The sequence below is a fragment of the Adiantum capillus-veneris genome, chromosome 3 (assembly GCF_014529385.1).
Source record: "Adiantum capillus-veneris isolate H3 chromosome 3, ASM1452938v2, whole genome shotgun sequence".
NCBI lineage: Eukaryota > Viridiplantae > Streptophyta > Polypodiopsida > Polypodiales > Pteridaceae > Adiantum > Adiantum capillus-veneris.
Window position 1 is genome coordinate 70,547,219 of NC_140933.1, and position 72,089 is coordinate 70,619,307.

General features: G+C 41.4%; 1 protein-coding gene across 1 annotated transcript; it reads right to left on the reverse strand.

Moving 5' to 3' along the window:
• Nucleotides 1-20,990: 20,990 nt before the first annotated feature.
• Nucleotides 20,991-22,969, reverse strand: LOC147461071 (photosystem II reaction center Psb28 protein-like). The gene is made up of 2 exons (XM_086508699.1): nt 22,787-22,969; nt 20,991-21,755 (listed from the first exon to the last, which is right to left on the reverse strand). Exons 1-2 carry the CDS (start codon nt 22,902-22,904, stop codon nt 21,274-21,276), a joined length of 600 nt encoding a protein of 199 aa, XP_086364825.1. The 5' UTR covers nt 22,905-22,969; the 3' UTR covers nt 20,991-21,273.
• Nucleotides 22,970-72,089: the final 49,120 nt, after the last annotated feature.

The window sequence follows — 72,089 nt, forward strand, 5'->3', positions numbered from 1 at the left end:
GAATTTTTAGTGTTGTGACATGGCCCACCAAGGATAGGCAAGGCTCTGACTGTGGAGACTCTAGTGGAGAGTCTGCAATGTGTGGTGTGGTCCATAAGCGCCTGGAGCTGGGAAAGGAAGCAGATGAGGTGGAAGCAAGGCTCATCCAAATAATGGAAATCGCGTACAATTGGCATACAATTCTTCTATTGGATGAGGCAGATGCATACTTGCAGAGGAGGGACCTACAGACTGGAGTGTTTCTCTGGGTGTTCAAGTATCATTGCGGAGTCATGTTCCTCACTACCAATGGGGACGGTTATGGAGTGAGCTCAACGGAGCGAGATTTTTTTTTTTTTTGAGGGCCACCACCACCACTACCTTGCATTGCCGCCCCTTAGCACCCATCGCCACCACCACCTAAGTTCACCACTGGTGGTTAGTGGTGCTAGCTTACTGCCACCATGAGCCACCTCTAATCCTACCACCACCACCCATTGCTGCCCCTCCCCACCATTGGAGTAGCCAATGACCTCCTCTGTGGGTGTGTGTGTGTGTGTATCTATCTAGCAGAATCTCTCTCACTCTCTCTCTCCCTCTCTCTCTCTCTCTCTCTCTCTCTCTCTCTCTCAAATTCCAAGGCACTAGCAATTTTGCTAGTGCCTTGGGTCTCTTTGTAACAGACCAACTCTCCCTCTCATGATCCCTCCAACCCATCCCCTCTCATGTCCCCTCCTCTCTCTCTCTCTCTCTCTCTCTCTCTCTCTCTCTCTCTCTCTCTCTCTCTCTCTCTCTCTCTCTCTCTCTCTCTCTCTCTCTCTCACACACACACACACACACACACACACACACACACACACAAACCCACCTCTCTCTGTGTGCACACACCTCTCTCCAGTCCTTTCCCTTCCCTTTCTCCCCCCCTCCCCCTCCCTCCCCCCCCCCCCCCCCCCCCCCCCCCCTCTCTCTCTCTCTCTCTCTCTCTCTCTCTTTCACACACACACACACACACACACACACACACACACACAAACCCACCTCTCTCTGTGTGCACACACCTCTCACCAGTCCTTTCCCTTCCCTTTCTCCCCCCCCCCCCCCCCTCTCTCTCTCTCTCTCTCTCTCTCTCTCTCTCTCTCTCTCTCTCTCTCTCTCTCTCTCTCTCTCTCTCTCCAACCCCCTATCTTTATCTCCGTCCGACCCTCCCTCTCCCTCTCTCCCTTCGATGTGAGACAGGATGTTTGGACAATGGAGAAGAATCAATTTGATTGTGCACTTTTTATGCTCACTGCAAGTTTGAGAGTCTGAGTACCACACACTACTAGAGTGCTCAGCTTTTGGTCACATCCAAACTTGCTTCCCTCACATTTTTAGCCATGACTTAGACCTATACACTTTCCTCTCCCATCCACAGTATGGGCTCTCCATTGTGACTCTCATCACCACAATTTTGGAGCATCGAGTATCACTCATTAGGCACACACATACTACATCACATGTAACATTGGTCCCATAGGTCATATTTGACCTCCGATGACGATAATAAAATCTCTCTCTCTCTCTCTCTCTCTCTCTCTCTCTCTCTCTCTCTCTCATCGGTGATGAGTCTGATGATTGAGTCAAATCATGCCTTGAGCTTGTTAATGCAAGCTTTGAGATTTCGATTCTCTTCCATGACACAATTGAGGGCCGTTTGATGGTGTTCAATGAGCCAAGCTTGCTTCCAGCTGCAAGGACAACCACAAAGCTGGATCGTGTCCTCACAAGGTTTTGGGGTTGTAGTTTTCTCTTTGCTTGTCATATCGCCCACGATGGGACTGGGTTCACTTGTAGCGTAGGAACACCGGCTAAAGTGTGTGTGTAGACTAGTGTAAACCTAAAAGATAATGTATGTGGTGGCCACGTTGGCTAGGTCAAGTGTGAGGCACAAAAGGAGGCACATTGAGGTTGAGCAAGGCTGAGCAGCAGGACTGAACTACAATGCTCAATTGTGAGGCTGAGCAAGGTAGAGCAGTGAGGCGCTAGGAGGTAGAATTGCAAGAGTGTACTACAAGGCCGAGCAAGACGAGCAAAGAGTGAATGCATGTGGGCTTGCAACAGACACAACTAAGATCTAACGCCACCCCAGAAGGCAGCCCTTCATGCTTGAGGGAGGCCAACGATGGAGAGGAGGGTGCTTGCTAGGGTAGAGAGAGAGAGAGAGAGAGAGAGAGAGAGAGAGAGAGAGAGAGAGAGTCATAATAATCAATATCTAATTCTCCTAAATGATTTTCTCATATTAAACTGATCATTTAATGTGGGGAGGTACCAGGGGAGAAAAAGCTAGAATATTGGTTAAGCTAGTAGACCGGCCACAGTAGGGATCCAAAGGAGGGAAAATAGGGATCAAAAGGGGGGGCCATCTGCAAAAGAGCCATGTGCAACAATGGGCTAAAAAGACCCTAAGGTTCAGCCCATTAAGACTTCCAAAATGCTAAGGTTCCAAAATTCAAAGGTTGTGTCCAAAGGTCAACCCTAGGGAAAATTGGATGCTTAGTGTGTGTACAAAAGACTTCTTCAAAGCCTACAAAGGAGGGGGCGAGCCCATTTAGTAGGGGATGAGAGAGAAAGCCACACACACACACACAGAGGCTCCCTTTACACAAAGGGAATTAGGGACACATGTCAGCTCCCTAGGCCAGATGCCCACAAGGTGTGCCCAATTCCTATTGGAAGACCCTTGAAGTGGACCAATGAGAATTAATCTAGAGTAAATCTAGTTTAATTAATTCAAAAACATTTAATAAAAGAAACCAATGAGAATTAAGTCTCCTAGAAGACTATTGGGCAGTCTCCCAAGGGGCCCAATGAGCATTCAGGAGCCCAATGGCTTGCCTGATTCCTATTGGCCAGGAGGCAAAGGGGTCCAATGAGAGTTTAGTTTAATTATTTAATTACCTAAAGCTCTCACAAAAGGGGAAAGGGGGACACATGTCAGAAGGCTATCACTTATGCTGCTTAATACCCATTGGCTTGACTTGGGGAGGTCCAATGAGGCAAAAGCCAGACCAATTTAGCAGGAAGGGCTCGCCCAAGAGAGAGAGGGGGCTGATTTTTGCTTGGCATTGACACACACACACTCACACTTGACCATGTGTGAAGAAAGAATACTCTATCTCCTCCCAAGCTTTAATGGAGAGCTCATCACCTACTCCAAGCTTGTGAGATAGAAGCTTACATCAACACTCTCTTGGCATGTGGATGCAAATCCAACCAAGAGACAAGCTTCAATGCATGCTCATCTTCTCTACCAAGCTAATTACTAAGCTAAGCTATGCTAATATGAGTGATTATGTGAGGAGATGTACATCTTTCTCGTAAGATACTCCTTCTTCCTCTCAATCTACTCTCATACCCTGCTAGCTCTCACCATCTTCGAAGGTGTGTGAGGTCTTGGGTCTGAGAACGGGGATAATTCAAGTTGTGTTTGATTAAGTGTTTTGCTTAGTGCATGAAGCTTCCATCTTCATTGCACTAGCTAGTCTTGAAGGAACACAAAGAATTGTATTGTACAATGTCTCTCTTGATGGGAGAAACCATAATACAAAGCCTTTTGGAGGGGGGACCGGCTCCATGCAAATCCGGTCCTCAACTGTTGTCAATAGCTTAATTTCTCTCTCTTTTGAAAGTATTGTTGATGCTATCTAACTAGGTGTTATTCTTTTTGTTGCTCTCTCCACCCAAGCACTCTTGTAATTCTCATTAGGAATCTATTCTAATGAAATGCCCACTATGTTCATGCTAATTTCCGCTACACATAAGTTATTAGGCCATTAAATGTTACATTGGTATTCTCTTTTCTTGCTCAAGAAGGGAGGTCCTCAAGCTAGCTACAAATGGTTGGTATTATTAATTGCCTGTGAGTAAGTAGAATAGGGATTTTTCAGCCTTGCAGTGCGTCTGCCTTTGTGCAGTTAACGGGGCATCACCGTCGAGAGCTATGGTCTTAATAGTGGAGTCCTACGGGGCTTGCCTACGGCTTAACCACTATTGAGCTATTAGAAGCTTGACAGGAGTCGGTGTTGTTTTGGTGTCGAAAGACCCTCTCTTCTATTCCTTGCAATTAATGGTATTCGAGCCGCGGGTACAGTAGCTTGAGTGCTTTTTCTAAAGGGGTAAAGAGGAGTAGCAACTAGGGCTTGAAGTGCCAAAGTACACCTAAAAGTTGTTAGAATGGCTAACAATAGTAAAGAGAGTGAAATTAATGTTGATAACTTTGATTTTGCTCATGAGCAAGCTACTAATGATGCTTCAATGCTTGTTAACTATCTTGTTTCTATGCTTCAACAAGCCATGGGCAATCCATCTCTCCAAAGTGAAGTGCAACTGCAGCTCCGTGCTCACGGGATTCTCCAAGCTCATCACCATGACGAGAGAACACCTAGGAAGCCTCCTTGTGAGACTACCAAAAAAGGTCTCTCTCCGATTCGGGAAGAAGAAGAGAATCCTTATGAAGGGCTCAAGAATTTACTTCTTGATGATGCATCTCCTTCCCAAAGGAGAACTCAAGAGCCTCCACCAAGGAACGAGAAAGAAGCGAGTCTCCCGCCACCTCGGCGGAGATGGCTCCACGAAGACGGCGGGCTAAACGCTCTCCATCACCACCAAAGCGGAGAAGACCATCACATTCTTCTCCCCACCACAATTCAAAGAGGGATGATAAAAAGAAGAGAAGAAAAAGGCGAGAAAGAGGACACCCTCTTCTCCATCTTCTTCATCCTCTTCCTCTTATGAAAGCTATGGTGAAGACGACAAAGATCAAGACAAGAAAAAGGCGAGAAAGAGGTCACCCTCTTCTCCACCTTCTTCAAATTCTTCACCTTCTGAAGAAAGTGATGGTGCAACTTTTGAACCATCAAAAAGAAGAGGCCATAGGAAATCCTATGCCGCATGGAAGAGGTCGTCCAAGCTGAAGAAATTCAAAGAGGGAGGGAAGAGCATCTCTTTCCTTACCTATGATGGTACCTTTGGTGCCACGGACAAAGTCTTGGCCTTTATCCAGTAATTCGATGCGGCGTTTCGAGATGAGGGCTTCACGGAGTCCTCTAAGCTACGCCATGTAGCTATGCACTTTCAAAAGTCCGCCAGACAATGGTGGTCTAGCCTACGAGACAACGGTGAAGCTCCACGAACATGGAAAGCTTTAAGAGCTTCCATTATGAAGCAGTTTTTGGCCACCGATGCCAAAGACAAAGTACTCACCGAATGGCGAAGCTTAAAGCTCTCTCCCAATGAATCCATCCACAAATATGTAGACAAGTTTTGGGACCTACAACTCAAAGCCACTGTCTTCAAAAGGTTGGATTTTGGAGAGCAAAAGCAACACGCTTAACCGAAGAAATGGCGGAGTATGTCAACTCCCAAAGACCACGTACCATATCGGCGGTAATACACCACACTATGGTCGCCTCTCGAATCAATTTCCAAACGGGGGCAAAAAGAAATAATAAGCCCCCGGAAAACAAGGGTTCCAATGAGCCTAAGGGGAAGGACAATGTCAAAAAGTTTCCTAAGGGCAACTCCAACAAAGCTAAAGAGAAGGGAGTTTACAAAGGTAAGAATAAACTCTCTCCTGAAGAGCTTGAGCTTTATCGTAAGGATAACCGGTGTTTCAAGTGCGGCGAACAAGGGCATGCGTACCGCGCTTGTCCCCAAAAGAACAACCGCCAAGATCCTCCTAGAGCTTCCTTGGTTGAAATCCAAGAGGAGGAGACTCACCAAACTCACCACAAAGGATCTCCTCTATGCCATGCTTGGGGAAAGGTAAGAGAACATGATGCTTTTATTCTCTTTGACCCTGGTTCTACTCACAATTTTATATCTATGGAGTTAGCCACCAAGCTAGGCATACAATCCTATGAGATGGGAGATGTCCTACCCGCAGACAGTGCCTTCAAGGGGCAAGAAGCTTCAGTCACTCCCTTAATTGGGAAATTGAGGCTTCATGTCCAAGGCTATGTGGACAAAGAGGACTTCTTTATCTCTCCTCTCAAGCATGAGGATGTAATCCTAGGGGCACCATGGTTTGACCGCCTGGCTGCCGATGTTAAATTTCCTGAAAGGAGAATCTCCTTTAAGTTCAGGGAAAAAGACATGTATATAGATGCTAAGGAAATGGGTAACACCATCCCCATTGTACATACACCAGCTTTCAACAAGTCAATAAAGAGCTCTATTTCCGTGTACATGATTTTTGTTAAAGATTCTCAAAATGAACCTAATGCTTTAACAAAAAAAATAAAAGCAACCAAAAGGAATTAGAGTTATCCAATTTTCTCAAGGGGTTTCAAGATGTTTTTATTGACGACATCCCTTGTGAGCTACCTCCTAAACGAGGTAATGATGACCATGCAATTGAACTTCTTCCAGGAAGTTCACCGCCTAATAAACCTCCTTATAGAGTTTCTCAAGCTCAACAAGAGGAGATTATGCGGCAAGTGCATGAGTTAGTTGAGAAGGGTATGGTTAGGCCAAGCTCATCTCCATTTCGCTCACCTGTGCTATTAGTGCAAAAGAAAGACGGCACATATCGTATGTGTGTCGACTATAGAGCACTAAATAGGATCACTATCAAGAATAGGTTTCCCGTTCCACGGGTAGAAGACCTATTTGATAAGCTACAAGGATCGACCTACTTCAGTAGGGTTGACCTAAAAAGTGGCTATCATCAAATAAGGATAGTTGATCAAGACATTGTAAAGACCGCATTTCGTACTACATTTGGTCTTTACGAATACATTGTCATGCCTTTTGGCTTGACCAATGCACCAGCCACATTCAACCGCTTGATGGAGAAGCTGTTCAGGCCTCATCGAACCTTCACTGGAGTGTTCTTTGATGATATTATCATCTACTCTAATTCATTGGAGGAACACAAGCAACACCTCCAGGTAATATTTCAAGTTTTAAGAGAGAATAAACTTTATGTTAATCGAAAGAAAAGTGAATTTTTCTTGCAAGAGATTCAGTATTTAGGTCACATTATCTCTCAAGATGGCATCCAAATGGATCCATCCAAGTTAGAGGTAATAAAAGGATGGCCTAAACCAAGGAATCTTCATGAACTAAGAAGCTTTATAGGTATGTGTGCATACTATAGACGCTTCATAGAAAAGTTCTCACAAATTGCGGGACCATTACATGACCTAACAAAGAAAAGCGTTAGGTATACATGGTCTGCTAAGGAGAACAATGCTTTCGAAAAGCTTATCTCTCAACCTGTGCTTACACTACCGGATCTCTCAAAACCATTTGAGGTCCAATGTGATGCTTGTGGTGATTGCCTTGGAGCTGTTTTGGTCCAAGAAGGGCACGCCATAGGCTATGAGAGCCGAAGGCTCGATCCTGTTGAGCAAGCTCTAGGCATATACGAAAAGAAACTCCTTGCAGTTCTACATGCCTTAGACTCATGGAAGCACTATTTATTGGGGACTCCTTTCATTCTGCGAACGGATCACCAAAGTCTTAAGTACTTCATGACGCAGACCAAGCTCTCCGACAAACAAATGAGGTGGGCAAATTTCCTTTCACAATTTCATTTTCATATTGCTCACATTACTGGCAAGCATAATCAAGTAGCCGATGCACTCTCAAGACGACCGAGAGTGAATGCGGTTTCCATAGCAACTCACAATGATCTATCTTCAATGATAGATGAGTATGCTATTGATCCCGATTTTAGAGATGTGATTTCAGCCCTTGAATTAGGGAAGAAAGAAGAACCATTTACTTTACAAGATGGTTATCGTCTCTATGGCAATAGACTATGCGTTACTAACTCACTACGTGAGAAAGTAATGTATGAATCTCATGCTCCACCTTATGCGGGGCATAGAGGGATTCAGTCTACCTTAAAGGGAATTGAAACATATTTCTATTGGCCTACCATGAAAGTGAACATACAAGAGTATGTTTCCAAATGTGTGGTATGCCAAAAGACAAAATTTGATAGAGGGAAGCAACTTGGATTGCTTCAACCCTTGCCAATCCCTAATTCACCATGGGAGAGCATATCCATGGATTTTATCTTTGGATTGCCTAAGTCTATCCATGGGAATACGGGAATATGGACGATAGTAGACAGGTTCAGTAAACAAGCTCATTTTATACCTGTCAAAAAGACTATCAAAGCCCATCAAATGGCAACCCTCTTCATTTCACAAATTTTCAAGTACCATGGCTTGCCAATGTCCATAGTGTCGGATAGAGATCCTAGAATGACCAGTAATTTCTGGAAGGGTCTCTTTGAGAATTTAGGAACAAGGCTAAACTTCTCTTCGGCCTATCATCCACAAACTGATGGCCAAAGTGAAATAGCTAACCTAACCATTCTCGATCTACTAAAAGCCTATGTAACGGAAGTAGATCAAAGATCCCAATGGGAGAAGTACTTACCCTTAGTGGAGTATGCTTACAATAACACTGTACATACTTCCACGGGAAAAGCACCTTTCGAGGTAATTGAGGGAAGATCAAAAATTCCCTTGCTACTTAAGGTACATGGGAAGATCTTCGCTGCAGATGAGTATAGCCGAGACCTACAAGAATCTTTCCAAAAGATTAAGGATGCTATCTCTATCTCACAGCAAAGGCAAAAGGCTGCTGCTGACAAGCACATAAGAGCCCAAGCCTTTAAAGAAAACGATTGGATCTTGTTAAAGTTTCCCAAGGCTCGATTAAGGCACACGACGGGCAAGAATCCTACGGGTCACCAAAAGTACTATGCTAAACTAGCAAAAAGGTACTATGGTCCCTTTCAGATTCTTAGGCCAATCAATGAGATGGCCTATCAACTCAAGTTGCCCAATCATTGGCTCATACACAATGCTTTCCATGTGAGCCTATTAAAGCCTTACAAAGGAGAGTCACCTCAAGAACCAACTATTGAAGACCCACCGGAGATCGAGGACCAAGAGGAGGTGCTGCAGCTCGAGTCCATTCTCCGACATGAAGACAAGGTACTAAGAGGCGGTAAGACTATCCAACGATATCTTATTAAATTTAAGAATTATCCTTTTAAAGATTCTAGATGGATGCAAGGCATACAATTAAAGGATAACCTAAACCTTGTCAATGCTTACAATGCTTCCCAAGAGTAAGCAAATGTACAAAATGAACAAAATTTTTGTCTTATAAGACTCTCTTTTTCTTTATTTGTGCACAAAAATGAAGTAGTATGCATGCTTAGATCAAGTTTGTGGAGACGACGTCTCCCAAACACCAAGTAGAGCTTGTCACTCTATTATGGAAGACTAATAGGACCAATGTGTAGACATGCTTGCGGCAGGCTCAGGCTCTCAAGCGCCAAATGGACTAGTCATCCATTATGGAATGATGTCGTAGGGTAACATAGGGATCCTCTACCTGCTAAGAAAAGGACTCATGAACATGCTTTATCTTCTCTACACCATAGTCGAGGACGACTATGATTTCAAGAGAGAGGTAATGTCATAATAATCAATATCTAATTCTCCTAAATGATTTTCTCATATTAAACTGATCATTTAATGTGGGGAAGTGCCAGGGAGAAAAAGCTAGAATATTGGTTAAGCTAGCAGACCGGCCACAGTAGGGATCCAAAGGAGGGAAAATAGGGATCCAAAGGGGGGCCATCTGCAAAAGAGCCATGTGCAACAATGGGCTAAAAAGACCCTAAGGTTCAGCCCATTAAGACTTCCAAAATGCTAAGGTTCCAAAATTCAAAGGTTGTGTCCAAAGGTCAACCCTAGGGAAAATTGGATGCTTAGTGTGTGTACAAAAGTCTTTTCAAATCCTACAAATGAGGGGGCGAGCCCAAAGTAGGGGATGAGAGAGAAAGCCACACACACACACACACACACACACAGGCTCCCTTTACACAAAGGGAATGAGGGACACATGTCAGCTCCCTAGGCCAGATGCCCACAAGGTGTGCCCAATTCCTATTGGAAGACCCTTGAAGTGGACCAATGAGAATTAAGCTAGAGTAAATCTAGTTTAATTAATTTAAAAACATTTAATAAAAGAAACCAATGAGAATTAAGTCTCCTAGAAGACTATTGGGCAGTCTCCCAAGGGGTCCAATGAGCATTCAGGAGCCCAATGGCTTGCCTGATTCCTATTGGCCAGGAGGCAAAGGGGTCCAATGAGAGTTTAGTTTAATTATTTAATTACCTAAAGCTCTCACAAAAGGGGAAAGGGGGACACATGTCAGAAGGCTATCACTTATGCTGCTTAACACCCATTGGCTTGACTTGGGGAGGTCCAATGAGGCAAAAGCCAGACCAATTTAGCAGGAAGGGCTCGCCCAAGAGAGAGAGGGGGCTGATTTTTGCTTGGCATTGACACACACACACTCACACTTGACCATGTGTGAAGAAAGAATACTCTATCTCCTCCCAAGCTTTAATGGAGAGCTCATCACCTACTCCAAGCTTGTGAGATAGAAGCTTACATCAACACTCTCTTGGCATGTGGATGCAAATCCAACCAAGAGCCAACCTTCAATGCATGCTCATCTTCTCTACTAAGCTAATTACTAAGCTAAGCTATGCTAATTTGAGTGATTATGTGAGGAGATGTACATCTTTCTCGTAAGATACTCCTTCTTCCTCTCAATCTACTCTCATACCCTGCTAGCTCTCACCATCTTCGAAGGTGTATGAGGTCTTGGGTCTGAGAACGGGGATAATTCAAGTTGTGTTTGATTAAGTGTTTTGCTTAGTGCATGAAGCTTCCATCTTCATTGCACTAGCTAGTCTTGAAGGAACACAAAGAATTGTATTGTACAATGTCTCTCTTGATGGGAGAAACCATAATACAAAGCCTTTTGGATGGGGGACCGGCTCCATGCAAATCCGGTCCTCAACTGTTGTCAATAGCTTAATTTCTCTCTCTTTTGAAAGTATTGTTGATGCTATCTAACTAGGTGTTATGCTTTTTGTTGCTCTCTCCACCCAAGCACTCTTGTAATTCTCATTAGGAATCTATTCTAATGAAATGCCCATTATGTTCATGCTAATTTCCACTACACATAAGTTATTAGGCCATTAAATGTTACATAGAGAGAGGGAGGGAGAGAGGGAAGGGCCAGTGGAAAGAAAAGAGGGAGAGGGGGGGAGGGATTGTGAGACAGAGAGAGGGATTGTGCGATATTGCTTTGCTTGGGAAAGCCTTTTTTTTCTTTTTTTGATTAAAACTCCTTTTCATTCCTTTTTTCCTCCAAATATGAAAAAAAAAAGCCAATGCTCTCCCCCCCCTCTCTCCCCGCTCGCCCTCTCCAACCCCCTATTAGAGTAAAAAAGAACCTGGGTATAGTGTTTTCAACCAGCTAAAATTCTAAAATCTTGATTATATGTTGAGAGGTCCTTGAAAAAAACTGAGAAATTCACAAGTTTAAGTGTAAATACCGGCAAAACCTTCAATTTTTGACCTAAAAATCGAGAGAATTTCAAGTTTTCCCTTATTTTCTTCAGTTAGGGAAAATGTATTTCTCTAGTGCTATCCCTCTCTCTCTCTCTGTCTCTCTCTCTCTCTCTTTCCATTACTCCTCTCTCTTTCCTATCTCTCTCTCTACCCACCCCCTACCTCTCTCTCTCTCTCTCTCTCTCTCTCTCTCTCTCTCTCTCTCTCTCTTTCTTTCCTATCTCTCTCTTTCTTTCCTATCTCTCCCTTTTGTCCAAGAGAGAGAGAGAGAGAGAGAGAGAGAGAGAGAGAGAGAGGGAGAGAGTTCAAGAGAGATGGAGCGAGCAAGAGAGAAGAATAAGTAGAAGAGAATTTTAACGTCGTAGGAAACTATCCCAAGAGACCTTAAAGATCTATCCAATGAGGAGAGTTGGGGAGGGGGGGGGGGGGGGAGAGAGAGAGAGAGAGAGAGAGAGAGGTTATATAGTGATAGGGAAAGAGTGAGAAAGAAGAGGAGAATCTTGAGGAAGAAGGGTGATTGCTGGAGGAGGGAGGGCTGCTAGAGGAGTAGATGGAGAGAGGAGGTGGAGGAGCAAGGGAAGAGGAGGAAGCACATGGGCGGCAAGAGGAGGAAGGGGAAGTAGGGAGGGAGGTCCTCCAAAAAAAAAAAAAGCTCGCTCCGTTGAGTTCGCTCGAAGAACTAACTCACTACCAGTTGGGTGACAACCTTCGATGATGCCATCTTATCACGCATCACGTTGGCCATTTTTCGCTCAGCATTGGAGGATTCCTAGCATCGCAACATCTAGCATACATTGCTTCTTCATTCTGCAATGTCACCTATGATGCCCTCCTTCACCATCATTTCAATGGCCGCCAAATTCGAAACATTGTTTACCTTGCTCAACTTCTGGCACAACTGGATGCAAGTAAAATCGGGATATCAACCATGTCATCAAGGCTTTCAATGCCTCTATTTCTTGCATCAATGAATTACCAGCTCTTTCCTAGCTACCTGTAAGACTCTTTTCATCAACTTTTTTCTTTGATAATGCTTTCCAGGATGTTTTGGCCTGCATCATCAGATTCAAATATAGTCTCTAAAATTATTGCTCAATAAAGTAGTTTCACGCTTTGAGTGTGTGACTCTTTCTTGGGAAAGATACAAAAGCAGTGAAAAAAGAAGCATTGAGTCTCCTCTCTCACGCATGTATATACATCCTTGTTTTGTAGTTGCTGAAAACAACCCAAAGCTTCCTTGCAGTGTCCCAATGGGTGATCAATTGATGTCATTCTGCACACGTCAATGAAAGCATTACCTCAGCATCCATGACCTTGCTCTCTTTGGATCCCCTACCAAATGGATCTAGAAGATGTAGGTCACGAATGTAAGGTTTGCAGCTACTATAGACCTACTGCCAACTGTAGAAGTGCTTATGGACGAGGTGAGGTTGACCTACCCAATCATTTGTACTGCATAAGTGTTAAATCTAGCTACTTTAGATTTAATTTGAAACTTGAACCTCCTAGCTTGCTCCTTACAAGAATCATAGATCATCTGGTGAAATCTGAATGGCAATGCATGACACAATAGTGGAGGACAACACAAGTGTGAGGGGATCTTGGAGTGGTAATTATCCCATCTACACTAGGCTGTCTCTTAGCAAAAAGTGATGGGTTTAGGCTATGGAGGCATGGGGAGATATTGTGGTGCAGCAGACGAGGAAGAGAGAGAGAGAGAGAGAGAGAGAGAGAGAGAGAGAGAGAGAGAGAGAGAGAGATTCAGTAGAGCAGTAAAAAACCACACTACACTATTTCTTGATCATGCTTACAATGTATATATAAAGCCAAAATGGCCATGCAAACTTTACTCTATACAGCTGCATGTCTTGAGACTTGTTCTCACGAGCTTAGACATTATTGAATCCGGGCTTGCATACCCAACAACCGGGGCCCCCTCAAGCCCAAACCACTGACAATGGACTTGAGACAGACCGTGGCAGAGTCCATTCACCTGAAACCATGAGTAGAAGTCCCTCCCTTCACAATAACATAGGTGTGTGTGCGTACTTCCCTCAAACAACTATCAGCGTGAGACATACCAGAAGCCGACCAAACAACAAAGGGTGGTCTTACCATTATATTTTTATTGCAGTTTCTATAACCATACAATTATTGAGAAATAACTGACATAAAGGAAACATAAAGACAGACTAAAGAAAAACAAACTACAGGACATCACTTTCTACGAAAAGCATTGGTGCTGCATCATCTTCATCACCTTCAACCATACTGATCTGTCGCTTGTTCTTCTTAAAGAATTTCTCCGATAGATGGTTAGGCTTTCCACAATGGGTGCAAGGATTTTTGCTGAAACAATCCTTGGTTTGATGATTGTTGCGTCCACATATAGCACAAGGTCTAGTGCTGGTAGTAGACTTGGTGGAATTGGCAGTTGAAGTGCAACCACGGGCTACATATGCAGTTGGTACGAAAGAGATAATTCGTGGTACTCGTTTATCTTCTTCTTGCAATGAGTTAACAATACCATCCAAAGAAGGCAGAGGATCCTTCTCTTTTAAAATAGTGACAATTTGACAAAATTTTGCCGATAGACTATTCAAAAAAAACAGCTATCAAATCTTCATCTGGCACAGGGGCTTCAACATAAACAAGCTGTGTTTTAAAAGAATATAATTCCATTTTTAAACTCATTTTGAAATACTTAGCTTTGGCACCGAAAATCTTCTCTAACTCTATCTAGGCAGCACTTGAAGAATCAACATCATCCAAATAATGAATAAAGTCGTCGTCTAAGGAAGTTAGAATGATACAAAAAGCTTGTTCGTCTTTCCTTTGTTGCTCGGCAGAGAGGACTCAAGTTACTACTGCTGTAGTGCCTGCTTCGTCGGGTGTGAGAGGCTTGACCACATTCCATAGGTTTTTCTGCATCAAATAGCCTTTTACCTTGATCTGCCAAGTGTGGAAACCGATCTCATTGAATTTATCCACCTTGGAGGCCATATTTGATATGCCAAGGATAGTTTGACCCTTTTGCTATGCTTTAGGACCGCTTTAAAGAGGTGGTTGCAACTGCATTCATTCAATACTCATTTACAACAGCTTCACCTTGAACATAAGCCTCCAAAAGCACCTGGCTTATCTACTGTGAGCAAGTTTGGGAACTGTGGCTATGATGGATCCCACCGAGGGTGCGAATCCCTACTTGGAAACTTAAGTGGATGGTCACTTAGTAAAGTGTGAACACAAATATATAAAAAAGCGATTTTTCTGTAGCAGTTGACACAAGCCGATGGCGTGGAGGAGTTGTTGTGCTCGCAGCAAGTTGAAGAGGGGTTTCTAGCAGTAGGTGGCGTGTCGAAAACTCACCAAAAGGCTAGGGCGAATAGGTTGATGGCGTTTTTTCTTGATTTGCTACAGGTGAGCACGCTTGATTTCTTCTCTGCAGGCAGCGATTTCGACCAAGCTTCTCCGAGCACAAGCCTAACCTTGCTCTGATACCATGTGATGGGTTTAGGCTATGGAGGCATGGCGAGATACTGTGGTGCAACAGATGAGAATGAGAGAGAGAGAGAGAGAGAGAGAGAGAGAGAGAGAGAGAGAGAGAGAGAGAGAGAGAGAGAGAGAGAGAGAGAGAGAGAGAGAGAGATTCGGTAGAGGAGTAAAAAACCACGCTACACTATTTCTTGATCATGCTTACAATGTATATATAAAGCCAAAAAGGCCATGCAAACTTTACTCTAACTGATGGTCTATAGCTGCATGTCTTGAGACTTGTTCTCACGGGCTTAGACATGATTGAATCCGGGCTTGCATACCCAACAAAAATTAGTATTGCAAGATGGTGAACACCTGTTGTGCAGAAAAGTTGGATGACTAGGATTCAACAATTCCTTGATGGTGTCATCTTCAAATAGCTTCGAAAAAGTGTGCTTGGTGTTGCCTTGGTCCACACATCCGTTTTCTCTCGCAACACAGCCAAGCAAGCAGCAATAAAGGCTACATAAAAAAAAATGGAGAGCAAGAGAACGAGTCTCTCTTTTGTGAGCTCACTTAAAGATTGTGCTAAGCAGAAGGTTAAGCCCTCACTTGCATCCATTGAAAACAGCCTATAACTTTCTCACCCTGCTCCTCTTGTGCATATTCTGCAATCAATGCATTCCAAGAGATGCCGCTCCAAAAAGTAAGCTCCTCAAGCACTTTATGTGCTTTCTCAAGTGCACCACATTTGGCATACTGAAAGGGCGGTGGTAATGCGTGTGCTAGTCTCCACCCAACCGTGCTATTTTATAGCCTCCCCCTAGCGTACACACTGTCCGGCCGTGCCGGTGGCCTTGCCCATAGGACCCATTTCCTTACATTACCCCCCCCCCTTGGAGAATCATTTTCGTCCTTGAAAACGAACATAGGAAAATGTTTCTTAAGTGCGGAGATATTCTCCCAGGTAGAACCTTCTTCAGGTCTATCTAGCCATTTTACCAACACCTGTCGTCTGACATGATGTCTGGTGCAAAGCTCATGAGAATCCAAAATCTTTTCGGGCTCATGAGGAATGCTTGGCGGTTCGATAAGATCAACTAACACACCTCTGTCAATGACGTTATCATTCTGTCCTAGCTGTTTTCGTAAACGGCTAACATGAAAAACGGGATGAACTCGTGAGTGCTCTGGGAGAGCTAACTTATAGGCCACTTGACCTATATGTTTGAAAATGGTAAACAGTCCACAATAATGTAGTGAAAGTTTAACAACTTTTCCCGTTTTCAGACTTTTTGAATGCTTCGAAACTTTGAGAAAAATCTTGTCTCCTTCTTCGAAAGTAGCAAGACGACGATGCTCATCTGCGTACTTCTTATATCGATCTTGAGCTTGCTTAACATTCTGTTGAGCAACTCGAAGCATGTCAAAATGGTCTTGGAGAAAATCCTTCGCTTGTTGTATCTTCTCCTTAGTCAACCCCACCGTAACGGGTGATCTAGATTGAAATCCATATAAAAGCATAAATGGACTAAACCCTGTAGTCACATGCTTTGAACTATTATAAGAAAATTCCAATATAGTTAAGTAGCCTTTCCAATTGGTTTGCTTCTTGCTAACGTACGCTCGTAGCATATCCTCCTAAAACTGTAACAACATGGTTCATGTTCATAACTTGGAAGTCAAGGGTCATCGTATGATCTTGAACAATACGCTCAACCCCTTGAACTACCGTGTCCCATACTTCTTTATCATTCCCAGACATCTTCTCCACCACATACTTGTGAGAGCAGGGAGTCTGTGTAAGCTTCAATTTCTTGACTAGCTTATAGTTCAAGAAGTTATGAGTTGCACCATCATCCACTAAGATACGAACACGTTGTCCGTTAATAGTGCCATGCATGCGAATCAAATCATGGGGGCCAAAGGTGGGCTGCCACATTGAAGCAGACACACAACACTTCTGCTTTTCTTCCATATGAAGAACCTCTATACCACAATATTTAGGAGATGAATCTAATGTGAGGCGTTGCACAGTGTGCATGGCTTTTTCTTTGCCTTGCAAAAGAGGACAATGTTTCTTGTTATGTTGGTCCGAAAGGCATCTAAAGCACAAATTGTGTTTCTTCGCACGCTCAAAATCGGCAGTGCTGAGAGACCCACATGGAGTATCTCGTGAGTGCTTAGGCTTCTTAGCCTCTTGCGGGCGTGGAGAGGTAGATTGTCTCTTATTCCTCTTGGCCCTGCCCCTATTGGGCATATCCCGCAATCAATGCACTCCAAGAGAAAGATTTCGGACAGGAAGCTAGCTTTGCTGACTCTCTCTCTCTCTCTCTCTCTCTCTCTCTCTATGCCGTGCACCTGATATACTCTCTCTCCTTGGCTACGGTGTGCTCTAACTAACAAGATCATCGTAAACTCTTTTGCCCATACCAACATCCTGCATGATGCGAGATGCCTTCAAGCTGCACGTTAGATGATTGCTGGAGGCTTTCAAGATGCAGCAAAAAACAGTCCAGATCTTTGCGGTGTGTGTGTGTGTGTGTGTGTGTGTGCGCGCGCGCGCGCTCTTCGCGCACCTGCGTAGAGCCACATGCCTTCAAGATGCACGCGGATATGATGGCATCACGAGGGAGGCCCTCGCTTTGCATCCGCTAATAATAGCTTAAGAGTAATCTGGCCCTACTTCTGTTGTGTTCATCCCGCAATCAATGCACTCCAAGAGACGGCATTCTAGTCAGGAAGCTCCTCACGCACTATCTATGCTTTTTTGAAGTGCACCACATTTTAAGCATGCGTAGGTGATTTCATCTGGATAGAGGCCATCACTTTGCATATGTTGAAAACAGTGTAGAGCCTTTTGTCCCTGCTCCAATTGTGTGTATCCCGCAATCAGCGCATTCCAAGAGACGCCATTCCGGACAGCAAGCGAGGGCTGGTTCACCACCCCCTGCAAGCTCGCCCACTTTCCCATATCGCTCGTCCTTTGCCTTCTTTGGTGCGACGAAAGCAGACAGTATTGTTTTTTTCCATGAAGCTCGCGCTAAATTTAGCCTCTGCCTTCTACCGTTTCCTCTCCAATCAACCAATGCCAAGTGGCATGCTTCTCCTTTCTCCATTTTGCAAATCGCTCTTAGATAATCAAGGTAAACAAGAGCAGAGTGAGTAGGGATGTGAGAGCAAGGATGGGGCAATGGTGGAGTGTGTGGATGCAGAGAGGGAGCTCGGGTAGTGTGGAAAGGCTAGGGGGTTCCACTAGAGTGCATCTCATACGATAATATAAGGTCTCATAAGTCACAAGCCCTCGCCAAAACTTGCACTAAGAGCAAGCAAAAACAATTGATATCTCGTGGGAGAAAGTACATATATAGTGTTCTTTGCATTCAAGTAGAACATGATTTTGTTGCAGCTTGGATATATATTATGGGCGTTGGGTCTTTTTGATACACTTTTGATTCCATCCATGCTATGAAAATTTCAATCAACTTGATGTGTGAACCTTTATTTGTCCACTAGGTTTATCATTTGACTTAAAGGGATTTGCATAAGTTTGGGATAAAGGTTTTCCCTAAACAATGGTGCCACTGAAGGCTGCACAAGGCCTTAAAAATAGGCGAGAGAAGTACACAAGAGTGTTTGCGTCAAGGCATGACATGGGGGTTGATTAATGTGATGTGGTGTATGTATGGTGAAAAGAAGACAAGAACCCATAGTAAAGAAATTAACTATTTCAAAATTTTATCTCCAACAAGTGACTTTCTGTCTCTCTCAGTCTCCCATGTTCCTCATAGCTTAGAAGAGGAAAATGCTCAATGGATGGCCTTGTAACAAAGGCAAACAATGGCCTTGAAGTTTCCCCTAGACTGTCCAAGAGAGAAGTTGGTAGGAAAATGTGAGAAATGAGCCATCCTAGATGCTTCCCATCTTTCTGCTAATATAATTTTCCAAAGGATGTAGTTGTTTCTTGATTTTCATGTGTGTAGATTACTTCATATGGATGTTATTTTTATTTTCAGGTGAAAACACGGTGGTGCATGTCTTTTGCAAGGTCCTCTCCCAAAGGAAGTTTTAATTTTTTTCATTTTCACATACAAGTGGCTATGTATGAAGTTTGGCAATGCATTGCTCTAGCTCATGACCTTCCAAGAGAGTGTTACTCGATGCCTATGGGAAACACGATCATTATATGACGTCCTAAAAAAATATATATGAGGGAAAACATATGGAATATATGGTCTGAAGTCAAACACACAACTTCGAGGGTTTGGTGATCACCATTGTATTTTGTCTTATTAGTGGAACATCTACCCATGTATAGCTCTATAGCTTTGATCCAGGAATCTTTATTACATTAGTCTATGAGAGTTGAGACTATACCACATTGCATGAGCCATTTTAACAGATGCTTTTTTTCCCCTAGACACCATCATTTCAAAGGACTACTCGATCTTTTTTAAAGAAATGTCGGTGTTCTTACGTTCGTACCTCACAATTCATATATCTTTCATATTACTTAATATTTTGAAGGAGACATTTCATTAGTATCGAACGTTCTCCCATAATGCCCTCATGACTTTTACAAGCTAGCTAGGAATGAGACTCAAACCTTATGAAGTGATCATTCTTCCAAGGAAATGGTTGTGAGACATCATCCAAAAATTTGAGGAACAATGTCTCTCTAATTATGAGAATGTCCTCAGTTTTCTATTCAAGCTCCACCATAACCACGATCTCATATCTTCTCATCTCATAGTAAACTTTCACTTTGGGCTCCTATCTCTATTAGGTGTATACAAGAAAATATGTGTTGGACACCATAGAAACTAACACAAATATGTGATACTTAAGAGTTCATGAAAAGATAAGTGGAGAAGTGTGGTTGCATGATCTAATGCCTCTATGAGTTGCTTTATAATGTACTATGGAGACTTCATACATGATTGTTTGAAAAAGAAAGTACATTAAAAATGGGTTTCCATTTTCTTCTCTTTATTCATTTGCGCATGTCCATCTCTATCTCTACATATGGTGCAAAAACTCATGGCTCATTTTCACTATAGCCATTTGAATTCTTCATATGTGTGGAGTTTGTGCTTTGGGTCTTATGTGAGTATATCATGGTAGAAGGACTCTCCTTCCGAGGATGTGGTGGTTTGTATCAATCTCATACAGGACGTGCCATGCAAAGATATCCATTGGAGATGCCAATTCCTCTCTACATGGTTTGTTAACATCTTTGAGACAGACAACCCTTCAGGCTTTGTCAATTAGACTAATGCAATGATAATGTAGGAGTACCAGATCTTACAATAAGGTCTTGATGTTTTATCTATCATTATGAGGTCTAGGGAATAAATGAGAGGGAACGAGACACACGCATATACCCACAAAGAGTGATAGGGTGTGAGAGAGAATGTGGAGTGGATCTGGATCACTATGGGTAAAAAATCTTTTATTTTGTAATAGCAAGCATCGACAAGCCTCAACATGTGGAAGACACTTCGACATGATTCTAATGCTCTACTATAGAGCTCCTTAGAAATCTATTTGATTACCACATTGTAGAACCTACATATAGCATAAATCCCCCCCCCCCCCCAAAAAAAAAAAAACACACATACACACAAAGTCATATTAATGTCTTTCAGGGCCAACATGATCTATGTGATGAGAGAGAAGGGGGGGGGGGGGGGGGGGGGGGGGAATCGATGACAAGGGAGAGATAGAGAGAATGTGATGTGTATCACAGAGATATGGATAAAGATAACAATACACATAATCCATATATATACACTCACACACGTATATACACATACATACATATATTTACACACATATACACTTACACACATATGTATGTGCACAAGACATTTAAGCGAGAATATAGAAATGAGAGAGAGATAGCGTCGTGCTCATGAGTGAGCTAGGGGGGTCGGGCGTACTCGTGTCTCATAAAATAGGCAGCTATGGCGCCTGAATTAAAGCTTCTCTATTAGATCGCTCAAGCACCTCCTGATGGGATAACCCCCCTCCCCTCTTCCTTCTTTCAAAAATAAAAGAGAGTCAGTAGCCATAAATATCTGGCAGGCAGCTTGTGGAATCATCACTTGAACATATACTTTAAAGAGTATAAACCAACATACAAAGACGGCCAAGGGGAGGACACACACTTCTCATCAATGCCCATGTGCATGTTCCCTGTTACATGCCAAAGCTGACATTCCTCAGCACTGCCTGCTGTAGTGAGAGAGAAAAATGCACTGCAATACTCACTCTCTTTCCAAATTACATGGAGAATTACAATATATTCCTCTTGAAATTGAGTATAAGGCACAAGGTGCAGAAAGGATGTCAAAAAAACACAGGCTCTGCTATTCACTTCTTCACAAATCCAAGACCATTGGCTTCGGCATATCTCTCCATGAAGCGCATGAACCTGTCCCAGTCCTTCAATGTTCTCATTATGTACCGAGCCTCAATCCTTGAAGGTTTTCCGTTAACAAACTTGGCACTGACATCAACTGTTGAAAGAACACCCTCTTCATCTTGCATGAAAAGCCCTGTGATGTCCCTCAACTCTCCAGCAGCATCAAAAACTGACGGCTGCTCAAAGCTAAAAGTTGCAACTCCATTAGTCCCATCTTTAGATCTTGTAAGAGAAACATCAGGAATAGTTTGCTCGTTCACGCCTTTGATAAACTGAATAACTGGTTTTGACATGGAAACTACTGCCCGGGTACTGCCCGATCCAGTGGCTGAAGACGAATGCAAGATGAGATTCTCAAGCTTTGTTTGGAGTCCCACAAATGAAGACTTTGAACTGCTACACTGATAGGCACTGGAGGAGAGTGCTAAGCCTGCAGATCAAACAAGATACATTATATGCAAGCCCTTCGCATGCCTAAACGCACATATCACAGACCGTATGAGAACAATGCAGCATAGCAAACAAGGTGGAAACAACCAAGAACCAAAATAGTTGCAAGCAGATTCTAGGCCTGCACATCAAACAGGACCCATTGTATGCAAGCCCTTCATGCTTAAACTCACAAATCACAAGGCATAGTGAACAAGCTGGACATCAGTCAAGGACCGAAATAGTTGCGAACAGATATCTAGCAGCTCAAATTCTGCCCTATAAAGGAAGCCCAGGAGGACCCGTAGAAGATATGTGAGCCAGGAACCGTATCTACTGCAGTAACTCCCTCTCATTATTACATGATTCCACATGTCAACACCATTCTGGACACAAGAATATGCCAACTCTTTGCTTGCAATCACCCTCATTCATACAAAGGCAGTCTGTGGTCACCGTGAAGAAACATTGGGACACCAGTATTGCACTATCTTATGATTTATAACAGGAGTCACTGTAAAGGCACTTACAAAGAAGCAATTACTCCAAGCAAGCAATGGAGTCATTGCTTCTTTGAAAGAACGTTGTGTCTGCCACATGAGCGGTTTAGTTGTGGATGTGGACGCAAGCCTCATCTCAGTCACCGAAAGTGCAAGCAGTATGTCAATGCACACATAGGCTGCTTAACCGGTACTGCACTATCATATTATCTACCAGCAAACGATGGAGTCGCTGCAGCTTCAGACCATCAAGAGAACGCATACGCATTTTTCTGTGGCTGCAAGCCTCCTCCAAGCACCTGAAAGGCTGCTTGACCATTGCTACCAAATGACATAATCGACAAGAAACATTACAGCCCTTAAGAGAACACACAATGCAGGTAGCCCAGGTTAGGCAATGCAAGCAACCATGACCACAAAACCTCGGAAAAAGCAAGATCCAGCCCTTAAACAACTTGGAAAAACCACAGTGGGAGCGAATCATCCACCCTGTCTCTTCCAGTTCATGACGATGTGAAGAACAGTAGCGTACCTGTGCCAGAGCGACTCAAGAATGGCAAACTCCGACTCTGCTGCGGTAGACTCTGCTGGAAATGAGCAGTGGTGGAAGCGGTGCACGGGGATGCAGGAGCTTTCACAAGAGATGCCATGCTCCCCGGCTCGTCCCCGCCACCAAAGTCGCTTCAGCAGGAGAGATGGACGCCAAGTAGTGATCAGTGAACTTTCAACGTGTGTCATCTCGCTCAATATTATGGTCACCCTTTTTCTGTGGCCTTCAAAATCTTACATTGTCTATTATCCTTTGAATCCGTGTTTTTATTTGGCCCGTTCAACAGCCTCAGTTTGTGTCCGTATGTGCAAGGGCCATGCTGCTTTCGTTAGCTTTAGTAAGATTAAGGATGTGGTCACACGTGCATCAGTTTATGCAGCAATGCCACATTTGGCATCGTTACAAAAAGACTTGGCATCATTATATATAAGACAAATAACCGGTGCACATGTGAGTCGTGACTTTTCGTGGGTGATAATGTATTATTGATATGGTCACATTACAATCACTTTGATGAAGATTCTCACTAAAATAAGTTATACATAAAGTTGTTCCAAATCTCACCAAATTCACTAGTTCAATGGGAAAACCGTCTCTAACCAGTGAGAAGCTAAAACGGGAGTGTCCTTATTGTAAGTATGCATGAATACATCTTCTAAACTTATTTTTGGTGAGAATATTTTCAAAAGTGATATGGTTGTGACTATATTGTGGTGTACCCATGATATGATGTTTGGTGGGACAGCACGCCTTGGGTTTGTGGCATGTACTTCTCCTGTTGGAAATTATAAGGAGGTGCTCCAGAATGTTGGACAGATGCTCACTTGCTCTAGTTTTGATCTTCACTTGTGCCCTTCATATTGGTGTAGTTAGATAGCCGGCAGTTCTGGAACAGTCCTTGTTTTCATTCTTTGCTTTGGATGAATGGCCTATGCACTTGACACTCGGTAGAGGTGGCGGTCATAAAATTGGGAATGGGTCGAGGAGATTTCTTCCACTAGAGCCACAATAACATATCTCTTATAAATGCTAATCATAGTAGTAGATGAACTAGTCACTATGCTTTTAGATTGTAATGGATACCTATGGAATGGAATGGAATGAAGGGTTTGGAAACGACTAAATAGAAAACAACAAGACATTATACTACTTCATGTTGAGACTCGGGCATGTGATGCTCAAAGAAACAAAGGCTTGGGAAAACATAATACACGCTCTTTGGCATGGATAGTGAATTGTGTAGGAAGATTTCACAACTTGACTATTATGGATAAGTGTGTATGCATTACAAAATACTCCAAACGTAGGCAGAATGTTGCAATATGGCTCTCTTTCATGCTCTATTTACCATTGAGGCTATACATGCGACAATCAACACCTTGGCCAACCATAAGACAAGGGATCTTCAAGTATGAAGCCAAAAACGTTCAAATGGATAGGAAAGAAAGCATAAGATTGGGTGTGTGAGATATTTAATCTTGGACTTCAATATAGGAGGCCTTATGATTTGCACACTAAGTGAATTAAGCCTCTATATAAAGGATGAGATGTAAACAATGCAAACAAGTATAGGAATATTAATGGTTGGATCTCTAAACCATAGGAAGTAAATGGCAACCATGTTACCATGTTGATGGGCAAGTGGGCTTTTGTCATGGTCATAGTATCATCAACCACCTTGTTACCCTTAGGTTCTCGCAAAGTAGATTAGATTGGAAGAAAAAGGCTTGTATTTTTACTTTGTGAACTTCGAGAAGGCTTTCTATATGGCTCCTTGTGAGAATCTTTGGAGATTCATGGAAGAACTACAAGCGCCAATGTCAATACATGTGTACAATTTCATGCCCATGTGAGAAAGTGATATGTCTAGTGTATTTGGTAAAGGAAACTTCAAAATTTTCCTCAACCAATATTGGCATTAATCAAGCATGCCCATTTTCACCGCCTCTCTTTGGGCTATGCATCAATGGATTGGGGCACATGATTCTCGAGTACATGCACCAAGAAGGTAGTAAAGAACTTCTTATTGATAATGTGACAGAATTAATCTAGTTTTATTAACCGTAGAGGAATTATACTAACAAGAGAAACTGTTTCATTAAGGAGATTCCTTATGAGCAAAGACAAAGTGCTTGGTTGGAGTCTATAACAAGAAACAACATAACTTGTTTGCTTGGCATGCAAAATAACTTGAAAAAGAGAGAAATATTAAGACCGACAACATTTGAGGACCGGATTTACTTGGAGCCGCCTCCCCCCCTCCAAAAGAACTTTGTATTATAACTTCTCCCATTGAGAGAGACTTGTTTAACACACAATCTTTGTGTCCTTCAAAGCCCAATTGATACCATGAACATGGGAAGCTTCATGCACCAAAATTACACTTGGTTGGGCTCAATCCCAAGACCTCAAACACCTTCAAAGGTGGAGAGAGCTAGCGAGGAGTGAGGAAAGAGAAGAAGAAGAAGAAGTATTTTTACAAGGAAGAAGTAAACTTCTCACATTAGTTCACTCATAAAGCATATCATAGCATAATAATGGAGATGGAGAAGAAGATAAGCATGCTTGTAAGCTTGGCACTTGCTTAGATTCTCATTCTATGGCCAAGTGTTGTTGGTGTAGGCTTCTCCACTTCCCTTTGCCTTGAGAGGGAATCTTCACACTGTGGAATGAATTTCCTTGATGAGAGAGAGAGAGAGAGAGAGAGAGAGAGAGAGAGAGAGAGAGAGAGAGAGAAACCCATTGACCCCCTCTTCTTAAGCATGCTTGAAGGCTATCGGTCCTTGAAGTGGGCTAGCTAATGGATGGCTCATTTCATATCAAGCAAGAGGGTTAGCATTGTGACAACTCTCCTTCATTCCCTCTTTGCGAAGAGAGATTAATTCTTTAATTAAATAAAGCTGAATTCTTATTGGCTCTCAAGGTGGGCTATCCAATGATATTGAAGCTAGCTCATGGAAGGCTCATGTAAAGTGTCAGGACAAGGGTCCTGTAACCTAAGAACTAGGATGGTCATGGACTACATCCAAGGGTCGGGCTAGACAATGTGGACAGGGGATCTGTCTAGGGCAAGGGGCTAGGAGCCCACCTATATAATGGGAGGTTGGGAGGAGGATCTTCAGTCTAGTTTCCCCTAGTTCTTACATTGGTATCAGAGCTTAGGTTAGCTAGGAAGTCTCTCTTCCACTCTCTCTCTCTAGGCGTGGTCACTTTTTGCTCCTAATAATAGGGCCTTGAGGTGAGAACCGTGGCTTTTGTAGGGCTTTTGCCAAATTTAGTAAGGGGGCTGTCTAAATCGGACACTTTTCTCGTTTTGGAAGGGGAGCTGTGGTGCATGAAATTCCGCCATCTTGGGCTTGACATGAGCGCCCTGGGGAAGAAGGGGGGATTCCAAGAGCTCATGGCCAACTTCTGCCACTGCAAGCCACACACAAGCTTCTCTCTCCTCGCGTTTCTTCTGTGCGCTGCCTGCGTTATTTGCCTTCAAGAACTTGCGTTATTTTCACATGGCAAGGCCAATTGACAATGAATTTGAGCCTTGGCCATTCTAGGTGGCCCTTCCCACAAGCAAGGCAATTCCCACAAGCCTCGACCTCCGTACTCGGTGCAAGAAGTAATCCGTATCGACTTCCCTCGAGCCTGATGGCTTACGAGTCCGCTCAAATCTTGCAGAAAATTCTAGGTTTCTGCAATTGCGACAGTTTCAATTGGCGTTCATGCAACATAATCATTTGCCGATTAAGAAAGCTTTCAATAATTAAGCTTCTTCACAACGGTAATGCTTCAACCATCTACACTACACGATTTCAGTCATCTTGTGAGCCACGGGCAAGTTTGCGAAGTTCGTTTTTTACGCCGCTTGTGCAAATTCTTCTTTTTTCGACGGTCAGGTGCTACGACGCACAAGTGGAGTTAACTATACTTGGCAAGTGGTACCAAAATCAGGTATTTTTTTCTGAGTACTTCTTTCATTGCACTGTGTCACCATGGATTCGGATATCAACATGACATTTGATTTTGAGCAAAGTACTCCTGATCCTACCAATGACGGCTCGCGGCCGGATCCTCCCAAGGAGAGTACCCGCGATGCTATGACAGGAGAAGATACTTATGAATTGCTCGATATTCAAGAACTTCGTGCACTTCAGACACACATGACAGTCATGGATGAAAATTTTAAGGCTTTAAATGAAAATGTTACTAAACTTTCCACATTAGTCATTCAATTAATGCAGCAGCAGTCTAAGAGTCCTGTTGACACCTACATGCATGAGCACGTTGGAACACAAGGGCAAGGCCCAATAGATGAAACAATGCATACTCTCACTGCCAAAGAGGTAGATGACTTGTTAAAGAACTTTAAACCACCAGTTTTCAAGGGTGAAGACCGAGACCGTAATAAGGATACAACAAACATCTTTCTCAGTAAATGGGATGGAATTCACGCCTTACGGCGTACTCCGGATGCAATCAGAGCTCTGCAAACGAGCTTAACTCTGGAAGGTAAGGCCTACAAATGGTGGATGTCTCTCAAGGAGAAGAACATCATACCACAGAGTTGGGCAGCCTTTGAAGCAATGTTTAGCAAGGAATTTTTGTCTACAAACGAGGCCGATCGGAATTGGACCGCTTGGGACACATGTTGCATGCGCCAATATCCATCACTCCTTGAATATATCTCTCACTATCGGGACGTCATCCTCAAGTTGGAAGGCTTGGATACCTTTCAACAAGTACGAGGTTCATACGAGGTCTAACTCCAGAACTTAAGAAGTATGTCAAGACCCAGGACCCTAAAACACTTGAGGAAGCCATAGTGAAAGCACTTGAGGTCCAGGGGTCCTCTCTCTCCTGAGGATTTTGATAAAGCCAAGAAAGAGAAGCTATGTTTTCAATGCTTAGGAAGAGGCCATGGAAAAAAGGATTGTCCTAAGGAAAAATCTACTGCTCAGGGGAAGGAGAAAGCAGTGCACATGGGTCAACTACTGCCTCTTGAGTCTTTCTCAAAATTCTCCATAGTGGAAGTAACACACACTGAGGTGGTGCATGAATGCTGTCTCACAGCTTCCATGTGGCAACAAACCTTTGGACCACATGAGTTAGTACGTATGCACAGATATCTGCAAGGGCACAAGTTGCGCATCGTGGTAGATGATGGTGCTACTCACAATTTCATCAATTATGGATTGGTGAAAAAGCTCAAATTGCCTCAAACTCCGAGTACCCACCGCTACAAGGTAGCAATGATGAATGGACATTATACTGAAATATGGGATACTCAATGCCGAGTTGTCCCATTGGAAGTACAAGGGTACTCTACTTGTTTGGATTTTCAAGTTATGAACATGGAAAGGGCTGATGTGGTTCTTGGTAGGGAGTGGTTGCATAGCCTAGGACCATCACTAAAGTGTAGCTATGAGCACAATAGCTTGATGTTTGATTCCCATGGCACACATGTATTGTTGTTAGGAGAAATGATATCCCTTCATCACCACTGATTTGTACTGCTAAGCTTATGCAACTCGTTTTTGATAATGAAATAGAACAGGTTTTCTTGTGTTACTCACTGTCTCATTTTCTTTCTAACATTGAGTCTGTTGAACATTCCTCAACGCCGCATGCTTCTCTCTCCTCTATTCCACCAATTGCTAATTCTACACAAGCAAATGTTGCCAATCAATTACAAAAATTATTAAAGGAATTTCAAGATGTCTTTCCTAATGATTTTCCATTAGGTTTACCGCCAACACGCTCTGTACAACATGGCATTGACGTGACTGCAGGCTGTAAACGTGTTAGTAAACCACCTTACCGTATGAGTTACTCAGAGGCTGCTGAGGTGGAACGTCAGCTTGCTGACTACCTTAGCAGAGGGTTTATACAACCCAGTTCTTCACCATGGGCTTCGCCTATCCTTTTAGTGAAGAAAAAGGATGGCAGTATGCACATGTGCGTAGACTATCGGGGCTTAAATGCGGTTACAGTTAAGAACAAATACCCATTGCCAAGGGTAGATGAGTTATTTGATAAGCTAACTCATGCTCGAATTTTTACAAAAATCAACTTGCAGTCAGGATATCACCAAGTCCGTATTCGGCTTGCCGATATACCTAAGACTGCATTCCGAACACGGTTTGGACATTACGAGTTTTTTGGTGATGCCCTTTGGGTTAACCAATGCGCCCGCAACATTCATGGCACTTATAATGGACAGTGTCTTGAAGCCATATTTGGGTAAATTTGTCATTGTGTTCCTCGATGACATTCTGGTTTATAATTCTTCTGAAGAAGAATACTTACAACATCTCAGGCAGGTGTTTGAGTTGTTACGCACAAACAAGTTATATGCCAAGGAATCTAAATGTGATTTTCTCAAGGAGAAAATTCATTATTTAGGGCATGTTATTTCAGCTAATGGCCTATACATGGATCAAACCAAAGTGGATACCATTCGGAAATGGCCACCTCCTAAAAATCTGGAAGAATTACAGATCTTTTTAGGCTTTGCCGGTTTTTACCGAAGGTTCGTTAAAAACTATGCTCACATTGCTGTCCCTATGACAGACCAACTAAAAGGCAAAGGTAAAGCTTTTCAGTGGGGTTCCGCTCAACAGCACAGTTTTGAAACACTCAAAGACGCATTAGCTACAGCTCCTATACTGGCTATTTTAGATCCTTTGAAACCATTCGTTTTGGAAACGGATGCCAGTGATTGTGCTATTGGAGCAATCCTGTTACAAGACGGACAGCCGATTACATTTGAAAGTAAGAAGCTGGATGCAGCTCAACAGAATTATTCTGCTTACAAACACGAACTCTATGCAATAGTGTCTGCCTTAAAGACATGGCGGCACTATCTGTATGGTGCTCAGTTCGAGATTGTTTTTGACCATGAGAGCATCAAATGGTTTACACAACAAACAAATTTAAAGGGTCGAAAAGCCAGGCGGGCCGAGATCCTTCAGGAATATGACGCCAAATTAAGGTATCGCAAAGGCCGATACAATGTAGTGGAAGACGCTCTTAGTCGAATGCCAGAGATCAATTCTCTCTTGTTCACGGAACTTCGTAGTGAATTTCTAGATTCTCTCAAAGGCAAATATGAGCATGATGAAACATATTCCAAAGTGTGGAGCCATGTTTAAAAGAGGGATCCTTCTCACTCCAATGCAGGTAGTGTACAGTTAACCTCCACACATAGTTCTCCTTTATCAAGTGATGAACTACAGCGATGAAAGCATTTTACCATCGACAATGGGTACCTACTCCACAAGGGGAGAGTTTGTGTACCGACGGACACAGACATTTGGCGCCAAATTCTTTATGAATGTCATGATAGTTCAAGTGCAGGGCACCCGGGGATAAGAAAAACTTATTCTCTCGTACGACGACAGTTTTACTAGCCAGGTCTACATGGTTTTGTTCAAGCTTATGTCTTGCATTGCCAAAAATGTCAAGTGAACAAGGCAGAGCGCCTGAAAGTAGGAGGACTCTTACATCCTTTGGAAATTCCCAATGGAAAATGGGAAAGTATCTCTATGGCTTTCATTGTAGGTTTACCAACCACTATACGAGGTCATGGCTCAGTATGGGTGGTCGTAGACAGGTTGACTAAACTATGTAAGTTTATTCCGACCAAATCAACGGTTAAGACACCGAAACTAGCAAAGTTATTTGTGGACAATCTATACAAATTGTATGGGTTGCCAAGTAACATTGTTAGTGACTGTGATCCCAAGTTTAACAGCCACTTTTGGAGAGCTGTATTTAAACAATTGGGTACAAAACTCAACCTCAGTACAGCTGATCATCCAGAAACGGATGGTCAAACGGAACTGGTTAACCAAGTGCTAGAGGATATGCTAAGAGCATACGTCAGCAAAAAACAGTCAGACTGGGAAGAATACTTACTTATTCTCGAGTTTGCCTACAACAGTTCTAAGCATGTCACAATAGGTTTTAGTCCTTTCATGCTCATGTATGGGTTTCAACCCAGGTCACCAGTTACGGTGGGGTTGGCAACCGAAAAACTCCAATAGGTTAAGGATTTTTTGCAAGACCACATGGATATGCTGAAACTTGCTCGTCAGAATGTCCGGAAAGCACAGGATCGGCATAAGAAATACGCTGATGAGAAACATCGGCAAGTTACCTTCGAAGAAGGAGAGGAAGTATTTTTATTTTGAAAGGCCCACAATATCGGGGTGATAATTTAGGTGTCGGTCCAGTTTTCAGACTTTCTGAATACGAGTCGGTGATCGTGCCTACAAACTATTACTACCATCACATTCTCCCATTCATCCGGTGTTTCATGTAATCCATCTATGAAAGCGGTTAGTTACATGGGGACAACAACATCATTGACCAACAGGTTTTGGTTGATTACATTGAACCTCCTACCTTACCGCATGAACCTGAACGTGTTATGGATTATCATGAGTTGCGTACACGACATCATGTACGACAACAAGCATTAATCAAGTGGAAAGACCGACCTGAAGAAGGTTCCACTTGGGAAAACATTAGTGTTCTTAAGAAGAAGTTTCCCACTTTTGTTTTTGAGGACGAAAACTCTTCTTAAGGGGGGAGTAATGTCAGGACAAGGGTCCTGTAACCTAAGAACTAGGATGGTCATGGACTACGGCCAAGGGTTGGGCTAGACAATGTGGACTGGGGATCCGCCCGTCTAGGACAAGGGGTTAGGAGCCCGCCTATATAATGGGAGGTTGGCAGGAGGATCTTCAGTCTAGTTTCCCCTAGTTCTTACACAAAGTGTGAGCTTTGTCCTAAGGTGTGAGTCAAGGAGAAGAGAGTGGATTTATCCCACATACTGTGGAGCAAGGCTGTAGAGCTACTTAAAGCTCATTTCATGAATGAATAAACAACAACTCCATTTTGCAGTACATGCTTGTCTATGGTGAGCTTGTGCTAAGCTAAGTCAATACTCAAGATTGTGTTTATGAGTCCAAGCTAATTCTATCTTGGAACCTAATTCACTTGAGTGATAATCTTGCTTACACACACACTCACGCATTGACACTATGTTTCTCTTTCATCCACCATAGCTAGCACGATCCAATTCCTAAAATTTGGTATCAGAGCCATGGTGTGCTAGCTAGGATTGTTGCTATGCGTTTGTGTGTTAGTACAATTAGCATTACTTTATCATCATTAGATAAATCCATTTGATTTGCCCTTCTATTGCATACTGCATGCCTGATTAGTGTTCCATTGGCTAGCATGAGCATGTTCTTGAGCTAAAGACTCTTGGGCCACTACTCACTAGCTAATTGGAAGATTAATTAGCATAGGATTTCATTAATTTAGCCATTAAGAACTTGCATTTTGCATTCAAAATTTGCTCCTCAGTTTAGCAAAATTGGCATTCACCATTGGTATGTGTACGTAGCCCCATTCAAATGCTTTCTGTCAAGCCCACCCATGCTAAATTTGCATTTGATTTGACCTATTCTAAAGCTTGATCAATTTTGCTCTCATACACACCCTCAATCTCTGGTTTTTTCTGCAGACTCAAGACCCAAATTGTGTGTGTGTGTGTGTGTGCCTAAAAGAGCATTCAATGCTCACCACACCCTTGTGGAAAAACAAGCCTAAAAAGGCCTCAATCAATTTTGCACGTGGTGGGAACCTCCTATTTTTAGGAAGATTGACCACCTTTTGAAGACGGGCCACACTTGGGGCGCCCACTAGCGGACTTCAACCCCCGACGGTAAGTTGTTTTGCATAAGAATTTCGGGTCCGAACGGACCCCGGCCGGTCGCACCAAAGCCAAAGAGTTTCCGATCGTCTGCACATGCCCAAGAAACGGCCTAACTGGCCACCCGGCCTGACCCTGCGCCTGCCCACAACGTCCGGTCGCGGATTCCAACTGAGGCACCAAACTAACTTGAATACCATTTGCGGGTCCGCCCCTCTTGGGTCCCCCTTCCCACGCCTGCTGAGGCCCGCCCTTGACCAAGCCTTGGAACACAATCCCATTTGCCACATTGCCTACCAAGCAAGCACTCCCACGGCCTCAAGAGCTCCAATCTTCTGGCGGCCAACTCCCTCAAGGGGACAGTCTCACGAGCTTGCTGTCTCGAACCTCCGAAGACCCCTTTAAGGGCTTGCTCCCACCAAGCTGCAGCAAAGCACCGTGCCAAGCTTCAAGGGCTTCCCCAAGGCAAATAAACCAAAGCTTTCAAAGCCTCAAAAGGTATCAAAGGACTAGTTCTCCTCAAGCACTAAAGAAGAAAGGTAGAAGACGCTTCTTCGAGCATACAAAGCTCTTAAAAGGGAGCTCCAAAGGTATTCTAAGCCAACTTCAAAGGCTCATTCCAATCATCAAAGAAGAACTCAAAGGTGTATGTGAAGGGTGACTTCACCTCGAGTGAAGAGGTACTTCACATTTTACTAAGAAGACATTAAAATTGAAATCTTGCAGCCAAGAACAATAACTTGCAAACAAATACCGTCTTTCTTTATTTGTGCACCGTGTAAAGAGGCAGACACTGGCTAGGAGAGTCTCCTAAGCTAAGACCCTTCTATTGGCACAAATGGGGGACAAGGGAATAGAGAAATTCAACGAGGAGGGATTTCACACTTGGAAAACGAAGTTAAGAGGCTACCTTATGAAAAAATGTTTGTGATTTGTCATCAGCACGGCCTTAAAGCAACAAACCAAACCCGATGGAGTGCACATTAGGGCATCTACACTCATAGCAAGTACACAGAATTTGGCCAAAGACGAACAAGCATTGGGAATCATCATCACTTCCTTGCATGACAACTATGTGCATTTCATAGATATTCGAATGTAAGCATGCACATGATGCTTGGCATGTCGTAGAAAGTAATTTTGGAGCTAGGGCCAAAAGAAGCAAAGTTAGTCTTAAAAGACAACTTTACAAAGTTACTATGATTGAAGGGGAGGACATTGCTAGCCTAGTGAATAGGCTTAAGAGCATTGTCATGCAGCTCACTTACATCCAGGTTGAAGCACCAGAAGATGACAAAGTGGCCATACTATTAAGTGCACTTCCACCTTCTTATGACCACTTAGTCACAATTCTGGAAGAAAAAGAACCATCACCACCATTCCAAGATGTCATCAACTCAGTCCAAGCAGAAGACAGAAAGCAAAGAGGTTTACTCACCTCATCAGGGGGAGTTTCCATCGCAACATCTTCAAGGGTAAGATATTCACCATCAACATCAACAAACGGAAGAAAGTGTTATGAATGTGGAAGAATGGGACACGTAGTGAAAGACTGCTACACAACAAACCTTGCAACAAATGTGGTAGGAAGGGACACCCTCCTCCTCGGTGCTACTCAAATGGAGGCAGTAACAGTGGAGAAAGCAGTAGCAGTAGAAGCAACAGCAGAAGCAATGAAGACAAGAGACCTGACAGAGGATCAACTCACATAGTAGAAGACAAAAAGGACGAAGACGAGAGCAATGTTGTATTTTATGAAGACCCATTTCGAAAATGCAGACTCTCTACTTGTAGGGGAGGACTTTTTCCTGTGTGGATCTTATCATCCTGTGTGGACATCACCATCCTTTGTGGATTTTTCTTGTGTGGATTTTACCACCCTGTGTGGATATCACCATCCTTTGTGGACTTTATTTTCCTGTGTGGATATCACCATCCTATGTGGATTTTGTTAGCCTGTGTGGATCATGCATCTTCAGTATCTTGTCATAGTCCAAACCTCAAGGGGATGATTGTAAAGTGTGAGCTTTGTCCCAAGGTGTGAGTCAAGGATAAGAGAGTGGATTTATCCCACATACTGTGGAGCAAGGCTGTAGAGATACTTAAAGCTCATTTCATGAATGAATAAACAACAACTCCATTTTGCAGTACATGCTTGTCTATGGTGAGCTTGTGCTAAGCTAAGTCAATACTCAAGATTGTGTTTATGAGTCCAAGCTAATTCTATCTTGGAACCTAATTCACTTGAGTGATAATCTTGCTTACACACACACTCACGCATTGACACTATGTTTCTCTTTCATCCACCATAGCTAGCACGATCCAATTCCTAACAGCTCAACCCTCATTGGTCCCCCTGGTAGGCAACCCAATAGGATCAAAGCTTGCTCATGGGGAACTCTATTCTTGTTGGTTCTATTTGTGGGCTATCCAATGAGATTTAAGTTTTTTCCAGGAATGCTAAATTCTCATTGGTTCTTCAACATGGCTATCCAATAGGAATCAAGATTGCTTGCGCAAAACATAGCTAGGTGTTGGACATGTGTCCTTTATCCGTTAAGTGAAAGGGGTGGTGTGAGTGTCCTCTCATCCCCCCACAAGAGGGGCTCGCCCCATGCAAGTGGGCATGTGTCCTTTATATCCGTTAAGTGAAAGGGGTGAGTTATAATGTGTGTGAGTGTCCTCTCATCCCCCTACAAGAGGGGCTCGCCCCATGCAAGTGGGGGGTGCAATATGGCCAGTTGGGGGTCCAAAGAAACCTTAGAGATCATATTGAATGGTCTAAAATACCTAAAGTTGTCAATAGACTTTCCCATTAATCCTAGGCCCAATGGACTCTAGCACTACACTTTGGAGGCTTAATGAAGCTTACCCTTAGGCCATTTAAAGCTTCATTCAGTTCACATTGCTCTTTGATAGACTATCTCTCCTCTTGGTCCCCTATTAAGAGAAGTCTAGTAGCACATATGAAAATTTCAACTCTTGCTCCCTTTATCTTCCCATTTTAAATGGCAAGCTTAATATGAGAAAATCATTTGGAAAAGGTAGATATTAGATTTTATGACATTACCTTGTCCTTGAAATCATAGTCGTCCTCGACTATGAGGTAGGAAAGATAAAGCATAGTCATTAGTCCATTGTTTCCTAATGGGTAGATGATCCCTTTTTACCTAGCGACATCTTTCCAAAATGGATGACTAGTCCATTTGGTGCTTGGGACACTTAGCTGGCGTAGGCATGTCTACTCTATAGTCCATACCAATACTCTAAAGTAGAATGACAAGCTCTACTTGGTGCTTGGGAGACGTAGTCATTGCCACAAACATGATCATAAGCATGCATACCTTAAAATTTGTGCACAATAAAAGAAATGGAGTCATATAAGACAAAAAATTTGTACAATATATACATTTACATGTGCTTACTCAAGTAGTCATTGAAAGCCTTGACAAGGTGCATACTATCCTTAAGTTGGATTCCTTGCAACTATTTAGCATCTTCAAAAGGATAATTTTTGAATTTAATAAGATATCTTGGATAATCTTACATCTCGCAAGACCTTGTGTTCATGTCGTAGGATAGACTCAGGTTGGAGTACCTCTTCTTGATGTTCAAATTCTGGAGGATCTTCAATGAAGAATTCTTGAGGTGGCTCTTACTTGTAAGGTTTAAGCAAGCTCACATGGAAGGTGTTGTGTATGAGCTAATGATTGGGCAACTTCAATTGATAAGCCATCTCATTGATTGGCTTAGGAATTTGAAAAGGACCATAGTATCTTTTTGCTTGTTTAGCATAATACTTTTGGTGTCCCATAGGTTTCTTTCTTGAGGTATGCCTTAGATGAGGTTTAGGAAACTTTAGCAATACCCAATCATCTTGATTGAAGGTCAAGGTTCTTCTGTGCTTATTAGTCGAAGCCTTTTGCTTTCGCTGAGAGATAAATATAGCTTCTTTAATCTTTTGAAAATATTATTTTAAGTATTGGCTATATTCATCAGCAGCAAAGGTCTTCCCATGTACTTTGCGTAGCAAGGGGCTTTTGGATCTTCCCTTAACACTAGGTTGGTAATGGGACACTTTTATGTCCTGGGACACTTTTTATGTCCTGTTAAGTGACCATTTGCCTTGAATTAATTCAAGAGTTTCAAAATGGATTTTGAGGTGCTATCTATCTAGAAAGTTGTCTCATGAGTTGAAAAAAACTCGACATTTTTTTGGAATATCAATTCCATCTTTAACCTTGTCCTTGCACATCATTTCACAACCTAAACTGTGTGAAAAAACGGGTCCTGTTTTTGGCTTTTTTTAACTTTTTGCAACTATACCACTCTAGAATTCATGTTTGTGAGGTCTAGAATGCTAGAGAACTATCTTTAGTAGTCCTCAACATGTCCTGATGCTTCTAAGGAGAAATAAATGTTAAAGTTGTAAGTTATGACCAAATTACAAAAATTGTCAAATCCTGTTTTTTAGCCAATTTTAGCTCTTCTATGATTTTTTTTGGTGGCTTTCATGATATCCAAATGTAGTTTTGATTTTCTATGTCGCATATTGTAACATAAAGCTAATATTCCTTGAGTTCTGGGGCACCTAATACCCTATTTTTCATAGTAGACAACGATGGTTGATTTTTTCAATTATAGAAGAAAATGAAACATTCTAGTATATCAAGTATAGCTTTTTCAATATTTTTAGTTTCTTGTGACAACTACATGCATTTTGTAGGTAGTAACCATATCTAGTCATAAGGATCAAATTTGGCTAGATATTGAATAGTTTCTATGGGATTCTACAACTCAGAATGTTGAACCCAGTTTTTTCATGTTTGCTAGATTTAGCACTTCATCTTTGTCCCCAAGATTCCCCTTGGTAAGAGATGTATTATTCTTTTGACATGCTCCATGGCTCCTTATAAACCTAAAGGATAATAGGGAACTAAGAAAACATGCATATATTATTTGTATTGAGTGTGGCTATAGAAACTTTGATGATAGGTTTGCAGAATGGTAAAAATTTAACTTTTTTGTACCTATTTCTTTTGGCAAAACAAAAAATAGTGAGTGAGAAGCAATCATATGTTCTGATCACCAACCCATTGAAGTTAACTAGGGAATTTATCTCAAGTCCTACTGGTCCATCAACTTTGGAGGCTTGGTGTGACCAAACGATGAGAAATTTTACAAGTTTCTTATTTTTTCCATGTGTAGTAGCCCTTGAACTATAACCTCATGAAAGGATTTTACAAAATGAGTGGATGTACTATGGTTTTGGAGGTTTTTTTCAAAACCCTGAAAGGACACTTTTATGTCGTGTTAGGTTACCAACCTAGTGTTAATGACCTCAAAGGGTGCTTTTCCCGTAGAAGTATGTACAGTTTTGTTGTACGCATACTCTACAAGAGGTAGGTACTTCTCCCATTGAGAACATTGATCTACTTTGTAACATAGGGTTTTAGTAGATCCACGATCATGGAGTTGTCTATTTCACTTTGGCCATCCGTTTGTGGGTGATAGGCTAAAGAGGAAATTAATCTAGTACCTAGATTTTCAAAGAGGCCCTTCCAAAAATAATTGGTCATTCGAGGATCTCTATTTGACACAATGGATGTAGGCAGGCCATGGTACTTGAAAATTTGTGATATGAAGAGGGTTGCCATTTGATGTTCCTTAATAGTCTTTTTGACATGTATGAAATGAGCTTGTTTGCTGAAACGTGTCAACTATAGTCCATATTCCAGTATTCCCATGGATAGACTTGGGCAATCCAACGATTAAATTCATGGATATTCTCTCCCATGGTGAATCGGGGATTGGCAATGGCTGGAGTAATCCAAGTTGCTTCCCTCAATCATATTTTGTCTTTTGGAATATCACACACTTGGAAACATAGTCTTGTATGTTTACTTTCATGGTAGGTCAATACAAGGTTGTTTCTACTCCTCATAGAGTAGATTAAATCCCTATATGCCCCGCATAAGGAGGAGCATGAGATTCATACATTGCTTTCTCACAAAGTGAGTGAGTAACACATAGCCTATTGTTGTAGAGAAGATAACCATATTGCAAGGTAAATGTTTCCTCTTTCTTCCCTAAGGCAAGGGCAAAAATTACATCTTTAAAATCAGGACTAGTAGCATACTCATCTATCAAAGAAGATAGATCATTATGAGTTGCTATTGTCACAACATTTACCTTTGGCCGTCGTGAAAGTGCATCGGTCACTTGATCGTGCTTGCCTGCAATGTGAGCAATATAAAAAATGAATTGCGAAAGAAAATTTACCCACCTCATTTGTTTGTCAGAAATCTTGGTTTGGGTCATCAAGTATTTAAAGCTTTGATGATCCGGACACGTAGAATAAATGGAGTCCCTAGGACATAATGCTTCCATGTTTATAGGGCATGTAGGATAGATAATAGCTTTTTTTTTCATAAATACCCAGTGTTCGTTCATCAGAATTCAATCTCCCACTCTCAAATGCTATGGCATGCCCTTCTTGAAGTCAAACTGCTCCAAGGAAACTGCCACATGCATCGCATTGGACTTCAAAGGGCTTGGTGAGGTTCGGTAATATGAGCACGGATTGAGAGATAAGCTTTTGTTTACGCGTGTCAAAAGCTTTTTTCTTCTTTCCAATCCATGCATACTGAATATTTTTTTTTTGTTAGGTCATGTAGTGGACCGCGGCTATTAATGATAATTTTTCTATAAAGCGTCTATTGTATGCACACATATCAATAAAGCTTTCTAACTCATGTAAATTCCTTGGTTTAGGCCATTTCCTAATTACTTCCAACTTTGTGGGATAAATACGGATACCAAATTGAGAGATGATATGACCCAAATATGCAAGAAAACTTCACTTTTCTTTTGATTAATGGAATGTTTATTATCTCTCAAAGTTTGGAAAATTACTTGGAGGTGTTTCTTGTGTTCCTCAAGAGATTTGGAGTAGATGATCATATCGTTGAAGAATACTCCAGTGAAGTTCTGATATGGTCGAAAGATGTTCTCCATCATGCACTTGAAAGTGACTAGAGCATTTGTCAAGCCAAAAGGCATGACAAAATATTCATAAAGACCAAATGTAGTACGGAAAGCGGTCTTTAAAATATCTTCATTCACTTTCCTTATTTGATGATAGCCACTTTTAAGGTCAATCCTACTTAAGTAGGTAGACCCTTGCAACTTATCAAAGAGATCTTCTACCTGAGGTGCGAGACACTACTGCTTTACCAAATAACAATGATGAAAATCAAGAAGAATTAGAGTTATCTAATTTTATAAATCAATTTCAAGATGTTTTAATTGATGGCATCCCTAGAGAGTTACCTCCAAAACGAGGGGATGATGACCATACCATAGAGCTACTACTAGGAACTTCACCTCCCAGTAAGCCTCCTTATAGAGTTTCTCAAGTGCAACACGAGGAGATAATGAGGCAAGTGAATGAATTGGTAGAAAAAGGGATGGTAAGGCCTAGTTCATCCCCATTTTGCTTGTAGATTCTATTAGTGCAGAAGAAAGATGACACCTATTGCATGTGCGTAGACTATAGAGCCCTAAATATAATCACAATTAAAAATAGATTTCTCAAACAAAAATCATGTATGCAAAAATCAAACTTTTCATTGACTTGTCAAAAGCTTGTGTATGTACAAGGGGTATGGTGTTACCTTTCTCACTTGCATCTATATATATCTATACTTAAAGTAGATTTTTCTCTCAGGAAACTTCATAGATGCAGCCATGCAATTAAACCATGGTGCCCCTAAAATTACATCTTTATGTTTGAGAGGAAAGATAAAGAAACCTTCTTTGTCCACATAACTTTGGACATGGAGTCTCAATTTCCCAATCAAGGGAGTGACTGAGGCTTCTTGTCCCTTGAAAACTCCATCCGCCTTCAAAGTATCTCCCATTTCATAAGCTTGTATCCCTAACTTGGTGGCTAGTTCAATTGATATGAAATTATGAGTTGATCCATGATCAAAGAGGATAAAAATATCATGTTCTCTCACTTTGCCCCAAGCATAGGCAAATGGTTACCCTTTGCAATGACCATCCTCTTTTGAAGCTTCAATCGTAGATGCTCTAGCTGGTTCATTGCGTAAATTTTTTTGTGGGCAAGATCGATAGCCATGTCCTTGCTCCTCACACTTAAAACATTTGTTATGCTTACGATAATGCTCTAGCTCTTCGGATGAGAGTTTTTTTCTACCTTTGTAAACACCTTTGTCCTTTTCTTTAATGTTGTTGTTGTTGTTGTTAGGATTGCCTTTGGAAGAATTTTTGCATAGCATTATTCTTCCCCTCGGGCTCATTTTTGTCCTTAATTTATGTGGGCTTAAAGTTCTTCTTAGCACCTTGTTGGAAATTAATTCTTGAAGCAACCATGGTATGGTGAATAACCGTCAAGATGGTTTTAGGCCTTTTAGAATTGATATATCCATTCATGTCTTTGGGTAGCCCGGCCCAAAACTGTTGCTTTTGCTCTCCAAATCCTACCTTTTTGTAGACAGTGGCTTTGAGATGTAGGTCCCAAAACTTGTCAATATACTTGTGGATAGACTTATATGGAGACATCTTCAAGCTTCACCGTTTGGTGAGACCTTTATCTTCGACATCACTTGAAAGAAATTGCTCCATAATGGATGCTCTTGAGGTTTTCTATGTCTTTGGAGCTTCTCCGTTGGCTCGTAGGCTAGCCTACCATTGACTGGTGGACTTTTGAAAGTGCATGGCAACATGTCGTAGCTTAGAGGATTTTGTACATCCCTCATCTCCAAATGCTGCATCAAATTGATGTATGAAGCTAAGACTTTGTCGGTGGCACCAAAGGTACCATTGTAGGTGAGGAAGGTGATGTTCTTTCCTCCCTCTTTGAACTTCTTGAGCTTGTTGGACCTTTTCCATGCGGCATAGGATTTTCGATGTCCTCCCCTCTTAGGCTCCTTGGAGGAGTAGCCGCTAATTCCAATTGAAGAGGAGGGTGATGAAGATGGAGAAGAAAGTGACTTGTTTCTCTCTTTTTTCTTCTTGGGAGTTATTTATTCTCTCTTGGAATCAAGATGAGAAGAACTATGCGGCGATATTTCACTCTTTGGAGGAGTTGGAGAACTTTGTGATTGCCATCTTCTTGGAACCACATCTTCAATAGAAGTGTTTGGAGACTCACTTCTATTTCTGTCCATTGATGGAGGCTCTTCATTTGGAGCATGACATCTTCTTTTTGGAGGAAATGCATCCCCAACTTGTTGTTGGAGCTCTTCATGCAGATTGTTCTCATCACACATAGAGAGTCGTCTTTGAGTTATCTCACTACTTGGGAAATTGGAATACTATGTGTGTGAAGTTGCTATTGAACTTCTCCTTGAAGAGCGGGATTACCCATGGCTTGTTGAAGCCTACAAACAAGATAATTCACAAACCCACGGCCATCATTAGTAGTACCATCATGTGCAAAATCAAAGTCATCAACATTAATCCTACTCTCTTCATTATTTCCGCCAAGCTAAACAAAAATTATGTGTGTTCTTGCAAGAGACAAGAGAAAAATCCAACCTATGTAGTCTACACTAGGACCTCTCTTCCTAAGCAAGAAAAGAGTAGCCTATGCTCTGATACCAATGTGATAGAATTAAGCTAGTTTCATTAACCGTAGCAAAATTACATTAACAAGAGAAAGTGTTTCATTAAGGAGATTCCTTATGAGAAAAAATAACGTGCTTGGTTGGAGTCTATAACAAGAAACAACATAACTTGTTAGCTTGGCATGCAAAATAACTTGAAAAAGAGATAAATATTAAGAACGACAACAATTGAGGACCGGATTTACTTGGAGAAAACAGTTGAGGATCAGATTTACTTAGAGCCAGTCCACCCTCCAAATTAATCACTTTGTATTATAACTTCTCCCATTGAGGAGACTTGTTTACAATACAATCCTTGTATTCTTCAAAGCCCAATTGATTCCATGAAGATGGGAAGCTTCATGCACCAAAATTACACTTGGTTGGGCCTCAATCCCAAGACCTCAAACACCTTCAAAGGTGGAGATAGCTGGCGAGGAATGAGGAAAGAGAAGAAGAAGAAGAAGAAGAAGTATTTTTACAAGGAAGAAGTATTCTTCTCACATTAGTTCACTCATGAAGCATAGCATAGCATAATAATGGAGATGGATAAGAAGATGAGCATGCTTGTAAGCTTGGCACTAGCTTGGATTTGCATTCCATGGTCAAGTGTTGTTGGTGTAGGCTTCTCCACTTCCCTTTCCCTTGAGAGGGAATCTTCACACTGTGAGAATGAGTTTCCTTGAGGTGCGAGAGAGAGAGAGAGAGAGAGAGAGAGAGAGAGAGAGAGAGAGAGACCCATTAAAACCCTCTTCTTGAGCATGCTTGAAGGCTATTGGCCCTTGATGTGGGCTAGCCAATGGATGGCTCACTTCATATCAAGCAAGAGGGTTAGCATTGTGACAAGTGTCCTTCATTCCCTCTTTGAGAAGAGAGATTAATTCTTTAAGTAAATAAAGATAAATTCTTATTGGCTCTCAAGGTGGGATATCCGATGAGATTCAAGCTAGATCATGGAAGGCTCAACCCTCATTGGTCCCCCTGGTAGACTACCCAATAGGATCAAAGCGTGCTCATGTGGGACTCTATTCTTATTGGTTCTCTTTGTGGGCTATCCACCAATGAGATTTAAGCTTGTTCAAGACATGCTTAATTCTCATTGGTTCTTCAAGATGGCTATCCAATAGGCAGGCTTGCTTGGGGGCAACATATCTAGGTGTAGGACATGTGTCCTTTATCCCTTAAGTGAAAGGGGTGACTTCTAATGTGTGTGAGTATCCTCTCTCTCATCTCCCTATAAGAGGGGCTCGCCCCATGCAAGTAAGGGGTGCAACCTGGCCACATGGGTGTCCAAAGCAACCTTATATATCATATTGAATGGTCTTGAATACCTAGAGTTGGCAATAGACTTTCCCTTTAATCCTAAGACTAATGGACTCTAGCACTACACTTTGGAGGCTTAATGAAGCTTACCCTAAGGCTATTTAAAGCTTCATTCAGTTCATATTTCTCTTTGATAGACTATCTCTCCTCTTGGTCCCCTATTGAGATAAGTCCAGTAGCACATATTAATATTCCGACTCTTGCTCCATTTATCTTTCCATTTTATATGGCCAGTTTAATATGAGAAAATCATTGGAGAAAGTTCAATATTAGATTTTATGACAGATAATGTTATAATCATGCTTGTTCTATGTGTAGATTGAGGAGTGCCCTTTGCTCATACTTTGCAAGATGAACAAAAGCTCATGATTGTTCTTGAAAACGTTTTCCTGCATAGTGGTTTGATGGTGTATGCCTCATAAGCAAAGCTTATTCTAGTGAAAAATCTCAACAGAGAGAAACCATGCATTCTATATAATAAATAGCCACTCTAAGTGGTAGAAAGTTTCAAAGGCTTGGCCTTTAGGTTCCACCAATAACAAGTTGCATGAATGTTCTATGTATTTCCTTGAAGTTGTGATAGAGCTACTAGCATTCAGCTATATGTGCTTTCAAGAAGATATAGAATGTTAGAATCTTAAGAAATATCTTTTCAAAACCTTGGTCACTCTTACACTTCTTTATAGGAATCATGGGGTTTAGTAATCTTTAAATGTGAGGAAAAAAACTCAAAATACGTGAAAAAGAAATTATTGAACTTTTGTTAAATGCAAGATATCAACAAGGTGGTTCAAAGGATGGCTAGTAATAAAGTTACTTCATGATGCATCACTAGAAACCCCAAATCAATGAGGCTTCATGAGGTTGTTGATGCACATACCCTCTAAGTTATCAATCTAATTATCTCTTACCCAGCTAGTGGAAACTATACCTGCATATGGGAGTCTACACTACACCAATGGCAATGATTGCTTAATCTACTCTATCTAGCTACACAACTCATAAGGAGGGTATCTAAGGTAAAAATACCTCTTCTCAATCCTAAATCAATCCTACTCAATCTACAATCAACAAAGCAGCAATCACATCAATCAAGCATATAATGTACAAAGATTCACACGTAAACACCAAAAAGCACACATACAATCAATGGAGGGAGAAATTTTCTCTATACACACACAAGCATACAATTTGCAATGTGAGAAAGAAAGAGTGCACACACTCAATAGAGAATAGAATATCATAGATAAGGAGAGAAGATCTTCATCGACTCAACATAGAGTACAAACTAAGATTGCAAGGTATGGAAGCTTGATCTTGATGCTAATGAGAGGGCAGATCTCCTTTAGAGTTTAGGTCAAGGAACACTTTTTCATTCTACAAAGAAATATCTATGCTTAAGGCTTCAAAGTAGTTTTCTAACTCGATAACTATTAAAACAACTTAGTCTAGGCAAAAAACAAGATCTTGGAAGAGATACCAATTTTGAACACATAGGAGGCTATCATCACATCTGGTTGCACCATTTGAATTCTCAATTAATACTACAAGAAATATGTGCAATGTTTGGGCGATGCCCATAACACCTTTTATCTAAGTATCTATGATCAATAGCTCCAATGAGGGCACAAACTTTTATAGTTCCTATACTCGTTATCCTCATTCCAAAAAAAGTATTACATGACCATATGGGTTTTAGGTTTCCCCATAAGCTGGTGCTACTTTCAATCTACCAACACAAGGTATTTTTGGTTTACATCCAAAACTTGGGTTTAGGTTTACCCACATGAGAACTGGTTTACAAATCAGTGACAATGGACTGAGAACAGACCATGATAGAGTTCAACAGACCACATCAAATAATGATTCAAACCCCCCCCCCCCTCTTTTTGACACAGGTGTGTGTGTACTTCTCTTAGACAACCATCAGAATCGAAACAATAAGAACTTGACCAAACATACACTTTTGGGAGGTCTTACCACTTTTTATGTGGCAGTGTCTATAACTCGTAGAGCTTTGACTCTACAATAACTGACTATTGACAACCTAAAACAAGGCTTTGATAAAAAAAAATATGATGGCTTTGACAAAAGACAAAAACCATATTAAACCTATCACACGGGACTTTGAATTTCACATATGTTGATGTACCAACTCGTTGAAGCAAACCTTTAATTTTGGTACTCAAAACAAACAATTTGAAGAGACTTGGCTTTCTTTTCTGATGAACTTTAATTTTGAGAGTCTTACAAGGACTGAGGTCTAATGTTCTCTTTAAATATAGATGAAAAAGTTTTGTGCATAGATACCTCAAGAAAGAGTCGACACCTTGCTCTGTCTCCACTTTACGTTTTGATAGAGTTGGTAACCACATAGCCAAAATGGAACTTCGATGCTTGTGCTCATTTGCAGCTTGATTTTTAGGCATACAAATCTTTTCCATACTATATACGACATTTTGAGAATCCCTTGGTTAGTTTGCATGCACCACACATGGCATTTTAATATGCCATGCCCGGGCTTAGTGCACCGTTTGGGCTTTGTTACACCCGCCACAACAAAAGAATTGCATTTTGAGAGGCTAGGCCCATCACCTCCTTAAAGCTCTGCTTGCTTGGCTCTGATACCACTGTTAGGGATGCAAGCTATGGTGGATGCCAATGAGGTGTTTCCATGGAGAGATGGGGTGAGCATGTAGAAGAAAAAGGAAAGGGCAAAAATGAGAAGAGCTTCGACAAAAAAAAAGAACACGCTAATATTGATTGAAAGAAAGTTTTACATATATAAAAGTGACCTAGCCACCATGCAATCTCCACTTAAGGGTGGCTCATATAACTGAGTGTATTTGCATGCCATAAAGCATGCTCTCACAGGAAATGGGCTGGCTAGGTCTTTAACCTTCCCACAACATTCCTACAATACTTAAAAAATAGGTCGGATAAAGCTCACAGTGATACATTTAGACTTGATATAGCCATATCATGATTTTTTATAATCCACTTTGTCCATGATTATCCCATTTTATCATGGTTGACCAAGATTTGACTATTTTGACTAAGGTTGACCAAAGCCCTAGTTGGCATGTGTGTACTTATTGATGCACAACTCCCCCCTTTCTACTGAGTGTTTGTCCCATGAAACTCCTTTAAATAGGGTGTTCAATGTGAAATGGGTAATGGTAGGGTAGTTGAAACTGAGTGGCCAAGGAATAACGTGGTTTCTTGAGAGAGGGTTATTAGGTGGTTTCTTGAGAGAGGGTTATTAAAAGATAAAAAAACAGATGATGGCTAACCATGCAAGGCTTATTTGAGCTGCTTGAAATTCAAATGCAATGAAGCATCAAAGATTAAGGCATAGCATTTTGTCTGTTGACTAAACCTTTACATAATTAGATGCCCTTTAGTAGTTTCAAAGCTCTGGTGTAGAAAGGTAATGCAGTTCGTGTGTGGAGGGAGTTGAAAGCACCGATCAATCGCAAGATGGTCCAATGAAGAGCCTGCCATGGGAAGTGACCCTAACTAATTCATCGTTAGTTGTTCTTGAAGTGGTGAAAGCTACCAATGTGTTTATGCATAGAAGCTTTCTATTGGTATGTATATGTGCTTGTTGTGGTTAGTTAGCTTTTGCAGCTTGGTGAAGCAATTGGATGTTGAAGAGGCTAATGAGAAACACATCCCCATCATAGCTGGGAGGTATTTTTATAGGGAATGGTCCTTTCTCTTGATTGGAATATGCCTTGGAAGTATTGGTGCATGCAACACCCCTTGTCAAGACTCGTCCATGTGTTGACCAGTAAAGGCACTCTCCTTTAGTAAAAACCTAAAGAAAATGAATAAGATGTAGGGAAAAACCTAGTAATGAAAATATCATCTTTTTTTGGTCATTAAAGCCAAGTGCCTTTAATAATTGGTGCATGTGCATGGTTCACACTAATAAAAGAATGCCTAATGCATGTGTATGATCTAGTGAGATGCCCTATTATGCATACTTAGAGACTATGCAATAAGAATAGTAGGCAATGAGAGAAAATAGTGTGATGGGTTCTCTAAGGAAATTATGTAGCACACACACTAAAGCATCGTAAAAGGCTAGGACATGTCCAAAGAGGGCTGTTTTGTAGAGGTTGCTTTACTCAATTGTCACATTGCACAATTTTATGGGTATACTCTACCATCTCTGTTAGACTCTTTCTTAGACTTAGACTCTTATGCTCATCTTTTGCAACATGAGTGACACAAGCTACATATACTCAACTCTTCAACAAGCTAAAATCACACCAAAAGATTTCATTATTATTTGCATTTATATGCCATGCTAGAATTTTAGCTTTTCCACCATAATCAAAATGCCAATAGTTCGTACTAGAGGCTATCCAATTTCACCAAACTTTAAATCTAACACTAATATTTCCCTTATTGCGATTGCACCAAAAATTATAATCATCATATGTCAATAGCCTTCATCTAGCTCTTTAAGGGTTGGTCATTAGAAATAAAAACCTGTTGGGAATTGGATCGTGCTAGCTAGGGTGGATGAAAGATAAACATCGTGCACACAAGTGAGTGTATATTGGCTAGATTATAACTCAAGAAAATTAGGTTCCAAGATCAATTAACTTGGACTCATAAACACGATCTTGACTATTTGCTAAGCCATCACGAGCTCCCCATAAACAAGGGAGATGTAATGCAAAATAGACTTATGTTTATTCATTCATGAGATGAGCTTTAAGTAGCTCTATAGCCTTGCACCACTTCATGTAGGATAACTCCTTCTGTTCACTCCTTGACTCATATTCTAGGACAAAGCTCACACTGTATGATCCTCCCCTGGAGGTTTGATTAGGAAGATACTGAAGGAAATTGACATCTCTGGCACACTCCAATCCAGGTGCAAAAGAACATCTCCAATCCAGGAGACCATCCCCAATCTAGGAGACAAACTATCTCTAATTCAAAAGATACTCAAACACCTCCCCTCAAGCAGATGTATAAAATTGAGACCAAGCTACTCCAAGCTATCTCCAAACAACTACAATTGATAGGGAAAGGCAAAACAAAAAAGCTAGAGAATGTTGTCGTAGACTAGAAGGCTACTGCTGTCTTCTTCTTCATATTCATCTTTGTCTTCTTCTGCCAAATAGACTTTCGGCCTTGGATTTCTGTTGGTGCTTCCTATGTTCTTTGTCTTCATGATCTTCAAATTTCATTTTATGGGCTCCATGTATGTACTCGAGGCAAGTGAGTGAGAGGTAGAGAGAGAGAAATTCTCTTGTGAATCTTGAAAATCTTCTTTGATGCCGCTTGATTCTCTGCACTAGAATGTTGCTCTTGCTTGTTTGAGAAATCCCTTTTTTTTAATGCTTAGGTGTGCTTTTGAATGCCTCTTGGGAAGGGGTGAAGGTACGAAACCTTTTGTTTGCATTGGGGTGGGACTAGCCATTCAACAAGGACAAAAGACATTTAGCTCCAAAAATAAAATAAAAAAATACGTTGAATGTGGGTGACCCATTGTGTGGCAAATGTTACTCATAGAAGACGGAGCAGTGTGATGCAAGCAAGGGGTGATGACACGGATTTAGGAAGTGGGACCGCAGGCGAGTAGTTGATGAAGACCCGAGTTCAATTGCTCAGCTGTTTAAGGAGTGGTTTGCTATGTGCAGTGACTCTAAGGATGTTGATGTTAGTAGCACTACCCACACGCAGAGAGTAGCGGGCCAGAAGGGGAGGGCTACTAGCGGCTAGGAGGGTCCCGACGTTCTCCGCAGGTGCATATGGATGATGGGCAATGGTTTGAGCACGGGCGACTGTCGATAGTGTCAAGCCTCTGAAGATGGAGCCAAAAGAAGATGACGGCGGGCTAAGGCCAAAGGGATTAAGGGTGACAGTGAGGGTAGCCGAGAGCGATGGTTAGGGGCTTGAGATTGCAAGCGGGTTTGGCTACAAGCAACAGATCGGCAGGTGTTTAAGCGTGATGATGATTGAGCGTGGTCTACGAATCAGACCTTTACATTAAGATATAGTTGACCTGCTGCTGAAATCGATCCAGTGGGGGCCCTCCTTGGGTGTGACCTCTTAACACTAGTTTGGTACCAAAAAGGACACTTTAGTGTCTTTTTTTCACAAATTTTAAAAAAATGCTACATGAAATATAGAAAAAATCTCAAGAAATGCTTTCACAAACTTATAAAATACTATGTAAAGTATCTGTAAGAATTATAATCGGTCACTTTTGTACAAAACCTCAATAGTAACTACACTCATCAAAAGCACCCACGCAAAACAACAGTCGATATTTTACTAAAACTCATACTCTAGTCTAAGAAAAAAATGATCATGCAATAATCCATGGTAACTATTTATATATGTGTTTGACATTTTTGTAGATGTCATGAGAATTGTTTTTTTATATATGACTAGAAATAAATATAGAAAGTCATATGGGCCAAATCTGCAATGTTTACGAATTCAATTAACGAACACACACAACATTTATTTGATCTAAATTTGCAATGTCATATGATGCGTATATACTAATATATGACTCCATTACATAAGGTGATACTATTTAATGGTTATGCAAACCACACTTAGTCATTTATATCATATCCCAAAAATATGCTTGATGTAATTCTTTGTTTTAATTTATCAAATATTAGCCTTAAAATAAAGTCCACTTTTGGATTTTTCTATTCATCTCACTTATTTGTATACAAATACCTCATATGGACACAATTGGGGAGTCTATGTACACACTTTCATTAGTTTTTCATAGCAATGACTTTTTTGGAAAAAAAAATTAAGCACTATAAATTTTTTTAGATGAGCTTAAATTGCAAGATACTTGTGAGTTTGAATTCAAACCTTGAAAAATGCTTAGTTGATGGATATTGGCCTATAGATATATTATAGACCATAAACTTTATCCCATAACCTCATCATGTTAATGAAAGAGGTTTTAAGAGATCAAAGTTTCCCTCTTTCTCAGTGTTTTCAATGTTTGGGTTTTTTTATTATAACAAAAACCTAGTCTCATAACTAAGTTATGAAGCTCACTTTCTTGCTATAATTTTTTCATGTCCATACACCTTTATATCTATGAAAAATCTTATTTGATGAGAAGTTATATTCAATTCATGGAATTTTTTGTAAAATTGCACTAAATTTTCATGATTTTTTATCTTAAAATTTATTACCATAATCCTAATTTGGTGTTTATTTTGGAAAAATTAAATTTTTGCTATGTTCTTTACCTCATTACTGACCTAAGGTATGAATGTGAGCTATAAATATTTTCTCTAGCTTCACTAAATAATTATGACAAGTTGCTAGAAAAACAGGACACTTTAGTGTCTCAGGACACTTGAGTGTCCGATTACGAAACTAGTGTTAAAGGGTTTGACTATACTCCTAAAGTAGGATATTCCCACACACCAGCTTTGAAATTCCAGGTAAAGGTTGTGAGTTTAGGTGAGCATTAAAGAACTCAAAACCACACACACACACACACACAAACGGTGGAATTGCTTACAAAAAATTCAGAGCACAAAATAACACACTTCGCAAGTGTGTTATTTAACTTTGCAAGTTACTTAATATGCTAGAGTCCTCCAAATGCAAAGGTTAGGGACTCAATGAGAATCCCTTGAGCAACTCTTCTTCCACATACAATTAATGCGATGGTTTGAGGCTTAAGTAGAAAGTAATTAATAAACTAAAATCATACAAAATCACTCACTAAATGCAAATGCAATGAAATACGCACTAATTCTCCTTGTGTTATCCTAACAATGTGGTTAGTGACACATCCTCAATGAGGGTACATATCCCGTCATTATCAAACCTCCAAAGGGGTTAGTGCGGCCTAATATGCAGTGCAAGGGTGGTTAATTAACGACCACAATTAGCAAAACGGGAAGTGCTAAGGTGACCTAGCATAGGAAAAAGATTAAAAGATGCTAATTACCAACAATAAAGGGCTAACAACAATCCTAGCTAGCACATTGTAGCTCTTATACCACTTGTTGGGAATGGGATCGTGCTAGCTAGGGTAAATGAAAGATAAACATAGTGCACACAAATGAGTGTGTATTGGCTAGATTATCACTCAAGCGAATTAGGTTCCAAGATCAATTAACTTGGATTCATAAACATGATTTTGACTATTTGCTAAGCCATCACGAGCTCCCCATAAACAAGGGAGATGTAATGCAAACTTGACTTATGTTTATTCATTCATGAAATGAGCTTTAAGTAGCTCTACAGCCTTGCACCACTGCATGTGGGATAATTCCTTCTCTTCACTCCTTGACTCATATTCTACAACAAAGCTCACACTTTACAAACCCACCTCTTTAGGGCTACTTCTTTATCTCCTCCAATTTAGTCAAAAAGGGAATCAACCTTACTATCCTTGATTGAAGGACTTCCTTGTATAATCGGAGCCGGAGCCATAGAGCTACTCAAGGCACTCCATTCTACCACTTTCATTTTATTGTTTTGAGCCCTTGAACTCTGTATAAAAACTTTGATGCACTTTTTTTAGCTCTATTCAAATTAGTTAGAGAGGATGAACACTTTTATTGCTAGTTGATATGTGGATGTCTTGCATACAAACAATAAGATAACTAATTATCCCAAACCCAAGAATGGACGTGTAGGACACTTTTCTTAAGCTTGTTTTTTACTTTGTGGGATAGATATGGCTCAAAGGAATGGTTCCAATTTGAAGTAGTGGTGGAGAATGAGCTCAAAAATAAATTCAATGTTGTAGAATCTATTATTCCTTGTTGTAGGCATGAAATTGGGAAACTCATTTTTGCATTTTCATCTCACCGATTTTTCTCTGCCTTCTTCTTTGTCACCAATGCTAAACCTCCTCTTTGCTTGTAGATCTGAACATATATGCCTGATACAATCACTCATTGACATTCCTCCATGCTTCTAGAATACAAAGGTATGTTTTCTTTTGCAATATTTACGAGTGAGTGTGTGTGTGTGTGTGTGTGTGTGTGTGTGTGTGTGTGTGTGTGTGTGTGCGCGTGCATGTTGTTGTTTGTTTGTTGGTTTTGCAGGCTTTGCTACAAATTTTTTAGGATTTTTGCACTCTTGCATTGCAAATTATTTAAATGTGAGTGCACTATCTTTCTTTTGTTTTATGTATATCCACACACACACACACACACATACAAATAGGCACACACACATAACCACATTGCAAATTGTTCAAAATTGAGTGCTCTAGCTTTCTTTTATTTTATACATACACACACATAAAACAAAATATTGTAATTAATATTGAATGCTAAAAATAGTTATTTTATTTGTTAATTTCATAATGAATGTTCAATTAAGCAAAGTAATTTGAATATATTGAACATCAATGCTTATTACTTTTTTTGTGCGGGAGAAAGATCCTTCCATTAGTTAATAAAAACTGGCCATTGGGCTACAACCACCTCTACTAGAGAGGGCTACATCAACAAGGGAGACTCTCCCAAAAAAACTTAAACCAAAAAATGTTAACTTGTTAATTTGTTAATGTTTAAATTAAAACATAGTATGCTTAATATGTTTGATGCTTTAGATCCATTGAGACTTGAACGCTTAGGTTAAAGTATTAGAATTTTCCCATTTTAATTTGTTTAGAACTTGTCATGTTTGGATGGTTAGGGTAGGTTGCGTAAAGCCGCTTAGGGTTAGCGGCTTAGGGTTTGACCACTAATAGATTGCCGTGTTTGGACGTTTAGGGTAGACTACATAAAGCCGCTTATGTTAGCTCATCTTTGGAACGTTGAGACATCGTAGCTTAGTTAAACTAACACTCCAAATACAGTATCGGATTAGAGTTGCATTTGGTCATTTCAGTCTGCTTAGGGCTGTCCGCATAGGGTTAGTGGCTTCTGATTTGGCCGCTAATAGATGGCACGCCAGTGAAACTGCTCTAAATTGGATTAGGCCAACATTTGGCCATTTCAGTTTGCTTAGGGCTAGCCGCTAAGGGTTGGCAGCTTAGAGTTAGCGGCTCAAGGTTAGTGACTTTTTGTTTGGCCGTGAATAGATGACTGTATTTTGAGCGTTAGGGTACGCCATGTAAAGACGCCTAGGTTGGGCCATTCCAAATCGGATTAGTGTAGCATTTGGCCATTTCAGTCTGCTTAGGGCTAGGCGCTTAGGATATGCCATTTCAGTATGCTTAAGGCTAGCTAGTTAGGGCTATCCGCTTAGGATTTGAGATTATGGTTATGGTTTCATAATTGTGTTATGGTTATGTTTTCAAAATTTGGTTATGGTTATGGTTTCAAAATTCAGTTATGGTTATGGTTTCAAAATTCACTTATGGTTATGGTTTTTGAATTCGGTTATAGTTATGATTTGAGGTTATGGTCTTGCTTATGGTTATGGTTTCAAAATTCAGTTATGATTATGGTTTGAGGTTGTAGTCATGTTGATAATTATGGTTTCATATTCCGGTTATGGTTATGGTTTGAGGTTATGGTTATGGTTTCAGAATTTGTTTCATATTCCGGTTATGGTTATGGTTTTAGAATTCGTTTATGGTTATGGTTTGAGGTTATGGTTATGGTTTCAAAATTTGTTTATGGTTATGGTTTCAAAATTTGATTAGAAATAGGGTTTGAGGTTATGGTTATGCTTTTTGAATTTGGTTAGAAATATGGTTTGAGTTTATGGTTATGGTTTCAAATTTTGATAATGGTTTCAATGTTCAACTATGGTTATGGTTTGAGGTTATGGCTATGGTTTCAAAATTCAATTACGGTTATGTTTTGTGATTTGCAAGATGGTTATGGTTTGCAAGTATTATTATGGTTATGTTTTGTAGATCTCTCCATGGTCAATATGTTCTCACACATCTGTGGACTTTTCAAGCAAAGCGAAGGTGAAGTGCGGTTGCTTTTGCACTCTCTCCTTTGAGCAGAGAAGGCTAGTTTTAGTGCTACATACAGCACCAAATGCCAGTTCTCTCTACTCAATTTTTTTTCCAGTTTTTTGCGTTGGTAAGGGCTTCGATACCAAAGGCTATATTTTTTAAACTTAAAATCTCAATAATACCAATAAAAATTTTACAAAACTCCGAAGTAGACAAAATTTGACCCACAGAACCACTGATTGGTGGATCAAAAAATCACGTGGCATTTCAATGTATGTTACCAATAGAAGTGGTTAGTGTCAGAAATTTACTAGTTTTCCACCCAATGCCTTCCATTTCGTCACCTTGTCTCCAACCATCATCGGAATCAATCTTTTGTACTATAAGCATGATGATTGTGATCACCTCAGACTAACCACTTTCTCTATTCTGCATTTCAAACTTCTTTGCACTCTAGTCTTCTTTCTTTCTCTCTCTGTTAAAACTGTGTAGAACCAGTTGAACATTTCGTGTAGGGCATTGCTCTTTTTCCTCCCACCTCCATGCTGTGTATTTTTAAAATACACTACTTTTTCTTGATCGTGTGAGCGCTCCATTCCTTGGCTACTCCAGATGCCCAATGAACCAAATGTGTTGACAAAAAATGAGCTATGAGACAAAAGAATGTGCTGAAAAAAATAATAAAACATTAGTTCAAACACTGACGTGTTTTGACTGCAAAGACAAAGTGTTCAACCCACCATGTAATGTGTTTTGCCCCAGGCATTCACCATTTGCGTTGTGAAACTATTGATTACAAACTTTAAGATGGATATCTCAGCACAGGTTAGCTTTGCCTTTCAATCAAACGAAAAATATCATCTACACACTGTGAATTCCAAGGGCTGCTTCGTTACCTCTATAGGTGGTTATGTCACACACCTTTTTCCACAATTGAAACTCATTGGGACTTTGGGAGTCAGAATGGTCTGAAAGCAAGTCCCTAGCTTTACTACCACCCATACATATTTTATTAGGACGATCCTGTGTACTTCCAGATGCCTTCTTGTCCTTTGATAACTCTACTACACCCCCATGTAGACCAACACTTGAAAGAATAGATTCAAGTTCTATGATACACTCTTCTCTTCTTTTTGCATGCTCCATATTCCAAGGGTAATTAATATGGAGCATAAGCAACTTGTCAAGAATTCGTACACGGGCATGAAGAGTGCACACATGCACATTTATCAGAGGAAACGGTAGAATAGGATCCCAATTTGATTTTCCATGTCTCCATTAGGGGGTACACTCTGGTTACAACTAGGGATACCTTGAAACCATTGTTGTAGTGCTTTACCCATTGTTTGTGTAGTGGGCACACCTTACCCTTACCACCCTTTGACTTGCTGGCCTTTGCACCCTTGCCCTCAGTTCCTAATGAGACTTTATTGTGGCAGGAATAAATGCATGGAAAGACGGTCATTGCACTTTGCTTGCAACTTAACATACACTTGAGAGTTTTCAACTCTCCTACCAAATGCCACTCCACTTGGAATGTACCCAGATGTGAAACCTGCAATCATTGTCCTTCTTGTTGTTTCCGAATGACATCAAAAATTGGGGTGTGATTAAAATACCACTTGAGGGACTCATGTGTCTCGTGTGGAAGATGAAAAGCTGCCAGCCACGAAATATAAACAGGTGTTTCCCTTCTCGTTGGCATTTAGCTCAACATCGACGGCCACTAAGACTCTGCTCATAAGTGTAACGCTTACCCTTTTGAGCCGTTGACCTTGACAATCTAACACTCATCAAGCTTCATCACCAATATAACTTTTCCATCACACTCTTCTTGTGTCAACCCATAAAATCTGATCATTGACTCCTGGAGCTTCAACAAGTCAAACCTAGATATAATTGAACTCGTTGTAACAGAAGGATTTTCTCTCTTCTAATGGCAGGGTATCCTCCACTTATTGAAATCCACCCAACAAGCTTGCAACATCATTATCGGTACACCTTTTTGCAACACTGACATTGTAAGCTGTTGGCAGCAACCTAAACAAACCTTTTGCTCTCTGACCTAATGTGACAATTCTATACAAAGCTTCGTAGGCTTTGAAACTTATTTTTGCACTGTCACACACCTTGATCATCTCCTGAGGTGACACAATGCTCTTTAGCTCACTGAAATACTTCTGGCGCAAAATATTAGCAATGCCAGCATTGGATGGATCATCCAATAGCTCCACCAACTCCTTTAGCTTGATGATATGCTACAACAAAGTATGTCCAGTCGTTTGAGCATCGGAATTGATTTCCATCATCATCCGAGCCAAGTTCCTGCATATTGAAATAATATTAGAGCAAGCTACAAAAAATGAAGAAATTAGAAGCTTGCATTTATATCCCTATCGAGTTTGACAGGTGTGTTTCTTTTGAGCTCCACTGCTTGAAGATAGCATAGATATCGCATGTCTCTTGCGCTTGCAAATGTGGTAGCCCAACGGAATGTGTGTGGTGAGATGATCGATTTGACGGTCCATGTTACGCGCAGTGTGTTGTAGCTGAAATAATTGTCTAGACAACGCTCTTGCTCCATTTTTTAATGCTTTGCTTTTTTATTAAGCTTTGACATCTCATAGTGTAGCTGCTTCATCTTCTCATTGGCTTCCTCTCTGGCTTGCTGAATGTCTTTCACATACTTCTCTTGCAATGATGAACAAGCAGCACAGAGATGTTTTCTTGCTTCCCTTTCATTGACAAGAGTTGAATATAATCTCCAGCAGTAGCCAAACAATCCGTCTCTCCCATCTCCAATAAAATGCAGTAGCTCAATGAAATTACAAAAGGGCGGTAATGCATTGGTTGTTGGATCGCCATGGTAAATATGGCCATCAACCCATAAGTTGATTGCCTTGCATCCAAGGTTCCGTAGCTGATCTCCAACATTGGGATTAGATGTGCCAAGTCGCACAATAGCGTACTCCTACTCTAAATTAGCATTTGATTGATATCGTATTGTCTTGCAGTGGTAGGGGATTGAATGACATTTGTGTTAGCTAATCAAGCAAATTAGAGAGAGAATGTGTAATGGTGACTGCTACAAGCATGTGAAGGTGGCTATGGAGGAAAGAAGTGGAGAGTACTCAGAGATAGGAGAAAAGGATTATGTTGTGGAGGGAAGAAAGAGAGGGAGTGCAGCTCAATCTCCTTTGAATTCAAATTGTTGATCATGATTGTAGAAAGAGAAATGTTGTTACACATAGAGGTAATGGAATTTGCCATTGCTCTCAGCTGGAGCTGGAGTGGGAGAAGCATGAGGGGAGAGAGAGAGAGAGAGAGAGAGAGAGAGAGTTGGCTCACGTTTTAGAGAGAGAATGCAATGAGAGAATGTGGAAAATTTGCTTTTTTGCCAGTGGGACTGAAAAGTGCCTCCTTTAATGAGATCTAAGTGAGAGAGAGTATTTTATATGTTAGAGAGAGAAGAGGGGTGGAAAAAGGACATTTTAAAATTCATTTATCCAACTTTCTTTTGGGTTACTAAGTAGACTATTTTCAAATACAAAATATGACAATGGTTTTTTTTTAAATCTCAACATAGGCCTTTTTGCCCTCTCTTTTAGGCTTGGTTAAACTTGGCTTAAGCTTTAAGCATTTCCTTAAATTGCCACAAATAAAGAGCCCTCCTATACCCCATTTACTTCCTAATGTAAGGATTGGATACCCAAAAAAAGAACATACAATTTTAAATCAATGGTCATCCCCATCAAAGGAGTCTCAATATCAATCAAATCCTTTCTCATATACTATTGTTGCTCCACTTGCAACATTTAAAAGAGGCTTCTATAAGCCTATCTGTCCTCCACACTCCTATATACACTCTGGTACATCTCATCTAGTTGTTCTTCCAACGGCAGATGATTCTTATGAAGTGCTACAACCGGCTTCATTAATGGACCTCCTACCAAAATTGTTGCTTCAAAATAAGGCACGTGCACTTATATACATGTGTGTATCAACAGCAACATTGGAAAGCTCACCCAATCAGAACGTAATTTTGATAGCATTATATATAATTCGATCTAGTATGGGGCAAAGGAGGGTTTTCTAACAAGAATGAATGCCCCATCAAGTGAGACTATAAATCCAACTACTATAGATCCGTGGATTGAGCGCCGGCAACAAAAAATCAATGTTTTGCTTTGCTTTTTTGTACATCTTGATCGTGGAGAAGCTCTTCCAACTCAGTCATTGACACCTATGTAGGGCTTGTATTCAACTGCTCTACATTTTTATCAGCCTTGGCTAGTATAATTGCACATCTCACTGTGTCAAAGGGCTTATTTGCTCCTATAATAGCTTGATTCCAAGTAGTGGTCACATCATTCACGAGTGCTATCAACAAATTTGATAGCTCATCCACTGGAGGGTGAAAGCATGGTTTGGTGGTACAAAAAAAGGACTTATTTTGCTTCTACCTAGTTGGTACTTCTACATATGTCCACACTTTGGAGGGAACCTTTTTTTTCATCTATGTTAAAGAATGGTGGGAGGGAAATTTGAATGATTTAAACTTTCCGTGAAAGAAAACATGGGTGGGGCAATAAGTAATGGGAGTGGTGTTTTGAAACCGTGCCAAAAGTCCCATCACAGACCGCGTTTGTGAGTGGCGCAGTTGCTCAACACATTTTCCAGCTTCCGCCTTGCTCTCTTACTACATCGCCTTCTGCAAACCACTTCAGTTGCAGGTAACAAGCTCCCCGGCTACTCACAATCAGGAAGATGAGGACGCCAGCGAGGAAATCAGTAGCCAAAGCGTCACCGGACAATGGGAAAAAGAAGAAGAGGACAATGGATGCAAAATCCCCTCGGAACATCGACACCCTAAATACAAGGGCTAGCAAGGGGGCCTCCTTTGTGGAGAGGTAGAAACCTGCTGTGTCCATGGAGACTTCATTTAAGCCTGGGCTTCTTTTTGCCGATGATGAGACTCCACGGTCATCTACAACATCTAAAGCTAGGTGCTATGAGAGCTGTGCGTTTTCTGGTGATTTACCATTTTCTTTTCCATGCATGCAAGCTTCTGCATGTCTTTTATCTGATGAGGTCTGCATTTGCTTTTTTTTGCATGCAGCAAGTACATGTGCATGTTTGGGATCTTCTTAGGAATTTAGGGTTTAGGAAAGTTACAAAGTTACATGTATAAGCTGCTCTTTTGATTGCTAACTTGCATGCATGCAAGTGAAAAAATCAGTATATGTTGTGCATGAGCATAGCACAAAGTTGAAGCTCAGTAGGGATGTCAGCATAACCAAATTTGGTACTAACCGGTACCAAATTTGATACTAACCACAACCAAAATTGGCTTTGTACACAACTGAATTTTTCAATTGTCACCTGAATGACATACATTCATTTCATTCCATGTGTTTTGTTTTCCACAACTGAAATGAGGCATATAATGAGGGCATGTCTTTACTTGCGTGTTGTTTCCACATCGCAGGAAAAAACAAGATGGAGGAGTACCCTATCTTGACAAAGTTCTGCTATACAGCACAAGAGCTTCATGATGAGTATGGTTTGAGCATGGAGGGGGTGCTGCCAAAGGATCTTACAGAAGATGACATCCCCGATGACCAGTGGCTCACTGTATTCAGGCATTCCAGCCAGAAGAAGACAAGATTTACTTAAATCACGTGCAGCCACGGCTTCAGGATGAATGCAGGTTCCTGTTCCATAAGGTGTACCAAGCCCCACCATCATGTGGGGAGATCACTACAAAATTTTCTCGTTGTTTTGCATATGAGAAGTGTCATGCAGCCACAAAGGACACTGCGGGGCATAGGGTTGCATGGGCCAGGTTTGGTGAGAGTGTACTCAACATGTGTTCCTCTCGACCAGGAGGCTTGGAAAAGAAGGTTGAGAATTGGCGAAAGGCAAACGGTGCGTCCCAAGGAGGCCACCCATCAAATACCAAGAAGCCCTGACTTACGCCAGTCGGTAGTATGCCCCCTACACAGAAAGTCCCCCCACAGCGTCATGAAGAGAAGACATCTGATTATATTGCGGACCTTGAAGCTATGGTTGGGAGAGTCCCTCGGACATGTGTCGGGGTAGCCGATAGGCTAAAAGAGCTGACAATGTCTCTGAAGTAGAAGAAGGAAACACTCTTGAGGGCAGAGGGTTCCAATAAACTTGTCAAGCAGATTATGGATGACATCAAGGAATATGAGACCCAACTGGAAACACTGAGAGAGGCCAACACTGGCGATGACGCAGAAATCAATGTGATAGAAGCTGATTTGGCTGCCAGTTGAAGGATGCTACGTCGATACGGAATCAGTGAAGATACTTCATTGCTCGACAAGGAGATTCTAGAGCAACAAGTGCTGGTAGTTTTGGGAGTTTTTGGTAGAACTGTTTATGCTTGGTTTGGTTGGATTGGTAGTGTTAGGTACCTTTGGTAGAACTGTTAATGCTTGGTTTGGTGGGATTGGTAGTGTTAGGTACCTTTGATAGAACTGTTTATGCTTGGTTTGGTGGGATTGGTAGTATTAGGTACTCATGGTAGAACTGTTTTTTTTCTAGGTAGTTTATGGTTTCCTTCTGTCTTATGGTTTGGTATTTCTGTTACTATGAAGAAGTTTTGGTACTTTAAGGTACTTTCTGAAAGTGCTGCAAAAGGTGTTATGGTAGTTTTATTCTGATAGCTTTGGTAGTTTGGTACTTTTATGTACTATTTGAAAGTGCTGCAAAAGTGTAATTGGTAGTTTGATTTTGGTAGTTTTTGAAAGTGTTGCAAAAAGTTTTTCTTTGGTAGTCTTGGTAGTTTTGGTTGTTTTGGTACTATTTGAAAGTTTGATTTTGGGAGTTTTGGTACTTTTAGATACTATTTGAAAGTGCTGCAAAAAGTGGCTTCTGTAGTTTGATTTGGTAGTTTTGGTACTTTTAGGTACTATTTGAAAGTGCTGCAAAAAGTGGGTTTGGTAGTTCAATTTTGGTAGTTTTGGTACTTTTAGGTACTATTTGAAAGTGCTGCAAAAAGCTTGTTTAGTAGTTTGATTTTGGTAGTTTTGGGTACTTTTAGGTACTATTTGAAAGTGCTGCAAAAAGCTTCTTTGGTAGTTTGCTTTTGGTAGTTTTGGGTACTTTTAGGTACTATTTGAGAGTGATGCAAAAAGCTTGTTTGGTAGTTTGATTTTGGTAGTTTTGGTACTTTTCGGTACTATTTGAAAGTGCTTCAAAAAGTGGCTTTTGGTAGTTTGATTTTGGTAGTTTTGGTACTTTTAGGTACTATTTGAAAGTGCTGCAAAAAGTGGCTTTTGGTAGTTTTGATAAGGTTTGGGTAGTTTAGTTCTGCATTGAGGGTATTTATATGTTTTTAGTACTATATGATTCCCGAGTTTGGTAGTTCTTGGTAGTTTTGGTGGTTTTGGTAGTTTGGGTTCTGTTTCGTAGTACAGTACTTAGAAGTACCAGTCTCGGTATGGCTTCTTGGTAGTTTTTGAAACTAATTGGGACCGCTGGTTGTCAACAGGCTGAGTATGACACTCTGGAGAAAAAATGGAAGGAAGGTCAAGAGCATACCCTATTTGTGAAGGAGATGTTGTCTGATATCAGGCTTGGGAAGAGGTTCCTACTATATCCTAGGCCCCAGGTTAATGATTCGGTAAATGTGATCCCGGTGTTTGGTATGTGTGTTGTATGCGGTGAGCCCTTGGAGTGCGTACATGTAGTCGGAACCTTCATGCTAGAGTGCCGACACCAGTATCATCCCTTTTGCTTCAGTGCTCTGTTACAAAGCAGGGATCAATGTGTCAAGCCGGGTTGTAATATGGTAATCTCTGATTTGGCAAAGTCCTGGGCCAATGGGCTTCAAGTTGTCAAGAGTAAGTATGTGTGCATTTTTGAATACATATGCGCACTTGCAACTCAGTGAGGTTTTCATACAAGTTAGTATGTGCTGTCTTTCTTTGTGTTTGCAGAGGAGCAGGATACTGTAGTTGCTGACCAGCACGCCACAAAGTCGGCTGCAAGTCGAATATGGGACGTGGATGAGGTGACAAGGGAGATATCAGATGTTCTCCATGATCTGAAGCAAGGTAATTCTGTAGGGAAAGACAATGTGACGGGACAAAGATGTGAGGCAACAGGTGACAGCGAAAGTAAAAGTGAGGAGGAGGCCAAAGATGATAAAAAGACAGGTGACAGCGAAAGGAAAATTGAGGAGGAGGCCAGAGATGGTAAAAATACCAAGGACAAGGAGGAAGGTAAAGTCCCTGTTGTTGTGGAGTTGGATGCGGAGGAAAGCCAGGATGGTGCCAACACAAAGCTCGATGAAGCAATGGCCAAGAAGGGAGAGGAAGAACCCACAAAGGGGGGTGTTGGGGAGGGGGTGGAAACCACAAAGGGGAGTGAAGGGGAGGTCAAAGAGGGGTCGGAAGGCAACAAAGATCGGAGGGAGGCCAAGGATGAGCAAGAAGAAGTACTTGCGAATGATACTGTTGTGGACAGCACCAACGGGGGCGTTGACTCTACTGCTGCCGATGCTGTTTCGAAGCGGAGAGGTGATTCCCCTGATTCCGTGACCCTGCAGAAACTTTTCTGTTTGCAGAGAAAGAAGCGCAATCACGCCCGTGATCAATTATCCCATGCATGCAAACTGTAGCCAGTGAGAATCTATTGTATTCCGCACTTTGTGCGTTTTAGTGACTGAGTCAACTTGATTTTTTGGCCCTGAGCTTTATCTTTTCTCTCTATCTAGTTTTGTGTTGGTATGTTACCTTTCGTTACATTACTGTTTCAGTTGTCCTCACTATATGTGCATTACAGTACCAAATTTGGTACTTTTTGGTACTGTTGAACTTGGGTGCACGTCTGTCCACTATTACAGTACCAATTTGGTACTTCTTGAACTTGCGATTTCAGATAGTCCTTATCACTTGTGCAATACAGTACCAAATTTGGTAGTTTTTGTTTTAGATATGATGTTTGCACTGTGTATTTGTCCCCACTCATTATGTTTGTTGGTGTTGTAGTAAGTTGGTGGTTGGACAAGACACTGACAAGCACATTGTTGCAGCCTGATGTGGCTGCTAGACGCGGGCGGATGATTGTGCTTGATCTTAATGGCGTGCTACTAACCAGCTGCAACAAAATCCCTGAGGAACTTGAGTGCCTGCCAAAGGAGCACACGCCACGGGTAGTCCATCTCGGAGGGAATGTAATTTGTCTTGTAAGGCCGGATGCGGAGCAGTTCATCCTACGGCTTAAACAGAAAGCCAGCCTAGTGTTGTGGTCCTGCTGTAGAAGGGAAAAACTGTTACACATGGTGAACGCGTGCTTCCCAAACCATAGAAGGCAAAAATATTTTGCAGGTAAAGCATGCCCGCTTTGAATGTTGCAGGACATAAGTTACGCATACCTCTTAACCTCGTTTTTTGGCATTAGCAGATATTCTCTCCCAAGAGGACTATGAAATATGGCGGGCCCGTATGTCGGAGGTGCCGGTTGTGCCCAAACACATGGGCGATAAGCCCATTTTCCTGAAGAAGCTACGGATGCTGTGGGCAAGGCACCCGAAGTACGATGCCAGCAACACTATTCTTGTGGATGATTGTATATACAAGTCTCTTAAAAATGACTATGAAAACTGTATGGCAATTCGATCATACGATCCCATGGTAGTAGGAACCGATTACCCGTTTTACTTGCTGGATTTTGTTTTGCCTTGGTTGCTCGGGTGGATAAGGGATCGGTACCCAACAGCGTACACTCGCAAAAACCCAGTCTTTGACACTGAAGATGATATTTCTGGGTACATTACTGATTACTTCATACAGATGGAGGGGTACTCCTATAAATTTGATCCCCCGAGGTAGCAGATTGCCATAATCATGTAAATAGTGGAATTTTGTAACCCGATACTATACATAATGGAAAACCACTTCTCTTGTTCAGACTGTCTTGGTATCTTGATCTCTACTGTTGAAACCCCTGACTAATTCTGTTGAAACCTCTTGGAGCTAACCAGGTTGACCAACATTTTAATTTTTGAGGCAGATAGCATCTATGTTTGGCATACCTTTCATGTTATCAACGTAGTTCTAGACATTGCTCAAGGTGGTTGTATCAAATACGAATAGACAAACTGAAAAATACCAAGAAATAAAGTAAACCATAAGTGATACAGCAAGTTCAAGGAGTACCAAATTGTACCAAATTTGGTACTGTAATAGTGGACAGGAGTGCACCCAAGTTCAACACAATACCAAAAAGTACCAAATTTGGTACTGTAATAGTGGACCGACGTGCACCCAAGTTCAACAGTACCAAAAAGTAGAGATATAGTGAGGACATCTGAAACAGTAATGTAATGAAAGGTAACACACCAACACAGAACCAGATAGAGAAATAAAGTAAACCATAAGTGATACAGCAAGTTCAAGCAGTTCCGATTTGGTACTGTAATAGTGGACAGACGTGCACCCAAGTTCAACAGTACCAAACAGTACCAAATTTGGTACTGTAATAGTGGACAGAGAAGCACCCAAGTTCAACAGTACCAAAATGTACCAAATGCACATATAGTGAGGACAACTGAAACAGTAATGTAATGAAAGGTAACATACCAACACAGAACTAGATAGAGAGAATAGATAAAGCTCAGGGCCAAAAAATCAAGTTGACTCAGTCACTAAAAAGCACATAGTGCGGAATACACTTGGTACTGTTGACTACCAGATTTGGTACTATTGACTACCGGATTCAGCTGTTCAATCAGGGCTTCTCATTTCCCTCAAGTAACATGGACGCACCTTCGTCACTCTCATCATCATGATATGGCATGCTATTGTATATCCTCTCATATACTTCAGTAGACAACTTGTATTGTAAAATTTGACCTAGGGATCCTGCAATAGGCTCCATCGGGAAACGTATGGCCCTTACAAGATGTGAGTAGATCATTACCGGATATGTGTGATCCAATAGCTGGTATGTATCAACTTTTCCTTCAACTTGGCCATAAAAAAAGCCTTCAACAACCTTCCCTCCTCTAACAATTTTGTTATGCCACTTATCCTTTTGTGCTTTCACCGTTTGGTACAACACTTCTGTGCATTTGATAATGTAGAAGTCTTTGTTTGCCTCAGCTGCTTTTACTGCAAAATTATCCCCTATGGACAACATGCCACTTAACATTTCAGGGCATCCTTCATATAGTGGCAGGTTGGACACTTGGCTCATCGGAATCGATGTTGAATCTCCACCCTCCTCCTCGTCATCTGATTCGTCATCCCTAATTGTATCCTCAAACTCTAGCAAGGGTTTGATGCAAACATATTTCCATTCTTCAATGTGCATTCTGTTCCTGCATCTTATCCACAACCCATGCATACACGGATCACAAAAGCATGAAAGTGATCCAAAGCGTATGGCGGTGCGGTTGTCCTGTGAATAGCCATCAGCACAATGAAATGAGCGGGAGCCAACGATGCGCTCACAGTCCCATTGCAGATTGCGCTGCACTTCATTCGCGCCAATAAAGACTCTTTGCATATTACACCTCTGAGACTGTTCTCTTGGCTGAAAAGTTTCTTTCAAAAAGTTGACAACATCGGCTGCACACTTCATACGCCAGCCATCTGGTTTCAATTCCTCATGCGTCAAAGTTCTCTTGATGACTGCCCCTGCCCCATCATGTTCACCTTTTCCAGGGCTGGATGCAGAGAAGTTATGCATCATGTGCAAGCCTGTCATTTGATAGTACCTGGCCACAAAATAGTAAGGTCTACGGGCCTTGAATTGTGAAGCAGCACCATATGACCAAACCCAATGTTGTTGCAGAGAATATCCTCGTTCTTTCAGCCACTTGTCATGCAGCAAGAAACAATGTTGTACAAACAATGTGTCATGCTGCTTGTCATCCGATATGTAGAAGTGTAGCGTCTTCTGTGTACCACCTGCTGCATTTCTTAAATAAGTGATGTGCACAAGTATTGTGACTTGGGTAGACCACCAATGCATTGACTGAATTTCATTCTGAACTTTAAAGGAATAATTCTCCGCAAAGTTAATAACAGATACTACAACGTTGCTAGGAAAATTTTGCAAACAGTCCTTGAATTGTTGGGCTTGCCAGCGGAAGACAAAGTTGTGCCTGATGAAGCCTATCAGATGGGCTGAAAATAGGCTAAGAAAAGTCCCACTTTTCATCCGTTGCACAATCAAGTCCTTTCTCTTCTTCTCACTCCCACCTTCGTGAACCTGTCCTGTTCCAACCTCCATGAAAACCTTCACAGACACCTCCTTGCTATCCTCTGCTATCTCATCGGGACAAAATGTCAACCTCCGTACTCCACATTGTGAGCAGTCCCCCATCAAGCATTTCTTTGCATGGTATTCACAATTTGGAGGCTTTGGGCACATGATGGATTCCCACATAACGGTGATGTGCTGACACACTGCTTGGTTTGCAAAACACGTTCCTCTCTCATCACCTCTGCAACAAACGGAGCAAGTGCAAAGGTGACCTTTCCCGTGGTGCCCGAACTTGTTCTGCCGCATTTGATTAAGGGCCTCTTTGAAATAGAGCATCTGCACATGAACCACACAGCAGCAAGTATTTATGTCCTTCAACTTCCGTACAAAGTATGGCTTCAATGCCTCGAAGCATCTAAGAGACATTACCACTGTTGGGTGAGCCTTCTTGAATCTTTGGTACAGCTCAACCGATGGCACAAAAACAAAACGATTCAGTAAAAAACCAACATCATGGTACTGGTAAAATTTCACTACTGCAGTAGTGCCAAAACTGGCTTTCGACAGTTCCAAATATGGTACTATAATAGTGGACAGACGTGCACCCAAGTTCAACAATACCCAAAAGTACCAAATTTGGTACTGTAATAGTGGACAGACGTGCACCCAAGTTCAACAGTACCAAAAAGTTCCAAATATGGTACCGTAGATTTGGTACTGTCGGTAGGCTTTGGTACTCTATAGATATTATTCAGTACTCTACATATAGGCTTTGGTACTATCAGAAATGTGGGGTACCCTGTAAATATACTTTGGTCCTATAGTGGTAGGCTTTGGTACTCTACAGATAGGATCTGGTACTCTTCAGAGAGGATTTGGTACTCTACAGATAGTCTTTGGTGGTATCCGATGAGTTTGGTACTCTACATATAGGCTTTGTTACTATCAGAAGTGTGGGGTACCCTGTAAATAGACTTTGGTCCTATAGTGGTAGGCTTTGGTACTCTACAGATAGGATCTGGTACTCTTCAGAGCGGATTTGGTACTCTACAGATAGTCTTTGGTGGTATCCGATGAGTTTGGTACTCTGTAAATAGACTTTGGTTCTCTATACATAGGCATTGGTACTGGATAAATAGGTTTTGGTACTCTGTCGAGAGGATTTGAAACTCTATGGATAGGCTTTGGCACTCGATCGCTAGGATTTGGTACTCGATATACCGGATTTGGTACTCTACAAATCTGAGTTGGTACTCGATATACCGGATTTGGTACCCTACATATGTGCTTTGGTACTTTATAGATAGCCTTTGGTACTCGATAGACAATATTTGGTACTCTACATATAGGCTTTGGTACTATCAGAAGTGTGGGGTACCCTGTAAATAGACTTTGGTCCTATAGTGATAGGCTTTGGTACTCTACAGATAGAATTTGGTACTCTACAGAGAATATTTGGTACTCTACAGATAGTCTTTGGTGGTATCCGATGAGTTTGGTACTCTGTAAATAGTTTTTGGTTCTCTATACATAGCCATTGGTATATTGGTACTCTATCGAGAGGGTTTGAAACTCTATGGATAGGCTTTGGCACTCGATAGCTAGGATTTTGTACTCGATATACCGGATTTGGTACTCTACAGATCTGCTTTGGTTCTCCATACATATGCTTTGGTACTAGATACACCGGATTTGGTACTCTACAGATGTGCTTTGTTACTCCATAGATAGCCTTTGGTACTCGATAGACATGATTTGGTGCTCTACACATAGGCTTTCGTACTATCAGAAGTGTGGGGTACCCTATAAATAGATCCTGGTCCTATAGTGATAGGATTTGGTACTCTACAGAGAGGCTTTGGTGGTATCCGTTGAGTTTGGTACTCTGTAAATAGACTTTTGGTTCTCTATACATAGGCATTGGTACTGGATAATTAGGTTTTGGTACTCTATAGAGAGGGTTTTAAACTCTATGGATAGGCTTTGGCAGTCGATAGCTAGGATTTGGTACTTTATGGATATTCTTTGGTACTGTAAACACCCTCTGTCGTACAGCAGACTACCAAATTTGGTACTGTCTGGACCAAATAAGCCTTAAGTAGCACCAAACAAGATGTACAATTACTAGAAGTTGTTGGTACCTGAGATTTGTCAAGTAGATGTATAGGATGTTTGACGACACTTTTCATTCCAATTCTCATCTTGCATATGTCTTTCTTGTTGGGTGAAACTTTGCTCTTTGATGTCCAAAAGGCATATACCAAATCTCTTGTTTCATTGGTAATAACGGTTCCTCGTGGCAATTGTCTCTCACAAGCACTCAATGGCAACACTTCATCTTCATCTTTATTCTCTAGCCGTGAGCTTGATGCAGCTATATTCCTTCGATGGATCCCCAAGATACTAGCCATTCTAGATTGGTTTACTGATTGTGAGTTTGTACTATTGTTCAGAATCATTGCCAAAGAGCTTCTCTTTACAAAAAGTTCACTTGCTGAATGAGGGACCTGATTTGAGTCAAAGTGTTGCGCACACCCGATACAACAGTGTCTTCGACTTTGCTGAAATTTGATGGTTGCAGCAAGGAAAATGTTTGGTGGTCCAGGAGTTGCCGGAATATTTCCTTCTGCTCATTCTTTGCAATCCCTACTGTTTGCTTGCGCCAACATCGAGCCACCGCTACACAAATGTTCTTTCTTGACCTGGCTTCCCGTAATCCAAGAGCAGACGTAGGATGTCTTTCCTTGCTTCTCTGTGCGCGTTTCTTTGCAGCCCAATAATCACGAAGAAAAGCCTGATTACCGGCTGGAATACTAGTGCTAATGGAATTGATGTGCATCTGCTAAACATTGCTTGGGCCACCTTGTACCTCATCAAAAGAGAGGAACTGTGCATCACCTTCCATCTTGTCGATAGAGAGGAGCTGTGCATCACCTTCTACCTCGTTGAAAGAGAGGTCCTAAGCATCACCTTCTATGTCATCAAAAGAAAGGTTTTGAGCATCACCAAGACAGTAATCTCCTGCGCTACTATCCATTTGCACAGAGACAGAGAGAGAGAGAGAGAGAGAGAGAGAGAGAGAGAGAGAGAGAGAGAGAGAGAGAGAGAGAGAGAGAGAGAGAGAGAGAGAGAGAGAGAGAGAGAGAGAGCTCGAACACAGCAGTTCGGTGGTTATGGAGGCGGCAAGGAAGGTGAGAGGGTTCAAAACTGAGAGAGACACACAGGGAGAGGGACGTGCGAGGGAGAGAGAGAGAGAGAGAGAGAGAGAGAGAGAGAGAGAGAGAGAGAGAGAGAGAGAGAGAGAGAGAGAGAGAGAGAGTGCTGGAGTGAAAGCTCCCAACCGTAACCCCACCCCCCGGCCCCGCCGTCACCCCCACCTCTTCTTAGGATTGCATGCTTCTAAAGTTAAAAAAAAGTCCACTTAAAAAAGAAGTTTATTTGCCCTCCCCAATTCCAAAAAAATGCCCATGGTTTTTACACACAAGAATCACCAAGCATATGTTGTGTCAAGGACACTACTTTTTGTACCACCAAACCATGCTTTGACCCTGGAAGCGCTACGTTTCCCTCTATTAAACAAATCAAGCTGGCCAAACCATCAGTTAGGCAACGACAAAAGAACTCTTCTTGACTGCCCTCCACAAACTTCTTTTGGTTTTCAGCCACCGCATGTGTTGGTGCCTTTGTGGCTGCCAACCAATCCTTAAAATGGTCATTTACCTATCCAAACTGAGGAGTAAAAGATATTTGATGGTGCAAATGCCTTTTCTTCCTCTACAACACCTTTTCTCTAGTTGTGGAGTCCACTTTTCCGCTTTCCACCAATGAAGCCATTTGATTTAAATACTCTGCACAATATTGGAGGTATGCACTGTTCAAACTATATCCTTCTGGTCATTCTGCTAGGGGTAGAACCAATCCTGGTTTTTGGCCCCTAATCTAGACCCTTTTTGATTTCTTGCTGGGTACTTTCCAGCTCACCTTCTTGGTTTTCTTCACCCTCATGCACAAGTGAAACTTGATATGCAACTACGAATGGAGTTTGTCACCACATCTTTAAACTCACCGACTGGAGACACTTAGAAACTGTTGAAGACCGTAGAAGTTCAACAATGCCCCTATAGCTTAGTTGCTTACCCTTGTCTTGAGGTGTGACAAGGTCTAGAGCATTTAATAGGGACATTGGAACGTCACCACCAATGCAGCCCCACACAAGTGTCTATTGATAAGGGGAAACACCATGAGTCAACGATAATCCCGCCTCCTCAATTATACATACCCTCTTTGGCAACACATTGCAGATCTGCTCTTTAGTTTGAAATGTCATGGATGTCAATAACAGAATAGTCGTCGTTTGGTCTGCCAGCATGCATGTGTGATCCCATTTGAGCAAGAAGGTTGGCTGAGCGGAAAGAAGTATTCCATTGTTGCGCTAGATAATGTAACCATTGCCGGTACTTATATAGCACGATCCTTTTTTCCCCTCAATAAGGAAATGGTTATGCCATGCATATTTATGAATTACTTTTGAATTAACTTTGCCTCATGCATAGCCACACATGCACCAGTTTTTTATCTAATTTGAGACTATGCAAGCCTTTTTGTGGCTATACCAATTTTCGTGTAGTTTCATTGTGTGTGTGTGTGTGTGTGTGTGTGTGTGTGTGTGTGTGTGTGTGTGTGTGTGTGAGAGAGAGAGAGAGAGAGAGAGAGAGAGAGAGAGAGAGAGAGAGAGAGTGAGATGGGAAAGCCTATGTGAGGGTGAGTATGTGTGTATGTGTGTGTATAAGTGTTTGTGTTGGAATTAGGGTTGCAGAGAAACACACACAGCTTGGACAAGACGAAGGAAGCTCAAGGCACACAATAGAGAGTGTGTTACTTAGTGTGCAATGGAAAGATCGATAGCCCTAGAGTGATGGGCGTATATACAATGCACGGGGGGAAAAAACCTCCTAAAGAGGGAAAAAATGCCCCGGCGGTCCTAGTGTGTTCACACACATCACTACCACATGTATATGGTAACAAATCCCCCCTGGAGTGATGCGGTGAACGAGAGCTGGCACATGAGTAAAGGGAAGTGCCATGCCCTGAGGACAGGATCAATCCACAAAGGGGAGTAAGCCCAAAGCTTTGCGGAAAGCTTCAAGCTTCTCACGAGACAATGCCTTTGTGAAAAGATCTGCAAGGTTGTCCTGTGTTGGCACATAAGCCAAGCTGATCTCTCCTGCTAAGAGCCTCTCCCTGACATAGTGGTAATGCACCTCAATGTGCTTTGTGCGAGCATGAAAAACTGGGTTCCTCGCAACTGCCAATGCGCTTTGACTGTCAGTGTAGATAGTGTTCGCAGTGTCCTGTCCAACACCCAAGTCAGCCATAAGGCGTCTGAGCCATACACACTCAACCGTAGCTGTGAAGACTGCCCTGTACTCAGCCTCACAACTCAAAGTGGCCACAGTAGGTTGCTTCTTGCTCAAC

Coding starts and splice junctions, on each gene's coding strand:
- LOC147461071 (XM_086508699.1), bottom strand. CDS start 22,904: ATGGCATCTCTTGTGAAAGCTCCTGCATCCCCGTGCACCGCTTCCACC. Junction 21,756..22,786: donor CTTGAGTCGCTCTGGCACAG/GTACGCTACTGT, acceptor TTTGATCTGCAG/GCTTAGCACTCTCCTCCAGT.